The sequence below is a fragment of the Mustela nivalis genome (assembly GCF_964662115.1).
Source record: "Mustela nivalis genome assembly, chromosome: 1".
In the NCBI taxonomy this organism is placed as follows: Eukaryota; Metazoa; Chordata; class Mammalia; order Carnivora; family Mustelidae; genus Mustela; species Mustela nivalis.
This window is the reverse complement of record NC_139020.1, coordinates 213,274,706-213,337,080: the sequence shown is the minus strand read 5'-3', so window position 1 is coordinate 213,337,080 and position 62,375 is coordinate 213,274,706. Positions and strand designations below refer to the sequence as shown.

At 58.3% G+C, this 62,375-nt stretch overlaps 5 protein-coding genes across 10 annotated transcripts in view; 1 reads left to right on the top strand and 4 right to left on the bottom strand.

Annotated features, from left to right (window-relative positions):
* The first annotated feature begins 5,734 nt into the window (after positions 1–5,734).
* On the top strand, positions 5,735–26,577 carry HDGFL2 (HDGF like 2). Of its 2 annotated transcripts, none has more exons than XM_082735359.1 (16): positions 5,735–5,997; positions 8,698–8,774; positions 8,878–9,016; positions 15,708–15,899; positions 20,144–20,260; positions 20,361–20,432; positions 21,054–21,222; positions 21,327–21,402; positions 21,490–21,799; positions 22,921–23,018; positions 23,903–23,976; positions 24,151–24,221; positions 24,578–24,679; positions 24,930–25,143; positions 25,734–25,866; positions 26,278–26,577. In XM_082735359.1, exons 1-16 carry the CDS (start codon positions 5,926–5,928, stop codon positions 26,378–26,380), a joined length of 2,019 nt encoding a protein of 672 aa, XP_082591485.1. In that variant the 5' UTR covers positions 5,735–5,925; the 3' UTR covers positions 26,381–26,577. The 2 variants fall into 2 exon arrangements, with proteins under 2 accessions (XP_082591485.1, XP_082591486.1); XM_082735360.1 differs by having other exon boundaries at positions 5,787–5,997; positions 26,281–26,577.
* Positions 26,564–38,443, bottom strand: PLIN4 (perilipin 4). 2 transcript variants are annotated; one of them, XM_082735226.1, is made up of 8 exons: positions 38,371–38,443; positions 38,209–38,279; positions 37,565–37,700; positions 36,650–36,708; positions 31,063–35,449; positions 30,764–30,951; positions 28,879–28,965; positions 26,564–28,804 (listed from the first exon to the last, which is right to left on the bottom strand). In XM_082735226.1, exons 2-8 carry the CDS (start codon positions 38,257–38,259, stop codon positions 28,472–28,474), a joined length of 5,241 nt encoding a protein of 1,746 aa, XP_082591352.1. In that variant the 5' UTR covers positions 38,260–38,279; positions 38,371–38,443; the 3' UTR covers positions 26,564–28,471. The 2 variants fall into 2 exon arrangements, with proteins under 2 accessions (XP_082591352.1, XP_082591353.1); XM_082735227.1 differs by having other exon boundaries at positions 36,650–36,705.
* A 3,461-nt stretch (positions 38,444–41,904) lies between these two features.
* On the bottom strand, positions 41,905–48,399 carry PLIN5 (perilipin 5). 2 transcript variants are annotated; one of them, XM_082719464.1, is made up of 8 exons: positions 48,296–48,399; positions 47,166–47,241; positions 46,528–46,723; positions 45,618–45,700; positions 45,090–45,270; positions 44,131–44,330; positions 42,787–42,903; positions 41,905–42,587 (listed from the first exon to the last, which is right to left on the bottom strand). In XM_082719464.1, exons 2-8 carry the CDS (start codon positions 47,223–47,225, stop codon positions 42,057–42,059), a joined length of 1,368 nt encoding a protein of 455 aa, XP_082575590.1. In that variant the 5' UTR covers positions 47,226–47,241; positions 48,296–48,399; the 3' UTR covers positions 41,905–42,056. The 2 variants fall into 2 exon arrangements, with proteins under 2 accessions (XP_082575590.1, XP_082575589.1); XM_082719463.1 differs by lacking the exon at positions 48,296–48,399 and adding an exon at positions 47,895–48,012.
* An 851-nt stretch (positions 48,400–49,250) lies between these two features.
* LRG1 (leucine rich alpha-2-glycoprotein 1) lies at positions 49,251–52,468 on the bottom strand. The gene is made up of 2 exons (XM_082719468.1): positions 52,339–52,468; positions 49,251–51,195 (listed from the first exon to the last, which is right to left on the bottom strand). Exons 1-2 carry the CDS (start codon positions 52,389–52,391, stop codon positions 50,184–50,186), a joined length of 1,065 nt encoding a protein of 354 aa, XP_082575594.1. The 5' UTR covers positions 52,392–52,468; the 3' UTR covers positions 49,251–50,183.
* A 4,408-nt stretch (positions 52,469–56,876) lies between these two features.
* Positions 56,877–62,375, bottom strand: part of SEMA6B (semaphorin 6B) — a 25,954-nt gene continuing 20,455 nt past the window's right edge. For all 3 annotated transcript variants that reach the window (XM_082735256.1, XM_082735254.1, XM_082735255.1), the window contains exons 10-17: positions 61,466–61,683; positions 60,498–60,629; positions 60,122–60,271; positions 59,549–59,731; positions 59,311–59,457; positions 58,519–58,596; positions 58,364–58,422; positions 56,877–57,981 (exon numbers count right to left, since the gene is read on the bottom strand). In XM_082735256.1, the coding sequence (XP_082591382.1) occupies positions 57,023–57,981; positions 58,364–58,422; positions 58,519–58,596; positions 59,311–59,457; positions 59,549–59,731; positions 60,122–60,271; positions 60,498–60,629; positions 61,466–61,683 (1,926 nt within the window). In that variant the 3' untranslated portion in view covers positions 56,877–57,022. The remainder of the gene's footprint in view (positions 57,982–58,363; positions 58,423–58,518; positions 58,597–59,310; positions 59,458–59,548; positions 59,732–60,121; positions 60,272–60,497; positions 60,630–61,465; positions 61,684–62,375) is intronic.

Sequence of the window (62,375 nt, the reverse complement as noted above, 5' to 3'; positions counted from 1 at the left end):
GCCCTTGAGGTCCATCCACGTTGTCACGAATGGCAAGATTTCCTTTTTATTTTATTTTATTTTATTTTTTTGGCTGAGTGATATTTCATCATATATCCATACCACCTCCTCTTTGTCCATCTGTCCTTCCATGCATACTGGCTTGTTTCCATAGTTGGTCATTGTGAGCTGTGCTGCAAGGAACATGGGGGTTTGCACACTTCTTTTCGAATTAGTGTTTTTGTTTTCTTCAGGTACAAGTGTAATTGTTGGATTATGATACCTTTTTTTTTATTTTTAAGAGATTTTATTTATTTGACAGCAAGAGAGGGACAAGCAGACTCTGGGCCTCAACCAACTGAGCCACATATGTGCCCCTGGTACTTCCATTTTTTTTTTTTTTTTGAAGCTTTTATTTATTTGACAGAGATCATAAGTAGGCAGAGAGGCAGAAAGAGGAGGAAGCAGGCTCCCTACCGAGCAGAGAGCCCAATGTGCGACTGAATCCCAGAACTCCAGGATCATGACCTGAGCCGAAGGCGGAGGCTTTAGCCCACTGAGCCACCCAGGCGCCCTGGTACTTCCATTTTTAATATTTTTAGGGACCTTTATACTGTTTTTCCGTAGTGGCTCTACCAACCTACATTCCCACAAGCAATGCATGAGCATTCCTATCTTGCCACATCTTTACTAACACTTGTTTCTTGTCTTAATAATAGCTGTCTTAACAGGTATCAGGTGATCGTTTGTGGTTTCATTGTGCATTTGCCTAATGATTGGTTGATTACCTCTTCATGTTCCTGTGGGCCATCTATATGTTTTCTTTGGGAAAATGTCTTCAGATGGAGGAAGGAGCCCTGAGCTGAGGAAAGCAGACAGCTTCTAGGAGCTGGGAAACGCAAGGAAACGGATTCTCCCCTAGAGCTTCCAGAAGGAGTGCAATTTCACAAACACATGGATTTTAGCTCATTGAAACTCACCTTGGATTTCTGACCTCCAAAATGGTAAAAAAATCAATTTAGTTTGTGGTAATTTGTTCCCTAAACAGGTAAGGGCGCCTGGGTGGCTCGATCAGTCAAGTGTCTGCCTTCAGCTCAGGTCATGATCTCGGAGTCCGGGAATGAGCCCCACATTGGGCTCTCTGCTCAGTGGGGAGTCTGCTTCTCCCCTCCCCCTCTGCTGTTCCCCTGCTAGTGCTCTCTCTCTTCTTACTCTCTCTCTCTCTCAAATAAATAAAATCTTAAAAAGGTTATAAAAATAATAATAATGTGGTCTGTAACATATTGGTTGCTCAATAAATGTTACTGATTGTTTGAAGACTTATTTTTATTTATTAAAGATTTTATTTTTAAGTGATCTCTACACCCAAGGTGGGGCTTAAACTCATGATCCTGAGATCAAGAGTCACATGCTCTATGGACTCAGTCAGGCGGGCCCCTGTAAATGTTACTCATTCTTGTACTTGGCTAAATGGGTGGTAAATATTTCCTCATGATAGTCTCCGAGCAAACCAAGCCTGCAGCACACAGTAGGGGCTCAGGCGGCCTGCTGTTTGGAGGGGGCTGTTTCTCGCTGTTCTGGGGGGTCAGTGGTAGCTCCCTCTCTAACTGGCCTCTTCTGGCCTGCTGCCAGGCCCCGTTTCTTAGGGAACAGGAAGTAACCTCACCTCCCCAGGTGATGACTAAGGGATCAACCATTGTCTTCACAGGCCTCTGATCTGGCAGGAGAACATGGATCCTCTCCTGCCTCCTCCTGCCACTTTGGGGGGCCCTCCCCACCTTCTGGGAGCAAGCTGGCCCCAGCTTTCATCAAAGCTTCATCATTTCCCAGCTGCTCAGTGTGGCTCAATGAGGTTGGAGTCTGGTTTTCTGGCCTGGTTCAGAGTCTGGGGAAAAAGCGTGTGCAGAATCAGGAGGGCTTTGGAAAGGGGGGGCCCACAGAAGAGGCATTTGAGCCCCTGCACTCCAAGTCTCACTTCAGGCAAGTCAGGCCCCCGTTGGGCCTCAGGCCTCAGTCTCTCTCTCTATATCTAATTCAGGCCCCTCCATACCATCTTCATTCCTTTTTCAACTTCCACACTTGGTCCCTGTGTGATTTAGCATATATAAGATACAGGACACCCCATGAGATCTGATTTTTTTTTCTAAGATTTTATTTATTTGAGAGAGAGAGCGAGAGAGCACGAGAGGAGGGAGGGTCAGAGAGAGAAGCAGACTCTGGGCTGAGCAGGCAGCCCCATGTGGGACTCAATCCTGGGACTCTGGTATCATGACCAGAGCCAAAGGCAGCCACTCAACCGACTGAGCCATCCAGGCACCCTAGATCTGAATTTCAGATAAAAAAACAAATACTTGGGACACCTGGGTGGCTCAGTTGGTTAAGCGTCTGCCTTCGGCTCAGGTCATGATCCCGGGGTCCTGGGTTCCAGCCCTGCATCAGAGAGCAGAGAGCCTGCTTCTCCCTCTCCCTCTGCTGCGCCCGCTCTCTCTCTCTGTCACATAAACAAATAATCTTAAAACAAACAAACAAAAAAACCAAAATACCTGAATGGTATCTATATAACATTGAGTTACAATTTTAACCATTTTAAGGAACTATGAATTAGGTATTTCTTTTCTTTTCTTTTTTTTTTTTTTTAAAGATTTTGTTTATTTATTTGACAGAGATCACAAGAAGGCAGAGAGGCAGGCAGAGAGAGAGGAAGAAGCAGGTTCCCCGCTGAGCAGAGAGCCCGATGCGGTGCTCGATCCCAGGACCCTGAGATCATGACCTGAGCTGAAGGCAAGAGGCCTCAACCCATTGAGCCACCCAGGCGTCCCGAATTAGGTATTTCTATTGGATGTTATTTATGATCAATTATATTTTTAGTGGTAAATATACATAGAATTAACCCTTTCAACCTTTTTTTTTTTTTAAGATTTTATTTATTTATTTGACAGACAGAGTTCACAAGTATGCAGAGAGGCAGGTAGAGAGAGAGAGAGGAGGAAGCAGGCTCCCCGCTGAGCCTCAGAGAGCCTGATGCAGGGCTCAATCCCAGGACCTTGGGATCATGACCCGAGCTGAAGGCAGAGGCTTTAACCCACTGAGTCACCCAGGTGCCCCTCAACCATTTTTTTAAAAAATATTTTTATTTATTTATTTGACAGAGATCACAAGTAGGCAGAGAGGCAGGCAGAGAGAGAGGGGGAAGCAGGCTCCCTGCAGAATCCCAGGACCCTGGGATCATAACCTGAGCCTAAGGCAGAGGCCCCAACCCATTGAGCCACCCAGATGCCCCCCGAGAAATCTTTTTTTTTTTTTTTTTTTTAAGATTCATTTATTTGACAGAGAGAAATCACAAGTAGACAGAGAGGCAGCCAGAGAGAGAGAGAGAGGGAAGCAAGCTCCCTGCCGAGCAGAGAGCTCGATGCGGGACCCGATCCCAGGACCCTGAGATCATGACCTGAGCCGAAGGCAGCGGCTTAATCCACTGAGCCACCCAGGCGCCCCCGAGAAATCATTTTTAGACAAAGGTGTGTTGATAAATAATTCACATCCCCTAAATTTCATGTTTTAGGGATACAATTAAAAGAATTTCATTTTATATTTGCAAAGTAGTAAGACCATCACCACAATCTAAAACATTTCCATGTTTTATACTGCGCTTTGTATGAAATTATAAATTTAACTCTGGATTCCTAACCCTAGATCAAAGTAACTACTTTTGTCTTGAAAGATTTGCCCTTTTTGGACATTCCATCAAATAGCATATGATAATGGAGAGTATGTGACCTCTTGTTTGGCTTATTTCACTGCCTCTCATGTTTTGGGGGCACTTCCCGGTGGTAGTGTGTGTCAGTGCTGCTTTTCTTTCCATTGCTGAATAGTGTTCGTTGCAAGGATATAGCACATTTGTTTTTCCAACTCAAATATCAACGGACACTTGGGTCTTTCTGCTTTTTGGCTGTTGTGAATCATGCTGTGATGACTATTACTGTACAGGTTTTTGTGGGGAGTGTGTTTTCATTTCTCTTGGGTAGATTCCTAGGGTCATGTGGTTAAGTCTATGTTTCACTTTTTAAAAAAGTCTTTTGCAGATGTATTTCATATGCATAAGGATGTATCGAGACTAAGGTATTATTATTTTTTTAAAGATTTTATTTATTTATTTGACAGAGAGAAATCACAAGTAGGTGGAGAGGCAGGCAGAGAGAGAGAGGGAAGCAGGCTCCCTGCTGAGCAGAGAGCCCGATGCAGGGCTCGATCCCAGGACCCTGAGATCATGACCTGAGCCGAAGGCAGCGGCTTAACCCACTGAGCCACCCAGGCGCCCTAAAGTATTATTTTTGTACCCTGTGATCAGATCTCTCCCATGTTTTCCCAAGAAGCTAAAATAAAAGGCAGACTGTTCACACCCGTTCCCAAGGCACTAGGACAGATCCCCGATGGACGCACTCACGTGCTCCATCCTCTCTGGCTCAGACGTTTGCATTTGCTATCCCCTCGGCCCTGCGTGCCTTCTCTGTATCCATTTCACTCCACTGGCCCATCTTTATTGCCCTGCGAGTCTCTACCTAAATTACCAGCCCCAAACCCGCCCTGGCCCCTCCCCGACTACTCAGCATTTTCCTAAGCACTCTGGCTCTTTTACCTCCAGTTCCTACCAAGAGTCACTAGAACGAAATTAACAGGGGCGCCTGGGTCAAATCCTCTGCCTTCGACTCAGGTCCTCATGGTCTCAGAGTCCTGGGATCGAGCCCCACGTCGGGTGGCTTAGCGGGGAGCCTGCTTCCCTCTCTCTCTGCCTGCCTCTCTGCCTGCTTGTGATCTCTGTCTGTCAAATAAGTAAAATCTTTAAAAAGAAAAAAAAAAAAAAAAGAGCGAAGTTAACAGAGGAGGTAGCAGCATCTGGTGCTCCCAGTATTTCCGAAGGCCAGGCGCGGTCCGCAAGGCTTTAGGGATGATGAGAGCACTTAAAGTTTACGGCCCTCTAGGATGGGTGCCGTTACCAACCCCATTTTATAGGTGGGTAGACTAAGGCACAGAGGTTATGGCATTCTGCCTTGCGGGACGAAAACACATTTCTCTGGAATGAACAGGCATATCGGGTATCTTGCGGACCTGGCATCCGGTGCTCAAAACCTTTCGCGGAGTGAAAAAAAGAGTCTCCCGCGCACTCTATGGCTGTTTACCCCAAGAACTCCCCACGCCCCGCCCCTTCCCCAGCCCCGCCCCTCGGGCCGGCAACGGCGCGTCCCTATTTTGAGTTGAACCTCTATCACTTTATCCAATGGTGAAGGGCTGCGTAAGCCCCGCCCCCCATGGTAGCCAATGCCTGCTCCCTACCTTGAGGCCTTCTGGAGTGGTAGCCAACCGGCTCCCGGGAGCGGGAGGCTTGCTGTGCTCCGCCCCCTACACGGAGTAGGCCTTCTTTCGGTGGTGGCCAATGACCTGCCTCCTACTTAAAGCCCTCCTTCTGTGGCCGTTCGTTGCCCGCCCCCCTGTCCTACGCTCCACCCCTAAGCCGCCTGGCCATCCGCCTCACCACTCCCTGAAAGTCTCCGTTTCCCTCCTCCCACCTTTCCCCTTTCACCTCCCATAACCTCCGCCCCGCTCCCATTAGGCCTCTGGGTCACGCCCCTTGGATCTACCCGTTACCCAATCCCGTTAACTTGCTCTGCTCCAACCCCTCTTCTCATTGGTCCCCGTGCGCCTCTATCCCCCGCACGTGGTCCTGAGCGACGGCGCCTCCCGCCCGTGAAGGCCGGAGGGCGGGACTTCCGGGGGCGCGCAGTCCAATAAGCACGCGCCGGCCCTCTGCCCAGGAGGCCGCCCCCGCCCCCTCGGCGCCCCGCTCCCGCCCCCGGCTTCGCCTCCCGCTGCCGCCGCCGCCGCCGCCGAAGCCGCTGCCGCCGCCGCCGCTGCCGCCGCCGCTTCCTGCGGCCTGGGCTTCCCGCCGCCAGCATGCCGCATGCCTTCAAGCCCGGGGACTTGGTGTTCGCCAAGATGAAGGGCTACCCTCACTGGCCGGCCCGGGTGAGGCCGCGCGGGAGATGGGCCAGGCAGGGGGGGTGGGGCAGCAGGGGCCCCGGGCCTGAGGGATCCTTACTACAGAGGTCTGGGGGTCCCCGGGCCTGAGGGACACGCGCAGCGGGTCCTGGGGGTATCCTGGGCCTGAGGAAGCCCGCGCCGGGGGCCTGGGGGTCCCGGCGCTGAGGGACGCCGCGCCTGGGTCTGGGGGTCCCAGCGCGTGAGGAAGTCCGCGCGGGGGTCTGGGGTCCCGGCGCCTGAGGGAGGCCGCGCCGGGGGTCTGTGGGTCCCGGCGCCTGAGGGAAGCCGCGCCGGGGTCTGCGGTCCGGGGGCCTGAGGGAAGCCGCGCCGGGGGTCTGCGGTCCGGGGGCCTGAGGGAAGCCGCGCCGGGGGTCTGAGGGTCCCCGCGCCTGAGGGAGCCGTACCGAGGTCTGGGGGTCCCCGGACCTGAAGGAGCTCGCGCGAGGTCTGGGAGTCCCCGCGCCTGAGGGAATCCGCGCCGGGGTCTGGGGGTCCCCGGGCCTGAGGGAATCCGCGCCGGGGTCTGGGGGTCCCCGGGCCTGAGGGAATCCGCGCCGGGGTCTGGGGGTCCCCGGGCCTGAGGGAATCCGCGCCGGGGTCTGGGGGGTCCCCGGACTTGAGGGAGTCCGCGCTGGGGGTTTGGGGGCCCGCGCCTGAGGGGCCCCGCGCAGGGGTGCGGGGGGCTGCGGGGAGACCCAGAGCCAAGGGAAGTGTGGTTTGAGGGATCTGCGGCCTGAGGAGGCAGGGTTCAAGTTTGAAGGAGGTGGTGGTGTGAGGAGAGCGGAGGAACATGGGGCTTAAGGAGAGGAATCCCACTGAGGGGAAGGGAGTGCCGCGGCCTGAAGATGTCAGGTGGGGCCCCAGGCCGTGTGCGAGAGAGAGGGCTTGAGAGCGGTGCAGGAGGGGAGAGGGGTTGAGGGTTGAGGCTGAGGGGGTGAGGGAGGGTAGATGCTGCCCCGGTGGGCGCTGGGTTCACACCGTCGCTGAAGCAGAGGGGACTTCTCTGATAATGGGGGGGTGTCAGGACCAGAGCTTGGAGTGAGACTTGCTTAAGGGACCCTGGGAGCTGGTGCCCTTATGAGGACCCTCTCCTCTGTCCTCTGGTGGAGGAGGCCGGCTGGGTGTGAGTTTGAGGGAGATCGCGGAGTGGTCCTCCCTCATTCTTGAATCAGATCCTTTTCGGGCTCAAGCCCAAAAGAGAGAGCATCTGAGGAAAGAGGTTGAGCCAGGGGGACTTTGGGGATCCGGGGTAGAAGCTGAGATCCAGGGAACCCAGATGGTCTGAGGGGTGCCGGTCTGGCGGGGTCCTGAGGGTGGAGGTCCCAGAGAGTGCGTGTCCAGGCACTATCCCGGGCAGGCCCATGTGGAGGAGGGAGCTGGCGGGTGTCATCCCCCGGTCTTGGGAATAAAGCTGCCCCAGGACCTAGGCTGGTGGAATATGCATGACAGGACTGAAGGAATTTGGGCGATGGGGGGTGGGAGGCCCAGGCAGCAGCAGGGGCATGGGAAGGATGAGGCTGAACTGAGGCAGTATTGCGATGTCAGCCCCATTCCCTGCTCGTTGGAGCACCCCCCTCCCAGGGTGGGAGGATGGATAAGGGCATCACGCAGAGCTGGGGGTCTGGGTGCAGACAGGCTGCCACAGGAGGCCGGGAAGGGGCACTGACCAGGCCGGCAGTCCTGACAACCGTTGGAGCTGGTGCTGCCGCTAGGATACCTGAGCCTCAGGCGTAGAGGCGGGTCCTCGGTGAGGCCCGAGCAAACACCCGGCCGGGAAGGCGTGGCAGGCCCGTTCTCAGGAGGTGAAGTTTGGGGAAGCTTCTGTGCAGCAGTGGGATGCTTGAGATGGATGCTTCCTGACCCCAACCAAGGACTTTGAAAAGCAGCCCAGAGAGCTGAGGAAGGAAGCTGGGTGAGGGGGACGGGAAAGTTCCAGTAGCCCCCAGGCATGGTAGAGGATGGGAAGAGATGAACGGGGACCAGAGAACTCACTTTAACCTAGTTTTCTCTGGATTATTTTTTGGGGGGACTCTAGAGCCATGAAACTTTGCGGGCACTTCCCTTCTTTCGCGTGTACCAGCTTCCCCCTGTCCTCCTTACCCCCTCCTGGCAGCTCGCGAAGCCCGGAACATTTCCAAGCACCTGATTGGAAGTGAAGGGGCTGCTAGCCTCCTGTGGGGAGGTGACTGACAGCTGCCGGGGCCCATGGGCCTGTAGGGAGAGGGTGGGACTTCCTGGATGTTCAGGGCCTGTCTCCTGCAGCCCACCCCCCACCCTCTGCATCCTTGGAGCTGGCAGCTACAGCTTCTGGGAGATCAACCACCCGATCACCTTTTTGCGGGAGGGGTCCCGTGGGAGGGTCCTGGGATCGTGGAGAGGCTGAGCTTGCCCCCCCACCTCCTGGCTGCTCAGGGCACCATATTTAGCTTTGCTCAGGTGAAGCACCTACCCTGGAGGCAGAGAAAACACTCTGGGGAGGTGGGGGGACAGGTATGCACTGTGGGGGGGTGGGTGTTCCTAGAAGAATGCAGATGCCTAGCTGGAAGGTGATGTGTCTCCCTCAGTCAAAGGCTCCCTTCCTCCCAGCATGCTTACGCCAAGTAACTTAGCTGATTTCTTGGTGATTTCCTGGGTCAAGGGGTGAAGGTGTCCCCCAGCCACGCCCTGACCTGCCTCTCACTGCAGATCGATGATATCGCCGACGGTGCTGTGAAGCCCCCGCCCAACAAGTACCCCATTTTCTTCTTTGGTACACACGAAACGTAAGTTTCCGCAGGTGGGGCTTGATTTTCCCACCTGGTGCCTCCTGGTGCCTCCTGGGTGGCCTGACTCACCTGGGACTGGCCCCATGGTTCCTTTCTCCAGAGCCTTCCTAGGACCCAAGGACCTGTTTCCTTACGACAAATGTAAAGATAAGTACGGGAAACCCAACAAGAGGAAAGGCTTCAATGAGGGACTGTGGGAGATCCAGAACAATCCCCACGCCAGCTACAGCGCTCCTCTGGTGAGTACCTGGGGATGGAGAGTGACCGATGTGGCGTCTGGGGCATCCAAGTCATGCCTGGCGCTTGGCTACATTGGGCGCCACAGGTGGTCTCAGTTTGTCTCATAGGAAAGGAGCAAGGGCTCAGCCTCCCTTGGCACTGCTGACCGTTCTCTTTCGGGGTGTCCTGGGGCGTCCTGGGCACAGTGGGGTGAGTAGCATCCCTGGCCTCACCCACTCCATGCCAGTGGCACCCCACCCCCCGAAGTCGTGACCGCCATCCACGTCTCCAGACTTAGACGAGTACCCCTGGGGTCATGGAGGGCTGGAGGGCCACCCCTGGTGAAACCCAGTGCTCTACAGTTAGCTTGGATTTATAACAGTATTTCTGTGGCTCTTAAAAAACCTTTTGTTTTCTCAGAAAAAACGTTTTTTTCTGTCAGTGACGCGCCTCCCTTCTCCCTTACTGCCAGAATTTAGCCTTGAGAAGAGGCTGTGGTTGGTCGATGGTGGAATTATTGCTTAGATGGGAAATAAGTACCAAAAAGCACAGAGATGACATCTCAGTGACAAATGTTCAGGGAAAGATGGCATTCAGAAGAGTCGAAGTGAAATTCATGGAAAGCCTCGGAAGGCTGCAGAAAGGTGGCAGAAAGCTACCTTGCTCTGGACATTTTGGGAAGAGATGCAGTTGAGGGGCGGCTGGGCTGGGGTTCTCTGCTCTGGTCTCAGCCAGCGTGGTTTGGATTTCTGCAGGAGGCACAGGGACCCTCTGGGGGTAGAGTAGTCTGGCTTCAGGAGGGGTGGGCATGAGGTTGGCTGGGAGGCCAAGTGGACTGACTGCAGGGGCAGAGCATCCTTGCTGGGGGAGAAGAGGGCCTGTGGCCTGGCCTGTGGGCAGGGATGCAGGAGGCGCCGAGAGAGTCTGTGTGTGAGCTCAGCCACCACCGACCCAGTAGGCACTGCTCTGTGGCGGGACCGGCAGTCCGAGATGAAGCAGTCCCACTCCTGGCCTCCTGGGAGCTCACGGTCTGGGATTCAGGGTTTATCACCAGATGTTTCTTGAGTGCTGAGGGTTTGGCAGCCCCTTCTCGGGGGGCAAGACTCACGTTTAGTGGATGTTGGTGGTGTTCTGCTTTTACCTCGTCTCTCGGTTTTGTGAGTGAGTGGGTCGGAAGGTCTTCACGACAGTTAGTTCTGTGTGATCCTTTTCTGGCCCTGGCTCAAGTGCTGTTGGTTACATCCTAAGCTTATTACTGCTGGTGAATCATCACACCATTTAATATTTATTGCACACCCACGGCTTGCTAAGTGCTGTGTAGATGCCTGCCCTCGAGGAAATAAACTCAGAAATGGTACAACCTTGACATTAAACTGGCCTGACACAGACTCCTCAGGTTGAGAAGTAGCTGTTAAGTGTGAGAGCTTGTCTTGCTGGAGCCTATGGCTCCAAACTGAAGGTCTGTTTAAGATGCAGATTCATGGGCCCCACCCGTGGAGGTTTGGCTTTCAGGGGTTCAGGCCTGGGACCCCTGAGGTGTTCCTTCCAACTCATCGGCCTGGGCATCAGCCTAGACGTTTCTGATGGAGCCAGGCCGCAGGCATGCTTTCGGAAGCAGCTCTTTCCGGGTACCTGAGCGGTCTCTTTGCTCAGCCTTCAAGTTTCTTGTGGGAACGCAGACTCGGCACAAAATTGAAAAGATACAGAGGTGCGTAGGGATAGTGGACAGTTGGCCCTGTCTCCTGGTCACTCTGCTGCCACGTCCTGTCAGGATAACCATAGCTACTCTTTCCTTGTACATTCTCTGAGGTTCTGTATTCATAATGAAATCTATGCAACTTTTCCTTCTAAGGCATAGAATTCTAAATTTTACTTATTGTCCTCCAAAATACATCTTTTTTTAAAAAATGTATTTTTAATAACCTCTACACCCATTGTGGGGCTCAAACTCATGATCCTGAGATCAAGAGTTGCATGTTCCACTGACTGAGCCTGCCAGGCGTCCCCAAAATATATCTTGAGTGTTGGTTTGCATGCAGAGAACAGACTCATTCTTTCCGATAAGCTTAACTCAGCTGGTTCTTCCTCTAAGAGGGGACAGCAAGCCCTGTTTACGCATCTCCTTGCCGAGGCGGGAGGTAGAAAGTGGTATCTGAGTGTGGTTCCAGCTTCATTGTCCTTTGGTCCACACAGTAATCCTGAGAGGAGCCTGGGCAGGTAGCATCTTTCCCATTTTCCAGGTAAGTAAACTGAGGCCCAGAGGGACCCACTTAGAATCTGAGATCTCTTAGACATAGACCAGGGTTTTTCAACATTTGTGGCTACATCATTTTAGGGTGGGGTGGGAGGGGGTGCTCCTGGGCACTGTGAAATGTTTAACAGCAACCCTGGCTCCCATTGACTAGATGCCAGAAGTGCCCCAGTTTTGACAGCCTCAGTTGTCCCTAGGCATTGCCAAATGCCTCCAAGAGAACAAGAGTCATTTCTGGTTTAGAACCATTGACTTAGAAGGATCCTAGAAATGTATGCTTGTTCCTCCATAGAGGAAAAGGGACAGGGATCTGTGCACGGTTCTCAGGCTGGTGAAAGGGAGCTGGGGCTAAAGCCCAGGCCTCCCGTGTCTCAGGCCGGAGGAGGGCCCCGAGAATAATCTCTACCTTGGGTCTAGGGTTAAGAGCCCTGTGGTATGAATGTCGGGACCTGGGTTCGAGTCCTGGCTCTAGCACTTGCTTACTGTGAGCCTTGGGGCACCGCATCACCTCTCTGAGCCTCAGTCTCCTCATTAGAGACGAGGGTCCTGGTAGTGTCAGCATTTCACAGGGTTGCTGGGGGAGCCCTGTGAGCAAATGGCACAATGCTGAGCAGCTGATGAGATGCTAGTTGGGAATGAGGCCAGGCTGAACCTGACCTTCCCTTTCCACCTGAGTCACCCTCTTGATCCATTAAGGCAGTGAGAGAAACGAATGCTCAACCCCCTCACCTGACCATCGGGCTTGGGTGGTTGGAGGTTGGCTGGCTCTTGGCCTTTGTCTCCTGGTTCCTTTCTGTACATCATGCTTGTCTTGTGTGGACCGGATTTCCCCAAAACTAGTGAGATCCCATGGGCTGACCCTAGGAGATCCAGAATTCCTGGCTTTATCTATAGGCATAGGGTAGAGCCAGTCACTTACCTTCCCAGAGAGTCCGTTTTCCCAATTGTGGGACAGACCCGTTCACCCCTGCTGCCTGGCCACCCCAGCCACCTGGGTAGATGTGAGGGGCACGAGTTGGACCCTAGTGAGTGGGGAGCTTGGCAGAAGCAAGAAGGGATTATATTTATATATTTATATATTTATTTATTTATTATTTTTAAAGATCTTACTTATTATTTGATAGAACAGCAAGAGAGGGAACACAAGTAGGGGAAGGGGCAGAGGGAGAAGCAGGCTTCCTGCCGAGCAGGGAGCCCGATGCAGGGCTCCATCCCAGATCCTGAGATCATGACCTGAGCCAAAGGCAGAGGCTTAACCCAATGAGCCACCCAGGTGCCCCTAGGGGTTTTAATTAGCAGTAGCTGCGCCCAGTGGCCCGGACTTAGAGGCTAGAATGGACCTGGCTGGCCTCCCGCCTCTGTCACATCGTTGCTGTGATCCTGAGCTCTCAGTCCCCCTTTTCCTCGGTGGCAAAATGAGGGTGACAGTTCGTACCTGGTACACCCAGAGAGAGATGGGGAGCTTGGGGTCGGGGCTTGCCCCAAACCAGTGTCTGCTCTTACCGCCATGAAGCCGATCCTTCCGCAGAAGAGCCGTGGGCCTAGTCACTTGGCCTCCAAGCTGCTGTGCTACCCCCGCCATGGAGAACGGGTCATGTCTCCCTGCTCCCTGCCGGGGCTGCTGTGAAGAGAACCCACACCCTGGCACGAGGCATGATGGAAGTCCACCGAGAAAGTGGGATTATCCTCTCCCGGCGCCTGGGGTTCGGGCTCGACCTACTTACTGTTGCAGCCTTCAGTTTCGTCAGCCATTACAGATCGGGCCCGTCACTGTTCCACAGGGGAGACAACGGGTTCTCGGAGCTGAGTGCAAGGTCCTGCCAACACCTGGCCTTTATTTTTCTCACCTATTACTTATTAACCCAGCCAGGTGAAGGCCGGGGGGGCTCATGACCCGGAAAGGACTGGGGGCTTCCTAAAAGAGGTCATGGGCAGCCTGGGTCCCCTCCCACGCACTCCCTCTGACAGCCCCCACTCTGGCTCCCACATTTCTGCTCTGAATGCATTTCCACACTGATGTGGTGCCGGGACCTCCTCTCTCCAGTGCTGGCAGGTTCCTTCCCTCCTGCGGCCCCGGTTAAGCCCACGCTTCCACTTCTTGCTTCTCAGTCCTGGTCTCCACTCATGCGTCCCATCAGCGTGGCCCTGGAGGTCCTTCCGTGCGCTCTCCTTTCCTTCTTGTCCTCCCCGCTTTTTTCTTGGCCAGTGCGCACGCGCCACTCCGACCTGTTGATTCCCTACCAGTGATTACGCTAAGGGAATGTGACTTCTCTTTTTTTTTTTTTTTAATTTAGGAAATTGACTATTTTAGCCATATTCCACGGTGCCTTTTATTCATTTATAGTGTCACGTGATCATCTCTTTTTATCTAACTCAGAACATTCCATCACCGCACAAGGGAACCCCCTCCCCATTACCTGTCACTCCCAATTCTCCCCACAGCCCCTGAGAAGTCTTTTTTTTTTTTTTTTTTTTAAAGTAGGCTTCACACCCAACATGGGGCTTGAACTCACAAACCTGAGATCAAGAGTGGCACGCTCCACTGACTGAACTGGCTAGCTGCCCCACCCCCGAGAACTGATCATCTATCTATTTCTGTGGATTTGCACATTCCAGATATTTCACATAAAGGGAATCCTGTTTGGTCCTTCACCCTGCTTCTTTTCACTGAGCATGTTTTGGAAGTTCATCCACGCTGTAGTGTTCCTTTTTATGGCCGAGAAGCATTCCTTTCTGTAGCCGGCCCACGTTGTGTTTCTCAGTATGTGGCTGTTCGCCTTGTTTGCAGATAATGTAGCTTTAAAAAGGTAATGTAGCTTTGGGGCGCCTAGGTGGCTCAGTGGGTTAAGCCTCTTCCTTCGGCTCAGGTCATGCTCTCAGGGTCCTGGGATCGAGACCTGCATCAGGCTCTCTGCTGCGCCGGGAGCCTGCTTCCCCCCGCCCCTAACCCCTGCCTGCCTCTCTGCCTACTTGTGATCTCTGTCTATCAAATAAATAAATAAAATCTTAAAAAAAAAAGTTAATGTAGCTTTAAGGGAAAAAAAGAGGGAGAGAAATCAGTTATTCAGAAAGAGGTACCATGGAATAACATGATCAGGTTTTACATGGGCTTAGCTGCACTGGGTGCCCCAGGACTGTCACAGCAGCCTCCCTCATGGCGCTTTGTAGCTGTGTGTTTCCTTGTCTGCCCTCTGTTAGGGCGTGGGCTCCCTGAGGACAGGGATGCTGTCTGGCTCGCATCTAGCTCCGGCCCTCAACACAGGGCCTCCTGGGCTGCGTGTTCCATGGCGTGCACTGAACGGAGTGATGGCTAAAAATGCCTGGGGCTCATATGTTTTCCTCCCATAAATGTCAGACATTCAGAACAAGTTCAGAAACTGGCCCAAGGGAGCCGTGGGGCCTGGCCATGGTTGTGCCATCTGCCAGGTCCCCTAGATCCTCCAGGACCCTGTATAAGCCCCAGCTGGCCCGCCAGCCTTTCTTCTGCCCCATCCTCTCTCAAGGCGCAGTGGCCACACTGACTTCACCAATGTCTGGGGGGAGCCTGCTCTCATGCCGTTGGCGGCTTTTCAGAATTTGTCTGGCCCCTGCCCCTTTGCATGTTTGGGACGACTCCTCAACTAAAATGTCACACCCTCCAAGGTTCCCCCCGACAAAACAACACTTCAGAATACTCCTGCCACTTCATGCCCACCTCTTCCTGATCCCCCGGCACCCATGTACCGGTGCTGTCCTCTATCCCTGTCCCCAGAGTGTGACGTTATTCCGCTGCATGTCCCCTGTCGGCCTCTGCTCCAGGGCTGTAAGCCCCCAGGGGGCAGGGATCGCACTGGGCTCACCTGTGTGGACTCGAGGCCTGCCTGCGTGGTGCCTGGCACAGGCCCTGACTCACCCCCGACTGAGTGCGTCCCGAGCCGGGCACAGGGCGAGCTGGGAAGGGGTGCCGTGTAAGCGTTCGTGTTTCCGTGGCTCTCGTTGCCTGAGCGAGCACACTGGGTGGCACAGAAATCGCAGTGCCTGGCAGCTCAGGCCTGGCAGTCCTGTGTTCATGCTGACGGGAGGGTGAATAAGAAAAGCCAGCTCTGGTGGCCTTCTGGCCAGTCTGGGCACTGTCTTCAGTATGTCACATCCCACTTCTGCCTCATCCTAGCCACAGCCCTGTGAGGCCAAAATGGCGCCATCCCCATTGCTCAGCTTGGGAAACGGAGGCACTGAGAGGCCAAGTTACTGGCCCAAGGTTTGATCTGTAATCCTAGCCCCCACTGCACGTGTCATCTCGCCTTCCAGCCTGCATTTTCGGAGCTTTCTGGGCTGCAGGTCCCCAATGTGGAAAGTGAGGAGGCCAGACCCAGACATTCGAGACCCCGCCATGGCTTCTGTCCTCTGGGTCACCGTCCTGGTTGGGAAATGCACCCCAGGCTGATGGTGACTCGCTGTCTCTGCCCCCTCCTGCCCCCCAGCCGGTGAGTTCCTCTGACAGCGAGGCCCCTGAAGCCGACCCGGCAGGCGGGAGCGAGGACGACGAGGTCCGGGGGGTCATGGCCGTCACAGCCGTGACCGCCACAGCGGCCAGCGACAGAATGGAGAGTGACTCAGACTCAGACAAAAGCAGTGACAACAGTGGCCTGAAGCGGAAGGCCGCAGCCCTGAAGGTAGGAGTGGGGCAGGAGCTCCCAGCCTCGGGGGCAGCCCGCAGTCCAGCCTCCCTCTGGCCTTTCCTCCTCCCCCACGAGGCCTCTAGCAGCTTGCAGTCCCTGCCCTGCCTTGCTTGTTTTTAATGCACGGTTTTATCTGGTATATTATTTATTTTTATTTGTTATTCTTGTACATGCGTCATCTTGTTAACTTTTGTAGTATTGCTCTGTAGATAGTACTGTTTCCACCTTGTAGATGATCATCTCAGGGAGGGCAGTGCACTTAGCGTGGCTCTCTAGTGTGAAGTTGAAATGCTGTCTTGTATTAACACGACCTTTTACTCAACACCAGCCGGACTGAACAGATACTCCCAGGACTGGAACGCAGGCACTTGCTCTTGGCTTTTCCCTCCCAGGAGCGTTCTAGCTGAAATTATGCCCTTAGCCTGAGTATGCAGTTAATTTTTCTGCATGTTTAACATGCTTTTTTTTTTAACATGCTTTTTAAAAATTGAGATACCATTCACATACCACAAAACTCCCTCTTTCAAAATACTCAGTTCACTGGTGTTAGTACATTTGCAGAGCTGTGCAGTTACCACCACTGGTTAGTACCAGAACATTCCCTGACTTCAGAAGAAACTTTGTCCTGGCCATCAGTCATTCCCCCCAGCACCCCCCGAACCCCCTTCCCGTCCGTGGATGAGTCTGGTCTGGACATGTCACACACGTGGACTCACAGCCCGTGTGGCCTTCTGTGTCTGATTCCCTCCCTGAGTGTCATGGGCTCAGGATCCGTCCCCAGGACAGCATGTGTTGGTGTCTTGCTCCTGTTCGTGGTGGAGAGACGCTCCCAGGGGTGTGTGCTGGACGTGTGTGTAGCCACTCATCGGTGGACGGACATCTGGGTTGTGTCACTCCAGCTGCCGTGAACGTACTGCCGAGCACGGTTGTGTGCAGATTTCTGTGGGGACGGGGGTATTCGGTTCTCCTGGAGATAGGCTCTTTCTTGCCTGTCTGTCTTTTGACTGCTTTTAAACATTCGGGAGCAGAATGAAAGGACTATGATTTATCATCAACTTCTTCGACATAGTAAGGCTTTCCTTTTATTATTTGTAAAAATAACATTTGCTTTCGGTTCCATTCGTAAGGATCAACCACGCTTGTAAGTTGTAAGGTGTAAAAAGCGTGGAGAAGCTAGTGGAAAACGCCCACATTACGTGGGAGGGCTGCCACGCCGAGGACCGGACACACCCTGTCGTGTTTCTCCGTGATCCCGCGTGTGCCTCACACATGGGGTGGCTGCGTGAGGCCCATTTCACACACTCTGTGTGTGAAATGCTGAGTGTTTCTTTGGCGTTACAGACAGTATCAAGTCGTGGTCTTCCGTGGTTGAGAGGTAGTATATGACGTGCGTGATCTCTAACCAATATGTTATGAAGAGTGCTGGGCATTTGGCTTTTTCCCATTTTCACGATATGGTGGCATCATTTTTTAAAGTTCCCCATCACCACTGTTTACAGTTACCGGGGGACGTGGAACAGAAGCGTGTAGGAAACCACACCCCCTCCCCCCACTCCCGGCCCCCGACGATGCCACCACCCCTTAGAGGTAAATCCCTATTTGTCAGTCAGTACTTACTCAGATGGGTTTTTTTTTGGGACGGTTGGGGGGGACAGTTTTGCATTAAACAGGTCTAAGTTCTTACTACAACACCTTTTAACCACGCCAGGGAGAACTTGAGAGATGAAGAGACCTTTTCCCTGGTAGCCCCGTGACATCAGCACGTCGCAGCTGTCGTGCACCCAGTCCGTGAGAGGCTGTGGTTTTCCTGCCAGGCCAGCTTTCTGGGTTTTTCTCTTCAGTTAACGTTAACTTGTTTGCGCGTTTCTGTGGCCCCACATGCTGCTCCTCTCGTCGCTCCCTGGAACGGCTCCGAGAGACCCTGACCCCAGCCCCGAGCCCTGGCGGCTCATCACTCCCTGCCGCCCCACCCCCCGGGCTTCCAAGACTCGCTGCTCCGGGCCCCTCCCCACCACCTCCCCCTGCACCTCGCGTGTGGACATTGGGAGGGGGGGGTCCCAGGTCATCTTCATCCCCGTGATTCCTGCCTTTTTGTCTGGGGAACCAGGCCATGTCCCAGCTTGAAACGCCCTGGAACTGCCTCAAGAGTTTTGACGGAACAGGAGCTGTCGTAACTGGATTCCCCAAGTGCCTGGGTTGCGAGTGCTCTCCTAGCGGGCTGGGAAGAGGCCACAGACTGCCTCTGCCCCAAGAGGGAGTGGGGAGTGTGCGGTGCACCAGGCTTGGGCTCGGCTGCCCGCGAAGTGGGGCCGGGCTCCGGACACAGCCGGCGCAGCCCTGCCGGTCTGGAGCCCTTCCCTGCCCGCTCAGCAGCCACGCCGTCTTCCGCGCACGAGGCTTCTCGCTTGCTGTCTCGTCTGTCCCTGCATCTGTCGCTCTTCCCACTGGCCTCATGGCGGCTTTCTGTGACCGCCGCCCCCGTAGAACAGTAACCTTAGATTCACACGGAATGTTTCAGTTTGCCTCTCCTGACTGGAGCGCACGGTGTGCGACCTTGTAGGGACCTTGTCTCTCACTGGTGTGTCACTAGTGGACAGGTGTGCCAGCCACCCTAACAGTAGCACGGATCATTCCTGGACGCTGGAAGTCTGAGATCAAGGTGTCGGCAGGGCTCGTTCCTTCTGAGGACTCTCCTCAGCGGGCCGGTGCCCTCCCACCCTCGCATGCTTGTCCCTGTGTGTCTGTGTCCTGACCTCCTCCTCTTAGGACACGGGCCATACTGGATTAGGGCCCCCCCAGTGACATCGTTTTAACTTAATGACATTCTTAAAGATCCCTGTCCCCAAACCCTGTTTCCTTCTGAGGCCCTGAGGGTCAGGGCTTCACCGCAGGAATTTTAGAGGGACAGGGTATGGAGCAGGGGACATGCTTAGGTGACTGTTGTTATGAGAACCGATGCATTTCTTAGGTGTGACAAAGCAGAGGGGAGGTGTGATGTAACTCCACAGTCGCTGGCTAGAAAGACCCCGGTTGTCCCTCGTTGAGATCGGTCTTTAAAGCTCGGTTCTTTCTTTAAATTTTCTTTAAAAATTCTTCCGTTGGCTTCTCTTAGTGGATGTCAGGGAACGCGGGAACCCCGACACTGAATTCAGGCTGTATGTGTGCACGCGTGCTTATGTATATTTTTATTTTTTTACTGAGGTGAAATTCACAGTAAAAAGTAGCCATTCTACAACGCACCGCTTAGCGGCATGGGGTTCATTCCCAGCAGGAATGTGCAGGCTTTGTGCAGCCTTAACCACTCTCTAGTTCCAGAATGCACATGTATGTTTTTCTGGGGAAAGCACACTTGGTTTGATTTTTCTAAATTGTGCTAAGGTACATGTAAAATTTGCTGTTTTAACGGCACAGCTCAGTGTCATGAGGCCCACTCACACTGTCCTCCAGCCACCCCCACCTTCCGTCTCCAGAACTTTCCTTCTCCCCACACAGAGACTTTGTCCCCATGAAGCACAGACTCCTCACCCCCTGCCCCAGCCCCTACCCTCTCCTCTCTGTGTGGATGGGACTCCTCTGGGGACCTCCTGGAAGTGGGATCGTGCGGGATGGGTGCTTCTGGGTCTGGATTCTCTTACTGAGTGCAGTGTCCTCATGGTTCAAGATCCATGGTTTTTTCTTTTTTTTTTAAAGATTTTATTTATTTATTTGACAGAGAGAGATCACAAGTAGATGGAGAGGCAGGCAGAGAGAGAGAGAGGGAAGCAGGCTCCCTGCTGAGCAGAGAGCCCGATGTGGGACTCGATCCCAGGACCCTGAGACCATGACCTGAGCCAAAGGCAGCGGCTTTAACCCACTGAGCCACCCAGGCGCCCTCAAGATCCATGTTTTTAATTTATTTATTTATTTAAAGATTTTATTTATTTATTTGAGAGAGAGCACATAAGAAAGGGGAAGGTCGGAGAGAGAAGCAGACTCCCCATGGAGCTGCGAGCCCGATGTGGGACTCGATCCCAGAACTCTGGGATCCTGACCTGAGCTGAGGGCAGTTGTTTAACCAGCTGAGCCACCCAGGTGCCCAAGATCCATGGTTTTTAACCAGATCCTCAAAAGGGTCCCTGCTGCCTTCCAAAAGTTCCAGAACATCAGCTCTTCAGAGTATGAATGGCCAAGTGGGAGGCAGCTCTGCCAAGCACATAGGCTTTCTGACTGTGGATCTGTTTGGGCTGCTCCCTTGCTAGATGTCAGTGTCAAAACGAACTCGAAAGGCCTCCAGCGACCTGGATCAAGCCAGTGTGTCCCCATCAGAGGAGGAGAACTCAGAAAGCTCATCTGAGTCAGAAAAGACCAGTGACCAGGTGAGTGTGTGGCTGGCTCTGTGGGAGGGTGGACACCCGCATGGGAGCCAAGCAGCAGTCAGCCAGGGGGCCCACACTCAGCCCCCTTCTCTCTGCTCAGGACTTCACCCCCGAGAAGAAAGCTGTGGTCCGGGCGCCTCGGCGGGGCCCCCTTGCAGGACGGAAGAAAAAGGTAGAGGTTGCTCGTTTCGTCGTTTTGTTGTTTGTGATTTTGTTCCCACCTGACTGCCTGTGGGAAACCCTGAGAGATGCTCTCCACGGTCACCAGGCAGTGTGAGAGTCAGTCCTTTTTGGAGGAGGGTAGGTCATAGGCTACAGGGAGCCCCTGGGCCCGCCATCTTCCACCTTTACCTCTGCTTCCACGGATGGCTTCAGCTCATAGTTTCTGAGCTTGGTGTGTGCAGAGCACTTCCCTGGAGCTGAGACCGCGGAGACACCATCGCTCTTGAGAGGAGTGTGGAGGCCAGTTTGGGAAACGGGTTGCTAGAACGCTGGCCTTGGAAGGGAGTGAAGTGCTATAGGCCGTAGTTTGTAGTCGAAAGAGCTCTAACCACTGGAAAAAAGAGTAGCCCTCCTCTGCCTCCCCCGCTTCACCAAGGGGGAGATGAGGCCTGGGGATGTCACATGCCGTCACTGAGCCGGACCGTCAGGTGGCTGCAGGCACATCGGGGGCCGCCTGTGATTCCTGACCAACATGAAGGGTTTCTGCATGGAGGCTGTTTGTGGGTTGGGGGCTGCAAGGGGCACTCTCCTTGGCCTGCGTTCTTCTCACCTCTGTGCCTGCCTCTCTCAGAAGGCACCTTCAGCCTCCGATTCCGACTCCAAACCAGAATCCGACGGGGCCAAGGGTGAGCCAGTGGCTGTGGCCAGGTCAGTGCCGTCCTCCTCCTCCTCCTCCTCCTCTTCCTCCTCTTCCGACTCGGACGTGTCTGTAAAGAAACCTCCTCGGGGCAGGAAGCCAGGTATGGTCCCAGCAGTGTGCCCCTCACCTTTGGCTGCCGGCGGTGGGGGCCTGCCCTGTGGGAGAGTGCCCGTGTAGACCGGGCCACCCCTTCCTCTCCTACAGTGGAAAAGCCTCCACCAAAGCCCCGCGGGCGGAAGCCGAAGCCCGAGCGGCCCCCGACCAGCTCGAGCAGTGACAGGTGGGTGAGCAGTGACCAGCGGGTCATGGGCCAGGGTTGCGTGGCTGGGCCTGGCCCCGCGGCCCTCTGACCAGCCTGCACCCCCAGTGACAGTGACGAGGTGGACCGCATCAGCGAGTGGAAGCGCCGGGATGAGGAGCGGCGGCGGGAGCTGGAGGCCAGGCGGCGCCGGGAGCAGGAGGAGGAGCTGCGGCGCCTCCGCGAGCAGGAGAAGGAGGAGAAGGAGCGGAGACGCGAGCGCGAGCGCGGGGAGGCCCCGCCTGGGGGCAGCGGGGGCAGCAGCGGGGATGAGCTTGGGGACGAGGATGAGCCCGTCAGGAAGCGTGGCCGCAAGGGCCGGGGACGGGGACCACAGTCCTCCTCCGACTCGGGGCCCGAGGCTGAGCTGCAGAGAGAGGTGCGTGCCATCGGGGTGTGGTGTGTCCTGGGCTCTGGGGGAGGATATGGTGACCGAGGGGCTTCTTCCTCGCGCCTGCCCCTTTTAGCAAGTCCGTTCCTGACTCCACATATTCAATGAGCACCAACTGCATGCTGAGTGCTGTGCTGTGGCCCAGGGTGTGGGAAACAACCTGAGATGTTCCAAAGTGTTCATTGCTAAGGACAAGAATGCAGGGTCGGAGGGCAGGAGCTGTCGGGTGAGGTTTTCTGTTTTAGGTAGGGTAAATCCTAAAGGCTTTAGTTGAGAAGGTGCCATTAAATAAGGATTGGAATGAAATGAGAGGTGGTGTAGGAAGATACTCGGGGGGAATAGCTTTCTAGGCAGAAGGCACAGTCTCTGCAAATGTCCTGTGGCAGCACCAGGCCTGATGTGTTCGGGGACTAGCCAGGAGGCTTGTGTGGCTGGAGCAGAGTGGGTGAGGAAGAAAGAGGGAGGAGGGGAGGGTGAGGAGGGGGCAGGGCAGATTGTGTGGGGGCCTTGGGAATCGGGGTGAGGACTTGGGCTTTTACCTCAGTGAGTGGTAGCCCTAGAGGGCAATGGGCAGAGGAGCGGGAGTTGACTCAGGTGCTCACAGGTGCTCTGGCTGCTGCGGGGAGGGAAGGAGGGAATCTGAGTGAGCGACAAGCAGGTAGGAGGTCTCTGACCATCAGGTGCCCTGCAGTCCCACAAGCCTGTCTGCTTCCTGCTCTCTGGTCCTTGCAGCCTGCCTGAATCTGAGCCTGACTTTCCAGGCCTGTCGACTCCTAGATGGTGCCCTGTGTGGTGGGAGGACGGGGAAGCAGGGCAGTAGTCTGTTCTCTCCCTGTCTCTCTTTGATCACAAAACGGGGACCAAGACCCCTGCCACAGCAGAAGTGTGTGCAGTGGGGCTGCCCCACCCATCGAGGGAGTGGTCCTTTTAGGGTCTGAGAAGCCGTTGCCTGGGGAACGGACTGGACACCAGAGTCCTTCTTCCTGTCCCCTCCTGCCTGTTGCACCAGTTCCCAGCAGTGCAGAGGTGGTGGCGGGAAGTGTCAGACTGTCTCTAAGGCGGAGAGCCCCTACTGCCTGCCACTCCAGCCCTCCCTCTGGCCACTGTAGGCAAAGAAGGCATCAAGACAGTCACAAAGCACAGAGCCCACGAGGAGACCCAGCCAGAAGGAGAAGAGAGGGCGCCCCGAGGAGAGGCCCCGAGCCAGGTCAGCACTCGTTCCGCCTCTCCTCCCACAGCTCCCTGGGGCCCCACCTGCCCCGTGCTAGTCCCTGCAGTTCTCAGCCTCCTGGGGACCCATTACCCCTCACCCCCACGGGAGCAGGGTTTCCGATTCCGATTTCCGAATTCAGCCTTGGAGATAGATCTGATCCGAGTGTCCCCTTCTTGGGGCTCCATCGGCTCACATAGGAGCCATTGTTCCAGGACCGTGATCCTGCCCCAAGCGGCACCACACCGTATCTGTGGTCGTCTCACGGGGGGTGCTCTGGCATCGAGGGGGCGCCAGGGTACCCGCCAGAGAGGGAGCCACCTGATGTCAGCAGTGCTGAGGGGAGGGATCCTCCCCGAGACCTGTGGTTCTGCGACTCCTGCGAGGCCCGCCAAGGCGCGGGACGCAGCCCTTCTTCCCGCTGCGGGCCGAGTGAGATTCCCGCATCAGTGAGGGAACCTGCCCGTGGGAATTTGGCAGCTTCTGCCAAGCAGAGTGTCGCGTCCACGCTGTGGAACCGGGCCTGCGGTCCTCAACAGGTGTCGGATGGGGCACCTTCCCACAATTTGTTCACTCGGGTTTCTGTTAAGTCCCCGTTTATTCTCGGTGGTATGTTCATAGTGATGATAATTCTGAGACTTGATACTGTTTGCCGGCAAGAAGCAGAGGAATCCCTGGCCGCCATCCCTGGTCACTTCAGGTGACTGCCTAGACCCGATCACAACAGGCCTTACCTCCTCTCCCTCCAGCTTCCAGGGCCCCCTGAGGGTCTCCTTCCCAGTGGCTTCGGGTTCCCCACCGCACAGTCAGGAGACAGCAGTGGCCGGGGTCGGGTGGCTGGTTGGCAGTCCAGGGCAGGACTAAGGGGTGTGACTCCACAGGCCTGCAAAGGTGGAGCGAACCCGGAAGCGGTCAGAAGGGTTCCCGCCCGACCGGAAGGTGGAGAAGAAGAAAGGTGAGAGGCAGGCCGCTGGCGGGAGGCTAAGCCAACAAGGGGCGCGGTGCTGGGGCAGGTCCCCGGCCAGCTCTGACAAAGGGGTCAAGGGACTCAGTCAGGTGTAGGGGGTCAGGCCAGGCGGCCCTTTCGGCGCTGCTCAGGCCCAGGTGCTGCATTCTCTCCTGGTCCCAGAACCTTCCGTGGAGGAGAAGCTGCAGAAGCTGCACAGTGAGATCAAGTTCGCCCTGAAAGTTGACAATCCGGTGAGGCCCTTGTTGCGGCACTGAAGCCACATCGCAGCCACTTCCTCTGAGCCAAGCAGCCCCCCTCCTCACCCCGTCCCTCCTGTCTGGAGCTCCCTCAGAAGTCTCAGGAAACTGAGGCAAATCCAGGGTCATTGTTCTCCTGGGAGTCGGCCTCAGAGGGCCTAGGTTGGCCACCTCGGGTGCACTGCTTGGCATGACCACCAGGTGGTGCCAAGCAGCCCTGCAAGTGCTGTGTCCCGACCAAGTCCTGGGGTTCCCTTGATACTCCGCCCTCTGCCCAGGTTGCCCCATGGGGCCCCCAGGGTCCCTTCAGCTAGATGCTGTCCCTCCTTACTCCCCTCCCCACCCTGCAGGACGTGAAAAGGTGTCTGAATGCGTTAGAGGAGCTAGGGACCCTGCAGGTGACCTCACAGATCCTCCAGAAGAACACAGATGTGGTGGCCACATTGAAGAAGGTACGTGGGATCCCAGCAGTAGAAGGGGCAGGTGGCAGGCGAGGCAGGGTTCTGTCTGCCTGGCGAGCCTGGGTTCCCAGCCGCGGAGCCCTCGGTCCAGGAGGACGCCAGTGTGCTGGCTGGCCAGAGTGCCGGTGTTCGCTGCACCGTGCTCTTGGGAAGGTGCTGCCAGGGCGGCTGCACTGGGGGCGGGTCTGTGGCGGGGGGTGAGACCAACTGCATCTCCTGAGCCAGGCCTCTTGCGGGCCAGATCCGCCGTTACAAGGCTAACAAGGAGGTGATGGAGAAGGCCGCAGAGGTCTACACCCGGCTCAAGTCTCGGGTCCTGGGACCAAAGATTGAGGCCATCCAGAAGGCGACCAGAGCCGGGCTGGAGAAGGAGAGGGCCGAGGTGGAGAAGGCCGAGGAGGTGCTGGCCGGAGAGGAGGCTTCCACGGAGAGGGCGGAGGTCGAGGCGAGCGCTGGTGAGCAGGGTGGGACCTCCCTGGGCCTCAGGCGCCACTTGGCACCAACCCCCACGGCCAAAGTGGCTTGTTTCTGCATGCCTGGCTGTGTCCTTAAGGTGGCCGGGGCCTGGTGCGTGCACGTATCTGAGCCGCTCATAGACGCTCAGAGCCCGACGGCATGGGAGGCCGTGTACGTGTGTGCGGGCCACGTGCGGGAGCGCTGCTGGGACAGGCGTGGGGTTGGAGAACGCGGGTGTTTCCCACAGGGTCAGTGGCCCTGGTCCCTGTCTAACGGGAGGGTGGTCCTTCCTCCTGGGGTCATGGGATCCCATGGAGCTGCTCCGCTGAAGCCTCCGCAGCCGCGGGGTCAGCCTGCAGGGGACACCGCCGTATTTCTGTCACGCAGGCTTCTCTCCCTTACGAATGGCCACTCGTTAACTGGCTCCTCCCTCTTGAGGCTTTTGTGTGCCTGGCTGACTGGGAGGCAGGGGTGGGGGGATGGGGGTGCAGAGGACCAGAGCCCTTGAGGCAGGAGGCGGCTCCTTGAGGGCTCCTGGCCCCAAATCAGCGGGCGGGCTACAGGATCCCAGGAGCCTCTCTCCCGCCAGGTCTCTCAGCCCCGGTGAACGGCGAGGCCCTGTCCCAGAAGGGGGAGAGTGCGGAAGACAAGGAGCAGGAGGGAGGACAGAACTCTGAGGAGGGGCCGGGCTGTGGCTCCTCCGAAGAGCCGTTACACAGCGAGTGAGTATCGCCAGGGCGACAGCCGTCCTCCTGACAGGCCTCTGCTCTGTGGGCTGCTTGTTCTGGTCATGGCCGCAGGGACTTGTCCACACGCCGGCCTGCGACCCCCACCTTTGCTGCCGACCCTTGGGTGCCCCACCCAGGGAGCTCCGCAGCTCTGAGCTGCTCTGGGCCCGGCCCCGGGGAGACTGGCTTCCTCCTGGTGCTGTAGGAACGGGTGCAGCGGGCTGCTTGACGCTGACGTCGCCGCGCTAAGGACCCTGGGGCTGCCTGGGCCTGGCAGGGTCTGGCAGGGGTCCGGCTGGGGCAGCGTTGGGGGGGCTCCAGATGCGGGCTGCACTGCTGGGCACTGGGTCTCCACTGGCAGCGGCAGGCCCGAGTGCTCACCCCGCCCACCTGTGCTCCCACCAGCAGCACACGGGAGGGCCCCGAGCTGGACGTGCCTGGGAAGGAGCGGCAGGAGCGCGCGAGGGGGCGGATGGACTCGGAGTCCCTGGATGAGGAGGACAGCTGAGCCCTGGCGGCCAGGCCTACCCGTCGCACGTAGATGCCCCAGGCCTGCCCCAGCCCCCGCCCACCACCCGCGGAGCAGAGACCTGTTGGGGAAGCACCGTGCTGTCCCTTTGTATCTGTCCCCTGGGTTGTTTTTCTGCCTAACTTCTGTGATTTCCAACCAACATGAAATGACTATAAAGGGTTTTTATAATGAAAGTCATTTTTATTGGCTTGGTTTTCTAGGGTTGTTGGTGCAGCTGTCCAGGGACAGAAGGTTTAAGCCATGAAGTCACCGTTCACAGCGAATGTGAACTCGGTTCTGCCCCTGCCCCTGCCCAGTGTGCGCCTACAGGGCTGGCGGTGAAGGAGAGGGGAGGTGGGGGCTGTTTCAGAAGTAACGGAGGCTCAGTCGGAGGCTGCGGTCTGATCCTCTTGCGTGGGGCGGCCCAGGGCCCAGATACTCTCACGCGGCCTTGCTCCGCGTTCCTGTTCCTAGCTGGGCTGCACGTGAGACCTGGGTCCCCGGCTGCAGCCGTTCGGGGTGCTCAAGCCATTCAGGGTTCGGGGGGTGCTGTGGGCTAGCCGTTGTCCTTGATGTTCAGAGGGCGTTAACTGTTGGGGGACAGGTCTTGTTCCTTGACCTTAGACAAGGGTCCCTCCCCCTCGGGGCTTCTCGTTCCTTACTTGTAAAGTGACCCCAGGCTCCTAGGCCTGGCACAGGAATTTGGACAGTGTGTGCAGTCCTGGGCCAGGCACCTGCATCAGTAGTGGCATCCTCTGTGTGTCCCCGCCCCGCCCTGGTCAGATGCCTCCGTCTCAGCCAAGGCTGTGGTGGGTGTGGGACTTCAGAGCCTGGCGACCCTCTGTGTGGGCGGGCTGGGTTGAAGCTCCCATGACCGCTCGGTTTGCACGAATGGCTGTGCGCCCAGCGCCTCTGCCTGGGGCAGAGACTGAGGAGGGACAGGCCCGAGGGGCTTCCTGACCCGTCACACAGGTCTCACCATGGCTGGGAGCCAACGGTGACCCTTTGGTGAAGGCTGGCGTCGCGTCCTTGGAACACCCCATTGTTTCTGAGAAGGGGCTGGTAGGGGGGTGCCTCAAGCCTTCCTTGAGGGAGGGTGGGAGCCCGATGAGAGGTCGTGGATGGGGTACAGGCTCCGGGAAGCGGGGGCTTGCTTGGCTGGGCTCCCTGCAGCTGGAGGACGGGGGGAGGCCCAGTGAAGGGGAGCCTCAGCCTCCCCACATGCCACCTACCTTGCGTGGCTGCCCTGGGCATTTAGGGACAGTGTGGCCAGGATGGAGGGGATCCTGCATGCATCCCAGCCCCTGTTCTCCAGCCCGGGGTGGGCGTGGGACCGTGTTGAGCACATTTTGTCATATAGCCCTCAGGGCCCCATCCCCCATGGGGGAGCCCTCTCACTTCTTCCTCAGCCCAGAGCCTTGAGGACCACAGAGTATCAGCTCTGGGGGTGAGCTGAGGCCCAGTCCGGTCCCCCATCCGGGCCAGCACGCAGCTGTTGCGGCTGGTGCGGCATCACCCTCACAGAGCCCCTTGGCCGCACTGGATGTCAGCAGAGATGGTAGGAGCCTGCGCCAGGTGACGGTAGCATTCTGGTACCTTCCGGTACGTGGAACACGGTTTGCTGAGGGCCAGGTGTGTGCTTCTGGAGTGAGGACGGGGCTCCGGGAGCCCAGGGTGGAGCAGCAGCAGCTACACCAGTAGCTAAGGGACCAGGTTGGGGTGCCCCGAAGATAAAGGGGCGCCTAGTGGAGGCTGCTGAATGGAGAACCTTCTAGACCTAGGGGTGTTTTCACGTCTCTTCCTAATTGGAGGGCTTGCTTGAGACCGTCAGGGGAAGGCCCTCTGTCAGCCGTCTGCGCAGCCCCGGGGCACCTAGGCTAGGAGAAGGCCCAGTGGTGCTTGGGAAGAAAGGGTGGACGGCATAGGCGGGGCCAGAGCTGGGTGCGTGGCATGGCCAGACTCAGAAGTCCTCGGTACCCCCGTGGGTGCCAAGCAGCACCCGCTGGCAGAGTCCAGACCTGAGGGGAGTTGGAGCTGGTTTGGGGCTGGGGAGGAGGCTCTACAGAGGGCTCTGTGGGTAGGAGGGACCTACAGCTGCTGCCCAGTGGGGTGCAGGGCAAAGGGCCCCACGAGCCAGCAGAGTGGCGGGCCATGCTGCACACTCTCCAGCATCTGCTCCAGCTCCCGCCATGCTTGGCGCACCGCCCCGCGGCTCTGGGCCAGGCGCTCTGCCGGCAGCTCTCCCACGGAACTGGCCGAGGAGACGAGGCCATAGAGCTCACAGAGGCCGTGGCGCGCCTGCCCAACCTGCTGTTGGAGCTCAGAGGGGAGGCCCTGGAGGCTGGAGGCCAAGGTGCTGTAGGCCACGTGCAGCTGCTGGATGAGGCCGCAGGCCCTGGACAGAGCCCTGGAGTCCAGCACCTGCGGGGGAGGTAGGGGTGAGGTAAGCAGGGGTTGAAGGAGAAGAGCGGGGGCCGTGCCCCTTTCTTACATACCTCTTGGGGAACACCTTCCTCTACTTGGCTGCTCAGACCCTGGTCCCCCCGTGACTGGCCTTCTGGAGCCTGCTTGGCCTTCTCAATCTAGAAAGAGTCCAGCAGAGGAATTATGGCTTCTCAGCAGGATCCTTTGATACACTCTCCCCTGGGGACATTCCTGGGGCTGGCCCTGGAGACTCGGGTCTAGACCTTTCCATTGCATAGTGGGAAAGCCACAAGTTTAGAGCCAGCAATGGGCAATAGTCCCTATTCTCTTTGGGCTTGTCAGAGACCAAATAACAAACTCACTTCCCACCTCAAAACCCTCCCCTGGCTCCCCAGTGCCCTTTGGATAAAATCCAGCTCTTCACCATGGCCTACAACGTTCCTTGGGACTTCCCAGACCACGTCTCCTGCTGACACTTTGTCACACTCTGCTCTGGACATGCTGGCCTCATTTTGTCCTCTAACCACTCCTAGCATGCTGTTGCCTCAGGGCCTTTGCACATGCTGCCTGCTCAACCTGGAGCATGCTTCCTCTGGCCTTTCCTGTGGTGCCCATCCAGTCTCGGCTTTAGGTTGTCCTCCAGGTAAGGCCTTCCCCAGCCACCCAGTGCAGTGGCCCTAGTCCCTCCTTATCAGATTTCATTACTCCCCAGGGGCACGTTAACTGTCAAGTTATCACAGATGTTTGCTTCTTTGCTGTTTATCTCTCCCCCGTTTGGAGATAAAGCTCTTTTGGCAGCTTTTCTTCCTTGACTGTTTGGTCCCCGGCACATAGGAGCCTCCCCAGCCCCACCACCAGTTAGTTGACCCATCTTCATTGGGTCAATGGCCCAGGTGTGGACTCCTAATTTATGGTTGCCCTCCTAGCACACCTTGCCATGGGGCCCACTAGTCACTTCCAGGTTCCCACATCCAAAACCAAACTCTCACTGTTCACTCCCAACCCACTCGGCACCCCCTGGGGTCCCCTGCTAAAAATCTCCCATACAGAGTGCCTGGCTGGCTCAGTTGGTGGAGCGTGTGGCTCTTGATCCTGGGGTTGTGGGTTCGAGCCCCATGTTGGGTGTAGATGCTACTTAAGTAAGATACTTTTAAAAACTTTTTAAAAAATCTCTGAGGTTCTTTAGGGTCCCTTTTTCTTGAGCCCCACATCTAGCCCGCCCACAGACCTTGGCACCGCTGCTCTAGAGGCACATCTGGGACACGGGTGCCTCTCGCTGTCACTGACACTAGCCCTGAGGCCCCATCGTGTCATTTGCCAGGATTTTTGTGAAAACGTCACTGATCTCCCGGGTCCAGCCTGTTCTCCCTTCAGTAGCCACAGTGACCCTCTAACAAAAACCTCTGTTGGGTCAGGCCGGTCCTCTGTCCCTGAGCGCTGGGTGGGGGCTGAGCACCACCCCTGGCCCAGCCCCCTTGAAGCCAGGAGCACCTTTGCTCGCAGTCATGATAGCTACAGATGCCCCCAGATGGCCCAGTGTCCCAGGGCCCTGATCATCCCTGTCTACACCTCACTGGATTGGACCAGTGGTCTTCAAACCTTGGCTCAGCAGAGCCCGGGGCCCTGATTGAACACACAGCAGCGAGGGCACATCCCAGGGATCCCGACTGAGGCAGGATGCCCGGGCTCCTCACTGCACATGTAAGTGAGGCCAATGTATCCGAACACCTTAAACCTGTGAGCTTGGGAGCCGGCAGGGGCTCAGAGCTGGGGGTCCCTCACCATCTGCATGCAGCCCAGCACCACCCCCGCCCCCCAGCATGAGTGGCAGCTGTCCGCGGTGCGGTCAGATCCCTGGCCACAGGGCCCTGCAAATCCTTGCAGTCTCCGCACATGGCTGAGGGAGCCTGGGGAGCTATTCTGAGGAAGGGGCCGTGGGGAGGGCAAGGCTCTCACCAACTCGAAGGACTCCTCCAGCTGGGCCAGCGCAGCCCGGGCCTGGAACTGGCCATGCTGCAGGTGGCTCAGGGCGTGCTCGAACGCCCGCTGCCGGAAGCCAGGAGCCAGGTCGCCCAGACGCACAAAGTAGCTGCCGCGGTCAGCCGTGAGCACCTTTGGCCCAGGTTCAGAGGCAGCAAGCTGAGCTGGAAAGGAAGATGGGATTCCTCAATCCGAGAGGTCCCTGGAGAATCCAGGGCTTTGGTTTTACAGAAATCCAGCCCCGTGGGAGGTGGGCCCAGCTGTGCTGTTCTCACCTTGCTCCTTGGCATCCATGGGGCAGAAGATCTCCCCCAGCTCCCCCAGCTCGTCCCGCAGAGTCGCGAAGCTCAAGGCTCCTTCGTGTCCTGCATTCTCCCTGCCCAGGGGGGCCCCGTGGGTGCCTGTTGCCACAGCAGTGGCTTCCCTGGCAAGGTCCAGGCTGGCACAGAGAGTGTCCGGGGCGCTGGACAACCCAGCGGTCAGAGCCTCCTGGGGTCTCAGGATGGCCTGTTCCCCGCTGTTGCCTGGGGCTCTGTAACTGGTGAGTCCACTCCAGACACTGTCCTGGGTACCGGGTAACCAATTCTGGACGGTTTGCACTGCCTCTTTGGCCACACTCCCTGCACCGGTGAGCCCAGTGGACACTGCATCTTTGGTGCCAGTCAGGATGGCCTCTGATGTGTCCATGCCAATGTGGACAGCTCCTTTGGCCACATTCATGGCACCAGTCACGCCACTACACACGGTGTCCTTGCTGCCTGTGACGATGTTTTGGGTCGTATTGAGCCCAGTTTGCAGGGCTCCCTTGGCCATGTTGGCTGCCCCTGTCACCCCAGTGGACACTGCATCTTTGGTGCCCATGAGGACAGTCTTTGAGGTGTCCAGACCTCCTTGGACAGCTCCTTTGGCCACGTTCATGGCACCGGTCATCCCACTGCACACGGTGTCCTTGGTGCCCGTGAGGACGGTCTTGGTGGTATCCATGCCAGTCTGGACAGCTCCTTTGGCCACGTTCATGGCACCAGTCACCCCACTGCACACAGTGTCCTTGGTGCCTGTGACAATGTTTTGGGTTGTATTGAGCCCAGTTTGCAGGGCTCCCTTGGCCATGTTGGCTGCCCCTGTCACCCCAGTGGACACTGTATCCTTGGTGCCTGTGAGGACGGTCTTGGTGGTGTCCATGCCAGTCTGGACAGCTCCTTTGGCCATGTTCATGGCACCAGTCACCCCACTACACACAGTGTCCTTGGTGCCTGTGACAATGTTTTGGGTTGTGTTGAGCCCAGTCTGGATGGTGCCCTTGGCCATATTGACTGCCCCAGTGAGCCCAGTGGACACTGTATCCTTGGTGCCAGTCAGGACGGTCTTGGTGGTGTCCATGCCAGTCTGGACAGCTCCTTTGGCCACATTCACGGCACCAGTCACCCCACTGCACACAGTGTCCTTGGTGCCTGTCAGGACAGTCTTGGTGGTGTTCAGACCAGTCTGGACGGTGCCCTTGGCCACACCCACTGCACCTGTGAGCCCTGTGGACACAGTGTCTTTGGTGCCAGTCAGGATGGCCTTTGATGTGTCCATGCCAGTCTGGACAGCTCCTTTGGCCATGTTCATGGCACCAGTCACCCCACTACACACGGTGTCCTTGGTGCCTGTGACGATGTTTTGGGTAGTATTGAGCCCAGTTTGCAGGGCTCCCTTGGCCATGTTGGCTGCCCCTGTCACCCCAGTGGACACTGCATCTTTGGTGCCCGTGAGGACGGTCTTTGAGGTGTCCAGACCTCCTTGGACAGCTCCTTTGGCCACGTTCATGGCACCGGTCATCCCACTGCACATGGTGTCGTTGGTGCCCGTGAGGACGGTCTTGGTGGTGTCCAGGCCAGTCTGGACAGTGCCCTTGGCCACACCCAGTGCACCTGTGAGCCCAGTAGATAGGGTGTCTTTGGTGCCAGTCAGGACAGTCTTTGAGGTGTCCAGGCCAGTCTGGATGGTGCCCTTGGCCATGTTGACTGCTCCAGTGAGCCCAGTGGACACTGTATCCTTGGTGCCAGTCAGGACGGTCTTGGTGGTGTCCATGCCAGTCTGGACAGCTCCTTTGGCCACATTCATGACACCGGTCACCCCACTGCACACAGTGTCCTTGGTGCCTGTGAGGACAGTCTTGGTGGTGTCCAAGCCAGTCTGGACAGCTCCCTTGGCCATGTTTGCTGCTCCTGTCACTCCAGTGGACACTGCATCTTTGGTGCCCGTGAGGATGGTCTTTGAGGTGTCCAGGCCAGTCTGCACAGTGCCCTTGGCCATATTGACTGCCCCAGTGAGCCCAGTGGACACTGTATCCTTGGTGCCAGTCAGGACAGTCTTGGTGGTGTCCATGCCAGTCTGGACAGCTCCTTTGGCCACATTCACGGCACCAGTCACCCCACTGCACACAGTGTCCTTGGTGCCTGTCAGGACAGTCTTAGTGGTGTTCAGACCAGTCTGGACGGTGCCCTTGGCCACACCCACTGCACCTGTGAGCCCTGTGGACACAGTGTCTTTGGTGCCAGTCAGGATGGCCTTTGATGTGTCCATGCCAGTCTGGACAGCTCCTTTGGCCATGTTCATGGCACCAGTCACCCCACTACACACGGTGTCCTTGGTGCCTGTAACGATGTTTTGGGTAGTATTGAGCCCAGTTTGCAGGGCTCCCTTGGCCATGTTGGCTGCCCCTGTCACCCCAGTGGACACTGCATCTTTGGTGCCCATGAGGACGGTCTTTGAGGTGTCCAGACCTCCTTGGACAGCTCCTTTGGCCACGTTCATGGCACCGGTCATCCCACTGCACACGGTGTCCTTGGTGCCCGTGAGGACGGTCTTGGTGGTGTCCAGGCCAGTCTGGACAGTGCCCTTGGCCACACCCAGTGCACCTGTGAGCCCAGTAGATAGGGTGTCTTTGGTGCCAGTCAGGACAGTCTTTGAGGTGTCCAGGCCAGTCTGGATGGTGCCCTTGGCCATGTTGACTGCCCCAGTGAGCCCAGTGGACACTGTATCCTTGGTGCCAGTCAGGATGGCCTTTGATGTATCCATGCCAGTCTGGACAGCTCCTTTGGCCACATTCATGGCACCGGTCACGCCACTACACACGGTGTCCTTGGTGCCTGTGAGGACAGTCTTGGTGGTGTCCAAGCCAGTCTGGACAGCTCCCTTGGCCATGTTTGCTGCCCCTGTCACTCCAGTGGACACTGCATCTTTGGTGCCCATGAGGACGGTCTTTGAGGTGTCCAGACCTCCTTGGACAGCTCCTTTGGCCACGTTCATGGCACCGGTCATCCCACTGCACACGGTGTCCTTGGTGCCCATGAGGACAGTCTTTGAGGTGTCCAGGCCAGTCTGGATGGTGCCCTTGGCCATATTGACTGCCCCAGTGAGCCCAGTGGACACTGTATCCTTGGTGCCAGTCAGGACGGTCTTGGTGGTGTCCATGCCAGTCTGGACAGCTCCTTTGGCCACATTCATGACACCGGTCACCCCACTGCACACAGTGTCCTTGGTGCCTGTCAGGACAGTCTTGGTGGTGTTCAGACCAGTCTGGACGGTGCCCTTGGCCACACCCACTGCACCTGTGAGCCCTGTGGACACAGTGTCTTTGGTGCCAGTCAGGATGGCCTTTGATGTGTCCATGCCAGTCTGGACAGCTCCTTTGGCCATGTTCATGGCACCAGTCACCCCACTACACACGGTGTCCTTGGTGCCTGTGACGATGTTTTGGGTAGTATTGAGCCCAGTTTGCAGGGCTCCCTTGGCCATGTTGGCTGCCCCTGTCACCCCAGTGGACACTGCATCTTTGGTGCCCGTGAGGACGGTCTTTGAGGTGTCCAGACCTCCTTGGACAGCTCCTTTGGCCACGTTCATGGCACCGGTCATCCCACTGCACACGGTGTCCTTGGTGCCCGTGAGGACGGTCTTGGTGGTGTCCAGGCCAGTCTGGACGGTGCCCTTGGCCATATTGACTGCCCCAGTGAGCCCAGTGGACACTGTATCCTTGGTGCCTGTGAGGACGGTCTTGGTGGTGTCCAACCCAGTCTGAATGGTGCCCTTGGCCATGTTGGCTGCCCCTGTGACCCCTGTGGACACTGCATCTTTGGTGCCCGTGAGGACAGTCTTTGAGGTGTCCAGACTTCCTTGGACAGCTCCTTTGGCCACATTCATGGCACTGGTCACCCCACTGCACACGGTGTCCTTGGTACCTGTCACAACAGTCTTGGTGGTGTCCAGGCCAGTCTGGACGGTGCCCTTGGCCATGTTGACTGCCCCAGTGAGCCCAGTGGACACTGTATCCTTGGTGCCCGTCAGGACGGTCTTGGTGGTGTCCATGCCAGTCTGGACAGCTCCTTTGGCCACATTCACGGCACTGGTCACACCACTGCAGACGGTGTCCTTGGTGCCCGTGAGGACGGTCTTGGTGGTATCCAGGCCAGTCTGGACAGTGCCCTTGGCTACATCCACTGCACCTGTGACCCCAGTGGCCACAGTCTCCTTGGTGCCCATGAGTGCAGACCGGGTCATATCTAGGCCTCCCTGCACCACACCTTTAGCTGTGTCCACCATGTTGGCCATCCCGGAGGAGATGGCACCCTTGGTCTTGGTCATCTTAGAGCACACCAGGTCCTTTGCCCCAGAGATCATCTGATAAGAAAGGACACATGTGGTCAGAAGGAGAGCTGGAGACACTACACCCCAGATTTCAGCCAAGCTGATCCTCTGTGTGCCTCAGGAGGGGGACTGTCCCCCAGAAAGCCTGCAGCTCACCTCCCGTCCTGACATACTCTCATGCTGGTATCCAGCCTCTACCAGCCCTGTCCCAGTGCCAGACCATCCCCATCGTTGACGGCAGGTCCCTACAGCTCTGGAGCCCTTGCCAGAGTCCCCTGAACTTGGGCTCGGTGCCACTCACCGAATGACACCGTGTGTTCACCCTGCCTACTCTTTACTTTTGGCAGATTTCAAGCCTGGTTTCCCCATGAATCTGGAGACCAAGTCGCTCATTAAACGGAACGTTTTCAAGTGAGAGAGGAGAACCAACATTTAGAAGAGTAATACTTGCTAAAGGACAGGGACAAGTGTTGGGGTTGAGTCATGGGACCCCATCAGTGATTTTCATCACTTCTGACCTCCTAAAGGGCGGTTTCACCAGTTAATTAAACTAACAAAGGGTGGTGATGGTCTCAGAGCGCCAGCACGCAGTTTAAGCACGACTGTGCTGGTTGTACCCTAGGGCTCCTGCACTGGGGTGTTTCCACCCTCCACGGGACACCGGGCAGTGTCTGCGGACATCTGGGCTTACCGGGACTCGGGGGAGAGGGTGCTGCTGGTGTCGAGTGCACCCCCTCCCCGTCATCGGGACAGCCTCCACCTGCCCAAGGTTCAGGTACTACCATACCACGCCTTGCTGTGTGACCTTTGGCAGGTTGCTTGCCTTCTCTGTGCTTCACCTGCCGTGTGGGTTACTCTGGCTCCCTTCCTCCTGGGGCCAGTCAACTCTGAAGCAGCGTGTGGAAAGCACTCAGCCCAAAGCACGACACGTGATGAGTTCCCGTGTTTTCAGTCCCATGATGCGAGACGGAGCTGGGACGGGGCCGGGGGGGCTCTCTGTCGATCTCGTGGAGCCTTGCCATGCCCGGCAAGAGGGCAGGACCGTGCCCATGTCACCGATGTGCCAACAGAAGCTCAGAAGGGAACCAGTGCCTGGAATCCCACAGCAGGACACACACAAGGGTCTGCCCACGGCTTGGCCTACGACAGCCCCTCAGAAGGCAGGAACTGAAACAGCCTGGGAGGGGCCCCAGAAGGAGGCGGAGGCCATCAGGCCCTGCCAGCACCTCTCACCTTATCCGGAGGCGGCGGCAGCTTCTCCCCGCGCTCCGTCGGGTCCAGGTTGGTGGCTGCTGGGAGGACAGGAGCTGGTCAGGCGACCAGGAAGGGCGAGGGACGTGGGCTGGCATCAGCCACCCCAGTGCCCATTGCATAATTGGTGGGCACAGCCTGAAAGGTCAGGAATGTCCCAGCTGCCCTGCCAGGGACAACAAGAGATGACATCCGTGGCCACTGGTCTGGTGCCGTCACTGGTCCTGCCAGAGGTTCCCCTGACCTCCGGGGTCTCGGGCTCCTCTCTGGAGTTTTCCCTCTGCCTAGACACTCCCCAGAGGGGGACCTCAGGAAGAGGATTCAGGGCCCCACCCCCCAACCCTGCCGCAGCTGGCAGCTGCCCATTGGGCCCAGGCATGTGGAGCAGAAGTCAGCTGCTCGGGGCTCTGGCCCAGAGTGAGGCCCGGTCCAGGCAGCCACCCCAACCCCAGGCTCCCCTGCATCAGCCCCTCTGCGTGCTCTGAGGCTGCCCAAAGGGTGGAGGGCCCCCCCCCCCCAGGCTGTGGGATCCCCTGGAAGCCAGTGCCCTTTCTGGGAACGGGGAGGGGAAATCTTCAGTGAGCTCAGACCTGGGGAACACCCAGTGTCTGGTCCATGGTGCATCAGAAATGGGGTGGGAGGCAGGTGGGGGGTCAAGAAAGTATGGGACATCGCAGGGAGACAGGCTGTGTTCACATGCTACTGTGGGCCACTCACCTGCCGTCTTGATGCCTCAGTTTCCCCGTCTGGTGCTAAATGAGCATGCCGGCCTGGCATGTCTATTGAGATGATGCTGACACATGCGAACCACCCCCCAAATAGCCAAAATCCCCGTTAGGGGGTTTCTTCCTGGGGCGCACCCCCAGAGCCCCTGCCTCCATCGAGCCGTCCACTCACCCTCAGTCTGGGGCTGGGCAGAGGCACCTGTGGGGTCCGCGACGGGCCGGGCCTCTTTCGCTGAACTGTGGGCACCGGCCATCAGGTTCCGTGCAGAACTGAAGCCAGGCAGAGACCCGAAGAAGCTCCCCAGGGTCTATATGGGGCAAAAGGACAGGGCCAGGCCTTAGGGGCAGGGCAGGGAAAGCATCAGACAGCCTGGGGTTCCTGGGTCACCTCACTCTTGCTCCTGGGTGGCCCCAGGAAGGAGTCTTAGCCTCTCTGAGGCTCAGTTTCCTTGTCTGGTGAATGGGCAGGGTCAGCCTGCCTCCCATACAGAGGAGAGGTCATCCTCTGGGTCTCTAAAGACCTTTTCCTTTCATGGCCCCCATTTCACAGATGGGGAAACAGGCCCCGAGAGGGGCTCTGGCTGGCTCGAGATCACACAGTGAAGAAGGAGCTGAGGGTTGCTCGCGTCCCCTACTCCTGCCCTCGCCCTCCAGCTTGGGACAGCAGAGAAGCGTGGGTTCCACGGCTCTCGGAGCCTTGCCGCCCCACCTGGGAAGCCCCTCTGGACCCCAGTACGGGGAGGTCACCTTCTCAAGGCTCTGGGGGGGGGGTCCCGGGCCCAGGCAGGGATCTTCCCCTCCCATGCCTCCCCTTACCTTGCCCTTGGGTTTGGGAGGATCCCGGCCTCCTTTGTCGGGGGCAGACATGGTGATGATACCCTAAGCAGCTGGAAGGGGGCAGAGAGGGTGTGTGAAGAGGGGCCCCCAGACAGCCCCCGACCACACCCCCAGCCCAGGCCCCACCCTGGCATTGCTCACCTGGAATGAGTGAGGGCCCCTCGGAGCCACAGGAGGCGCGGCTGGCAGCCGGCTCTGCTCTCGGCTACCAGGCCTTATAGGGTCTGGGGCAGGCACGGCCCGGCCCGCAGAGGCAGGCAGCCAGCTGGGGGAGGGCCCTGGGCAGTCACGTGCAGCCTGCCCTGCCCAGTGTGGGCCGTGGGCCCAGCACCTTTCCCCTGCTATCAGCACCAGGCGGCTTCTGCCCACGGCCCCCACCCCCACTGGGTTGATGGATTTTGGGGCCATTCCATGCCCCCAGGGCACTACCTGCACGCCCATTGCTGCTCTGCTGGGACTCCTCAGCCAGTGAACACCCTGGGGCCTCTTTACCCTTCCAGACTCCTCACCATGGCCCACAAGGTCCTGTTGTCTCCCAGTCCTCACCTCCTCCAGCTCTCTGACCCCTGTGCATTCTGCTCCAGTGCACCGGATTCCTTGCTGTCCCTCCAACGCACCAGGCATGGGGCTTCCCCAGGACCTTTGCACATGCTTTCCTTCTACCCGAGGGCCCTTTTGCACAACACACAGCTCCCTCTCTCTCCTCCCTCAGGCCTGTTTTGTTCCCAGCAAGGTCTCCTGCAAATCAATTTATACCTGGCGCACACACAGCATTTAATAAACATTTAGCTAAATGGGCCAACTCATAGGACAGTTCTGAGTGTGAAGTGTGGTCAAGCACGTGACCTGTTTACCCCAGTGCCTGGTACCCAGCAGGTACTCAACAAACACTAGCTTAGCATTGTCCAGGCAGAAAGAGAGGAACAGGGTCTCTCCTGGGCAGGGAGGGGATGTGTCAATCTCCAGGAGGGATTTCCCTTGATAAATTAGGGCCAAAATGCGGGTCCAGGGTCCAGGGTGCCAAAAGAGCCGGGGGATCTTGGGAGTGAGATCCAGGCCTGGTGGGCTTGGGACAACCCAGGGTGACTTCTTGGAGGAGGCATCCTCTGCCTGAGGCCACAGAGCCAGAAAGCGGGAGAGACAGGATTCGAATGTGGCCCCAGAGTCTATGCGCAGAGTGGGCTGTCTGTGCGTTGGTACAGAGGCCGGCAGACAAATGATGCCTCCATGAGCTGAGTTTCCCCCTGACTGCTCCTGGGACAGGGGTCCCCGTTGTGTGCTGGTGGGGTAGGGAACAGACCCCATTGGTGGCTCTGGGCACTGAGCTGGGAGGCGGGAGGGTTCAGACACAGCCCGATGACCCCTAAGTCATCTCCTTGGAGCCATCGCTGTGTTTGCCAAACAGTTGGGGAACAAAATGGGGATGTCCCCCAAACTCTAACCTCCCCGCCAATCCTTCCCAAAGGTGGCAGGGGAGGAGGGAAACCTTGGGTGTGCTCCTCCCCTTCTCACAGGCTGCCACAGCACCGCGAGGGCAGAGAAACCCAGCCAAGATAATAAAAGTGATCACAAACATCCGAGTCACGTCCCGCCCTCCTCTGCCCAAAGTCCCCAGCGATCCCACCTCCCTGGAGGAAACCCTAGTCTTCCTCACGGCCCGGGCCCCTATCACCTCCCTGTCCCCCCCTTCTCCCTCTCTCCCCTCGACTCATTCTGCTCTAGACACACTGTTCCTTCAACACCCCGGGGCCAGTGCTGCCCCAGGGTCTTTGCACAAGCAGTGCCTCCTGCCCAGGATGCTTGTCAGTCTTTGCTCTGAGAGGTCTTCTTGGACCCCCTTCTCCTATTTAAAAATACACACCCTTCCTTCTACCCTCACAAGCAACCCCATCCTCCAACCCTTTTATATTTTTCATCATCTATACAACTAAGACATAATTTGCACATAGTTTGTTGTCTCTCCAGCTGCACTGTAAGGTCCCAGAGAGCAGGATTTTTACCTAGTTTGCCGCCTGCCTGGCACACAGCAGGTTCTCAACAGATGAATGAGCGAACAGCAGCTTCCGAACGTGAAGCGTGTCCTAGGACGGAGTATGGTCACCTCGCTACTTTCATACCCACCCCACAGAGGAGAATCCAGGCTCACAGGAGGCAAGCAACTTGCCCACCCAGGCGTAGGCCAGGCTGAGATGCAAGCCCAGGGCCGTATCTACTGACCCACCCCATTCCAAGGTTTCTCCTCAGTCCATTAGCTTTCCCTTCCCACTGGTCCTGCCACACTGACTCCCCCACTGTCCCCCAGTGCCATGCGTTTGCCCGAGTCACTCCCTCTGCAAAACGCCCTTCCCGTGTGCCACCCTGCCCATCCTCACCATGCCTCGCCCTCCAGGAGCCCCCAGCCTTGTGGGGGAAGAGAAGACAAGGTTGCCTGTGGCTCTCAGTCCGAGCGGAAGGGGGTTTAGAGTCTCAAGAAGGTGAGCTGTAGATTGTTGGAGCTATCCCACTGGGGTGGAGTGAGGGAAAGCTTCCTGGAGGAGGTGGCATTGGGGCTGGGGCTTGAAGATGGATGGGATGTGTCCAAGAGACGGGTGGTGGGGTGGGAGAGAACTCCAGGCACTGCCTGTGCACAGGCCTGGAGGTGGGGGGATTGCAGAGTTCGCTGGGAATGCCAGGGTAAGGAGTTTGGATAATTGGTTTGAGGGTGAGTGGGAGCCATGGACGTTCCTGACCAGGGGCGGGGAAGTTAATCTGGCTAGTGGGAGGTAGTAGTTCAGCCTCCCAGAGCTGCCCCTGGGCCAGGTCCTAGGAAAGCCAGAGGCCACCCTGACCTCACCACATTACACTGTGGTTTCCTAACACCCCACCCAGCCACAGGGGAGTCTGAGGGGCAGCCAAGAATTCGGTCAAAGGATGGGAAGGCCCCCAAGAGACTGGCCCGTGGCCCTTCCCCTACCTCTGTCTGCCCCATTCTGACCAGTGCAGCTGGAAAAATCACAGCAAGTTCAACACCCCTCGGTCTAGGGAGGTTGGCATAGGACGGGCTGCCCTGTCTGACTTCTTTCTCCCTCTGATCCCGTTCTCTGCAGTTGCTAAGAAATTCATTTATACTAAAGTGTGAATAGCTTCCATTCCAGGAAGCTGCGTCTGGGTGCCTAACCATGTGGGCCGGGTGATAGAGGTGGGACTCGACAAGTTGTCAAGCTGGTCAGAGAGGCATTCTCGCGCTTTCAAATCTCGAACCTTTGCTTGTACCATGCAGTCACACACCTGAGGTCCCCGGCACTCTGAAACTAAGACCTACCCGGCCTGAACAGGGGCCACAGGCCTTTGAACAACACAAAGCACCTTTATTCCGGAGCACAAAATCCCAAAGGGCAAAGCAAGTGGGTCTGCAGGTCCAGCGGATACAGCTGGCTATCTTCCGGGACCCCCCAGTCCAGGGTGTACAAGGTGGTGGGGGAGGAGGGTGCTCCCTTTTCAAAACCCCAAGTAGAAGCCATTGGGCAAAACGTGTGCTTCTATGGGGAGTTTTGATCGGTTTCTTGGGGTTCAGGGACAGGGCCACTGACAGATGAACCCAGCCGGGGGCTAGTGGGACCTGAATTGGGTTCCAGTCCCATATGCCCAAGGGAAGGATTGGAGAGGGCCTGAGATCAGTGAAGCTGGTCTAAGATGGCGACTTCAGCCCCTCCACTCCCACCCTGCACCCAGGCCGAGGCCACCGCATGGGCTGTTATTGCGCATACACGGCCACTAGGGGGCAGCAGGGATCTCGGATAGAAGCGGGCTTCCTGCTTGCTGCCCCGCGGCCCCGCGGCCGCCTCTGGTCAGAAGTCCAGCTCTGGCATCAGGGTGTGCTTGGGGGGGCTGGGGGGCACGGGTTCCTCCTTGGGAATGTCCTCTGGGAGGGCTGGCCCGTCCCCGTGCTCGGCCTCCCAGGCTCTCTGCTGGGCCGGCCAGTCCAGGTGAGCCCAGCGGGGGTCAGGGCCCCCCACGACCTCGTCCACCAGAACCTCCAGGTCGGGCGGCGGCGCAGATCGCTCCAGGAGGACGGGCGCAAAAGGCCCCACCAGCCAGGGCAGCGGCACGGCCTGCACCACCAGCTCCAGCAGCTCATCCACACAGGCGTGGGCCCGGGCCACACTGCCCTGGCCCTCGGCCAGGGCGGCGGCCGGCACGTCCCCGAAGCAGCGGGCGTCGGCGAAGGCGGACTGCAGGGCGTCCACGCTGCGCCGCACCTCGGCCACCTTCTCCTGGGCGCCCGGGGGCAGGCCCCGCACGCTGCTCTCCAGCGCGTCCACTGTGCCCTGCAGCTCCCGCATCAGACTTCGGGACAGCACCAGCGTCTCCAGCTCTGCCTGTTGGGGGAAGGGAGGGGCCTCAGGGTACCAGATGGCTGCCCACCCAGACCAGCCCCTGCCTCAGTTTCTCCATGCACCAAACAGCGGAGCTCGACACTTGGTTGGAGAGAGCTGGAGTCTGGCCCCTGGCGCCCCGGGCAGATCCAGAACACACCCCCACACACTCCCCCTGCTGATCCTCTCCCTCCCACCCTACCTGGCTGCGGCGTCGGCCATTCTCTGGGGAGCGCTGGCTCCAGTCCTCCCAAAGCTCATGCACCTTCCCAGGGCGGGCCGGGGCAGTGGGTGTCACACCGCACTGCATGAGGTTGATCTGAGGGGACGGGGATAGTGGTCAGAGCTGGACCATTTGGGGGCTCAGGGGAGCCAGCATCCTAGCTTGGATCTGGTCTCGATAAACATCTAGAGAACATCTTCTTCCCTGCAACCTTCTCCCACCTGCTGATCCAGCCTGGCCCACCTGCCCGCTCTCTCCTCTGCTCTTGGTCAGACCCTGAGACCTGTGGGTCCCCTAAAACTCAGGCTCACTTTGCCTGTGCTGCTCCCTCTGCTGGCGATGCACTTCCCTCCACTCCATGCCCCTGCCTGGTTTGCTCCAGTTTAAGTTTCAGTGTAGACGACTCCCCCTCCAGGAAGTCTTCCCTCCTGCCCTCCTGGCTGGGCAGATTCCACAACCCCTGGCATGTCTCCATCCGGGCCCTGATCCCCCTACTGGACCCCCACTGTGTCTTCGGCACCTGGGACAGGGCAGGCTCTAGGAGATAAATAGAAATAAAGTGTGGTCCATCTGCACTCTGGAATATGATTCAGCCTTGAAAAGGAAGGGCATTTTCACCCCTGCTACAACCTGGATGGACCCTGAGGACGTTGTGCTCAGAGATAAACCGTCTCAGGGGCTCATAGGCGCCCTCTGGTGGGTGCTGTGGGGAGGTCAGAGTGGAGTCCTTGGTGGGGCTGGGGGTGGGCTGGCCCTGGGCGAGAGAAGAGGAGGGGGAGCTATGGGCAGAGCTGGGGTACTGGCTGGTGTGCGGGATGTGGGATCGGAGGAGAAGAGGGGAGTCGGGGCTTGCTCCGGTGTTGACCTGAGTCCTGGAAGCACGGAGGTTGAGAGGCAGCAGGAGAAGGAGTTAGGGGCGTCTGAACTTATCCAGCTCAGTTAAACGGGAGCTGCCATGGTCCTTTGGAGCAGGGGGGGATGGACAGTGAGGGAAGAGGCGAGAACCTACAGGTTGAGGAGGGCTGGGATTGGTGGCAGGAAAGCAAGGGAAGGGGAACTTTTTCTCACTCCTGAACTACCCTAACTGCCTGTAAATTCCAGCTCTTGCTCCCCCCCCCCACTGGACGAAACCCCTTCCCGTCTCCCCAGGCTCAGCCTTGACCCCTCCCTGAGCTGCCCCAGCCCTGAACACACACAGCGGGAGGCAGCTGAGCTCGGCTGTGCCTCCCCCTTCAGACCAGCTCAGGACCAGGTCCTCAGCCGGCACTGGGTCCATGCCTACGGGCCTGCATCGTGGCGGGGGTGTGGACAGAGGGCTCTCACCAGCTCCAGCGTCTCCTGCAGCTTGGCCAGTGTGTCCTGGGCATGGTGTTTCTTCTGCCTCAGTTTCCCCAGGGAGTGCTCATAAGCCAGGTGGCGGAGCCGCGTGGACAGGGAGCCCAGACGTACGAAGTAGCCCTGGTGTTTCCTCTGCTCCTCCACAGACCCCACTTCCGGGCCCTCAGCCTCGGCCGCCAGGGCCGCTGGGGGATGGGACGGGGGAGGGCGTCAGCATGGCCACCCCACCACATCTGCTCACTCTCCTTCTGGGTGGACAAGCCCACGGACTCCCTAATTTCTCATTTCCTTTACCAGTATCAACTCAACCTTCCCCGGACCCTAGGACCTAGGCACTGCTATTAGCCCCATTTACAGATGAGGAACACTGAGGCAAAGGGAAATACGTCCCACGGCACGCAAGAGGCAGATCCGGGATTCCAACCCAGGCGCTCTTAACCCCTCGACTGAACGGTCTGTGAGGGATATCCTGCAGGTGCTTGGCATACAGTAGGTGCCTCATAAATGACTCACAGCCTTCCTGCAGACGAGGGAGTGCCTTGACACACTTTTCCCGGGCCCTAAAGCAGGGGCTGGGAGGTCAGATCGTCTCTGGGGTCAGAGACAGGCGGTAGAAAGTTGGAGAATGGTGCTTTTTGTTTTGTTTTGTAAGATTTTATTTTTTGAGTCCTATTTACCCCCAATTTGGGACTCAAGCTCACAACCCTCAAGTCTCTGAGCCCCGTAGACTCTTAGGGTCTGTGTGGTCTGATTTCTAGCAGAATGTGGATCGGGGGGCCATGGATGGGGATGCGGACGTCAGGCCCGGGCTCAGCTCAGTGTTTCCTGCTGAACTGCTGTGTGGCCCTGCCCAAGTCCCAGACTTCTGGGATCCGTCCCCACCAGGATGCGGACTGAGCAGAAGGATTCAGCGGCAGGGCAGGGCAGGAGGGTGGTGGCCTCACCGAGCTCGTCCTCAGTCATGGGCAGGAAGTGGTCCACCAGCTCCTCTGACTTGCCCAGCACGACGTCCACGGCGTGGCTCATGGAGCGCTTTAGGTCCACGCTCCAGCGGCGGCCCTGCCGGGCCAGGCCCACCATGCCCGTCACACCACTGGCCACCGTATCCTTGGCCGAGGTCACCACCTGGTGGGAGGGGGCTCCTTCTAGATTTTGACTTCCTTTTCTCAGCCCAGCTCCCTGGGGCTCGGTATCAAGGGGTCCCTGGCCCCTCCTGGCCCTGGGCCTCGATTTTCCCTTCTATAAGACGGAGGCAAAGAAAAGTTCTCCCGCACGGGGCTGTTGAGGGGATGACGGGCCCCAGCCTGCTAGACTCGGGTGCAGATTATTTTCGTCTGGCTGGTGTTTTTTTTTTTGAGTTGGGCCCAAACCTGACTCAGCCGCCCTGTCTGGCCGGCCCAGGTGTCCAGGCTGGTCCCGGGGAGGCTGCGCTGCTCCCTCCCACCCCCACCCCTCCCTGGGTCCCCACCGACCGTCTCGGAAGGTTGTTGGAGAAAAGGCAGCTTCTCTTCCAGCTTGTCCAGACCCCGGCAGGCGAGGTGGTTCACTGTGGCCACTGGAGGGGAGAGGCAGTGAGTGAGGGCAAGAGGAGCAGGGGGAGGTAGGGGGAGGCCTGGGCCACCCCGCGAGGGGCTGGGGACCCTGAGGGTGGGGGTGGGGCACCAGGCTGGACCCCACCACTTCTACTGTCTTCCCAGCCTCAGCCCTGCCACTGGGCTGCCACCGGTGCCAAGGTGACTCCCCGTTCATGCCCGGCTCAGATGCCCCAGCGAGCAGGCTCAAGGTCACCCAAACTGGCCGAGGAGGAGGAGGCGGGGAAGGCCCTGAGCTGGGACCCTCCGGTGACCCCCTTCCTTGGTCAGATGTGAAGTCAAGGCCTTCGATCCACCCCCACCCCTGTGCCAGGCTGGACTCAGGAGCTGGTCCCAGGAGTCCAGGGATATGTGGGGCTCGGGACACGCAGGGGCAGCGACAGAGAGGAAGACGGGGAGGGAGGTGGACAGGCAAAGGGACCTGGGGTGTGTCAGGCCACTCAACCAGGGAGGACATCAAGACACACAGGAAGGGGACAGAAAGAGGGTGGCCCGGATAAACAGCCAAGAACGGAGGTCCAGGAGACCCGACCACAGAGGGACAACCTACCGAGCAATGCAGGTGGACTCAGGGGTGGGAGTGGGGGCAGGCGGGGTGCGGGAGGTGGCACCGGCAGGGCTGGGGGAGGGGGCACAGACAGGTGGACGGGCTAAACGGCACTCTCACGGAGGTCCCAGCTCAGCAGGTGCCCTCCGGAGCCTTCATGCGGATGGAGCAGGAGGGGACGGGGCAGCTGGGACATACTGCAGGACCCAGGGTCTGGGGGGTTGGGGGCGGGGTGGGACTCACGCTGGGGCTGCAGGTGGCTGAGCAGCGGCTGGGCGTGGTCCAGGGCGCGGGTGGTCAGGCCGCACATGCAGTGCTCGGCCAGGCGGCAGGCAGAGCCCAGCAGCGGGTGCCTGTCCTTGGCCGCGCTGTAAGCATCGAAGACGGCGGAGCACGTGGTCCTGACCAGCGGCAGGGCCACCACGCGCTGCACCACGTTCTGCGGGAAGAGGTGGCGTCAGAGGGGCCCCGATGGGGCGGGGCGGGGGTGGGGGTGTGTGGGGAGCTCAGTCACACCTCAGTCCACACGTCCCCTCTCTGGGCCAGGATGACCACGTGGGCGGGAGGGTTGGGGGGCTGCGCAGGAAACCTGGGGCTTCAGCCTCCCCATCTGTAAAATGGGTTTCTAGGGCTGCAAGATTCATAGGCGTGAAGTGCCGGGAGCGGGGTCGATGCAGAGTCTTGGGCAGAGACCCCGGGGGTGGGGGAGGGAGAGACACTCCCCGCTCCCGGCACCACTGTGCCCCTCTGGGAAATGAGTAGGCTGTGCCACCACCCCCCCCCATGGTCCAGAGGGGGTCCCTGGTCTGAAACTGTCCCAGAAGGGATATCCCCCCCACTCTGGCCTGTGCCCCTCCTCCGTGGGCAGGGCAGCCCCGCACCTGCTGGTTCTGTTCCCACAAGCTGGTTCGGGGGGCCTGGGCAGCCTCATCTTCTGACATGCCTGCTGCGAACACCCTGCGGGGCGGGACAGGGTGAGAGGGGCCTCTACACACCAGCCCCCCTGGGTCCTGCCCAGGCCTTGGGTTCTGTCCCGCTGGGCTTGGTGACTTGGGCAAGTATTGTTCTCTCCTGCGACCTCAGTCTCCTCAAAATAGGGTAATGATGGGGCACCCGCGTGGTTCAGTCCGTAGAGCACCCGACTCCTGGTTTCAGCTCAGGTTGTGATCTCAGGGTCGTGAGGCCTGTGCTGGGCTCTGCGCTCAGCGGCGGGTCTGCTTGAGATTTTTCTCCCTCTCCATCTACCCCTCCCCTGCTTGCACACCCACACACTCTCTCTCTCAAATAAATAAGTAAATCTTAAAAAACAAACAAACAAACAAAAAAACTAGGGTAATGGTCGTAGCTACCTCACAGTGTCATGAGGGACATGGACAATGTGACAGTGCATGCACAGGGCCCTGCACACAGCAGGTGCACACTAGAGAGCTCTGGCAAGGTGGGGACACTGTAGTGATTCAAAGCATGGGCTCTGGAGAGAGAAAGACCTGGATTCAAATCTTGCCATTACTTGCTGTGTGACTTGGGGCAAGTGCCTTCACCTCTCTGAGCTGTTTCCCCTTCTGCAAAGGAGAGGAGGTGCCTGCCGTCCCTCCCCACCCCCAACTCACCCTTCCCCAACAGAACTGCATACGCAGCCTCTGGCAGGGGTGGAGGGGGCAGCTGCAGAATCCCAGTAAGTCCACAGACTGACAGGGAAACTGAGGCGGCCAGCAGGTCCGTGGTGTTTCCAAAGCCACTCATCTAAGCGGACTCCATGGTCCGCTTAGAGCGGGGAGTTCGACCTGAGGCTCCTGCTCGCAGTTCTTCCTTTATCTCCACCCTGTGCCCTCAGAGCCCTGGTCCCCACCCAATTGGGTCCTGAGCTTCAGCCAACTGGGCCAAGGGTCTCGGCCACCTGCTCCGCCCATCATCCCCCTCCTTCTCACGCCGCTCGATCCTCTCCCGCCCATCTGATCTGGAGCCCCCAAATCTGCGGGGCTCTCCTGGACGCCCTCCGCCTGGCACTCACCTGGGCGCGTGCAGCCACAGCCTCCAAGTGCCCCTGCGGACCCCAGACTCTGGCTCCAGTCTCCGCCCACCGCTGGCCCCTCCCGCCTTATAGCGGCTCGGGGGGCGGACCTTCTGGGACTGACCAATGGGGAGGGGCCGGGCGGAGGCGTGTCTCGGGGGCGGGGCTCCAGCCTACCCTCCCCATCCTGCACGCTTCCCTGGGGCTCTGTCCGGGTCCGGGTCGGAGTCGGGGTCGGAGTCGGGGTTGGGGCCGGAGTCGGGGTCGGGGCGGGGGTGGGGGGAAGTAGGGGGTGCTCCGCAGTTGTCATAGTAACTTGAGGACGCTGGCTGCCCCAGAATTGAGCTACTTTCCTTGGCCAGTTTTGGCCACCTGTCACCCTGCTGTTGCCGCAGATACCCCTGGAGGACGATCCTGCGGCTCCCACCGCCTCCCAGAGGAGTGACCTTAGGCAAGTCCTCAAGGTCCTTCTGGTTATTTAAAAAAATCTGCCATTTAACTTGGCCAGGAATCCTGGCCGGCCCATTCCCTTGGTCCCCATTTTACAGATGAGCAAAGTGAAGGATCCAATTCAAACCCCACTTGGCCAGACTCCAGGCTCCTCCCTGGCGTTCATCATCATGCCTGGAATGACCACCAATGTGACCATGACCATTCTTCCAGGGACCCCGACCTCAGACACCCAGGGGTCCCCCAAATCTGACTCTGGCTCCCAACATGCCCAGCACTGTGTCAGCAGGTGGCCCAAGGTTCTGAGTGGGAGGAACACAGGCTCCTAGACCTTCAGCTCCACCCAGCCCGCCCAAGCCCACCCTGGGTGGGTGGCTATCCCCCACGGCTTGTCATGGGCCAGCATGACAAATTGTTTAGAGACCTGAAGCAATCTGGTTTAATTTAAACCTTCCCCAGGACACAAGCTCTGGCAGGAGTCCACCGGTAAAATGACACTCTGGGCGATGGTCAGTGTTTTATTTCCAGTTAAGTCCTGGATGGGGGGAGGGGAGGAGGAGTCACGGGCCATCAGATCCCCACTGCTGTCCCTCTGGAAGCTTATATCTTGCACCCCAGGCCCTGGGTCAGGCTTCTTCTTTCCTTCTCCTTCCTTTTTTTTTTTTTTTTCCCCAAATATTTTATTTATTTATTTGACAGACAGAGATCACAAGTAGGCAGTGAGGCAGGCAGAGAGAGAGAGAGAAGCAGGCTCCCCATGGAGTGGAGAGCCCGATGCGGGGCTCGATCCCAGGACCCTGAGATCATGACCTGAGCCGAAGGCAGAGGCTTTAACCCACTGAGCCACCCAGGTGCCCCCTTTCTCCTTCCTTTTGGGGAGGACTAGAAAGTCAACCTGGGAGGTGCTCGGAACACAGTGAATTCTGCTAGAATTCCAATTCCATTCCACGGTTACTTCCTAAGCCCTCAGGTCTGACCCCAAACTGAATGATGCTGGCTTTGAGGGAAGACAGACCCAGGCCCTGCATTCGGAGACACCCTCTCCCCGCACCGCCGCCCACAAAGTGGGGAGGCAGAAACAGATAGAGACAAGGGAGCCGAGCAGACTGAGGGAGCCTCGAGATCAAGAGATCTGGAAACGGGGGAAAACATTCTTTCCTCTGTTTCTTTTCTTTTAAGTAGGCTCCATGGCCACCGTGGGGGTTGAACTCATGACCCTGAGATTAAGAGTCGAGTGCTCTACTGACTGAGGCTGCCAGGTGCCCCAGGGAAAGACATTCTTGGAAGAGGGTACAGGAGGCTGGAGAGCCCCACGTGCATGTGGGGCAGCCTGGGCCGAGCAGGTCCTAGCAGCTCCGGGAAGCTGAAGGGGAATTATTTGCTGAGTGGCGTGCGCTGAGCTGAGGTAATGCCTGCCTCATTAGCTCGGTCCCAGGCCTCAGTGGGACTTGGCTGCTTCCAGGAGCTTCTGGCCCTTCGAGGCTTCAGGCCCAGCGCAGCGTGTGGCATTCTGGGAGAACATCTTGTCTCTGTTGGCCACGAGCCACCCATAGAGGTCGTCCAGTTTCTCATCACAGATCCAGGGGTTCCCAGAGATGTCAAAGCCTTCCTTCATGTCTCGGGTGGGCTGCCCCAGGGATGTCCAGAGCCCCTTGGGGACGCCGGTGAGCAAGTTGTTGGAGAGATCGAGCATGTCCAGCTGCTGCAGGCCCTGGAAGGCGCCAGCGGCCACGGTGGCCAGCCTATTGTCATTCAGGAAAAGGTAGCGCAAGTCTGGCTGGGGTGACAAGAGCCCCTCTCCGAGCACCCGCAATCTGTTGCCCTCCAGGTGCAGCCTCTCCAACTGCAGGGGGCCCCGCAGAAGGTCAGGGGGCAAAGTCTTCAACTGGTTATTACTGAGGTCAAGGATGTGCAGGGAGGTGAAGTTGGCCAACAGCCCAGGGGGCAGCATCTGGAGGCGGTTCCCGGATAGATCCAGATGCCCCAAAGCTTGGAGCCCCTGCAGCCACGAGGGCTCCAGGATTTCCAGCTGGTTCTCTTTCAGCACCAGGGTGTGGAGAGCGGCAGAGACCCGGAAGAGGCCGGGGGGCAGCCGGGTCAGGGCATTGCGGGTTAAGTCAAGCACCTTCAGCAGAGGCACTGGCAGCAGGAACTTGGGGGAGAGCCTCTCCAGCTGGTTGGTGGAGAGGTGCAGCTCCTGGAGGTTAGAGGCGCCCTGGAGGGTGTCGGCCCGCAGCTGGGTGAGGTTGAAGAACTCCACCACCAGGTAAACCGTGTCAGCGGGGAGGCGGTGAGGGAGTTTGGCTGGTGGGTGGCAGGAGACGGAGCTGCCGTTGATCGAATGGAACACCAAGCAGGTGTCCCGGTTTGGGGTGACATCCTGAGCTGAGACCACAGAGAGCAGCAGCAGGAACAGTGTTCTAGAAAGACGGGAACTCAGGCCTCCTGGGCTGCAGGCAATGACAGAAGACATACCCCGCTTCATGAAAGAGTCCCCAGACTCTGCCAACTATTTCCTGTCTCCATCTCCACACCCGGGACCATGCCCCCTCATGGCTCCTCTGGATTCAGGCAGTCACCCCCTGCTCCTGTCCTGGCTTCCACCCGCACCTGCCAAGAGCTGCCAGAAGTTGCTGCAGATCTGGAGAGCAATCTAACTCTCTGAAAACTGAGTTTCTCAGTCTGACCCATAAATGCTACCCTTCTCTGTGGCCAGCCCAGCCCCAACAGACTGTTAATGATTTCCAGTCAAATTTGCTAATTTCTTCTGCTCTGGCTTGTTTTCTGGGTCATTTCTTTCTTTCTTTCTTTTTTTAAGATTTTATTTGTTTATTTGACAGACAGAGAGAGATCATAAGCAGGCAGAGAGGCGGGCAGACAGGAGGAGGCAGGCTCCCTGAGGAGCAGAAAACCCAAAGCAGAGCTTGGTCCCAGGACCCCAAGATCATGACCCGAGCCGAAGGCAGAGGCTTAACCCACTGAGTCACTCAGGTGCCTCTTCTGGGTCATTTTTTAGCTCCCTGGCTCCAAATTTTAAAGGTAAGGCCAGTGAACTCCTACTTATCCTGCAAAGCCCCCGCTCCAATGCCCCCTTTTCCATGAAGCTTTCTTTGATTTTCCCAAGGTTTCCCCTCTGGCCTCCTGCTCTTCCTATCCAAACAAGGTTCTGTTTCTTTCTCTGATGGAGCCCCAGCTCTCACTCCAAAGTGCTTGGGTGCAACCCAGCACTCCAGAGGGAACTCTGAACATGAAAAGTGCATCCTGCTTCCTGCAGATCTGGGACAGGAATCTGGCCTTAGGATGGGGTGGTTTACAGTTGGCATCACAGTCCTTGGAAGGCTGGGACTTCTGCTCTTCAGGCCTCTGATGGGGTTGTTGGTCAGGAGGTGTTGGTGGGCCTCCAAATCTCTGTCTGGCCCGGGGAACACCTGGGACTTCTGTAGTGAGTGTGTGTATGAGAGCACGTCTGTCTATCGTTACAGCTGTAGGTCTATTCCAGCCTGCAGATCCATGTCTAGCCCTGTGACTTTGGTACATTAGACAGAATGGTCTGCTATCTAGTTCTGCCCACCATGGGTGGGGTGGGGGCTTACCTCTGGTTGCGCTGTGGGCTCCAAGAGGACATGCCGGCCTCTCTCTTTTCCATCTATGTTCCCTTAGCCTGGTGAGGTAGCCTTATACCTGCCTGGACTGCCCGCAGGGCCACCTCCCCTCCTAGGGAAGTCCTCACCCACATCCTGTTCCCGTTAGTGGTGGGGCCCGAGCCAAGCAGGGGAAAGGAGCTGGTCAGAATTGCAAAATTGCTTCCTGGCAGGGAGAGGGCAGGAGGCTGGGATGCCTGCACCCTTCTCTACCTGCTTCTACCCAGGTTTTCATTCCTCTGATTCCTGCTTTTGGGGGGGGGGTGTGGGCACCTGAGAATCTCTGGGGCTGAATACCCACTTCCCCCAACCCAGAAATCTAGGGTCAGATTTGCAAGGCACCATGCCTGAGGAATAGGGACAGCTCTTTAAGCAAGAGGTACTCTTTGCAGTAAATATGAGCAACCAGGAAGTTCAATGAATAAATGAAAAGCATTTGTCTTCAATTCATGACATATTGTTGCTGGCTTTTTTTTTTTTTAATGAAATCATTTCTAGAAAATAGATTTCAAAAGTAAGTGACACTCGAAGTCTTCATGGGCTTTGAACAATGGCCTGGGTGGGATGAAACCTGGCCCTGGCTCCCAGCTTCACTAGGAATGGCTTTATTTTGTGATCTTGGGCAAGCGGCTTAACTTTTTTTGGCTTCAGTTTCCATATCCATGAAGTTGAGATCAGTCTCCAAGGGCCCCTTCTACTCTTTCTTTCTTCATCTGACTCTAAGGTGCTCTTTGTTTTGGATCTTTCTCATTGCCTAATAAACGCATTTGGAGGCTACAAATTTCCCTCTGAAAACTGCTTTGGCTGCACCCTGAGGGTTTGGCTAGTCAGTGCTTTCTTTCTTTCTTTCTTTCTTTTTTTTTTTTTTTTGTTTGTTTGCATTCTAAACATTCAGGTGTGATGTGTCATCTTTACCTGCACCCAGGACTTCCATCATGGCTGGCCATGTCTCCTTCTCCCTTGCATGATCTCTGAAGCGTTTTCTGTCTTTTGAGCTGTGAGAATGAATAGGAGTTCTGTCTTGTGGACACGTAAGTTCAGAGACGCACATGCAGGCTGACCATGACAGGCATAAAGAAAGATAGACGGATATCCTCATGAACCCACAGATAGAGAGACGACCCAGAGACAGGTGAAAACACAAAGAACCATACAGAGGCACAGTCAGACAGAATAACAGATCCATAGAGTTTGACACACAGAAACGGATACCGACAAAATAGGCAAAGGACCTGAATAGACAGTTTCCCAAAGAAGACATCTAGATGGCCAACAGATACAGGGAAGGTGTTCAACATCACTTATCATCAGTTGTCATCAGGAAAATGCAAATCAAACCCCAGTGAGATAGTGCCTCACACTCATCAGAATAATAGGATCAAAAAGACAAGAGGTAACACATGTTGGCAGGGGCATGGAAAGGAGCGCTGTGCACTGTTGGGGGGAAAGCCAATTGGTTCAACCACTGTGGAAAATGGTATGGAGGTCCCTCAAAACATAAAAAATAGGGATATATGGGAAAAAATAGGGATATGTGATCAAACAATCCCACTTCTGCGTATTTAGCCAGAGAAAACATTAGAAAAGATACGTGTGTTCCTTTGTTCGTTGCAATATTGTTCACAGTAGCCAAGACATGGAATATCCTAGTGTCATTGACAAATGAATGAATAAAAAAGATGTGATAAAAGAACAGAAAGAAAGAAGGAAGGAAAGAAAAAGAAAGAAAGAAAGAAAGAAAGAAAGAAAGGAAGGAAGGAAGAAAAGGAGAAAGAAAGAAAAAGGAAGGAAGGGAACAAGCAAGCAAGCAAGTAGGCGCCTGGGGGGCTCAGTCGGTTAAGCGTCTGCCTTCGGCTCAGGTCCTGATCCTGGAGTCCCAGGACCAAGCCCCACATCGGGCTCCCTGCTCGGCGGGGAGCCTGCTTCTCCCTCTGCCCCTCCCCCTGCTCATGCTCACTCTCTTTCTCTCTCGTTTGCTTCTCTCATTCACTCTCTTTCTCTTTCTCAAATAAATAAGATCTTAAAAAGAAAGAATGTGAGAGACACACCCTGGAATATTATTCAAAAGTAAAAAAGAAGACCATGCTGCCATTTACCTCCGTGCTGTTGTATCTCTAGAGTGTTACCCTACGCGGGACAAGTCAGGCAGACAGAGACCGATCCTAGGTATTCTCACGTGTGTGTGGAATTTAAAAAATCCGAAACTGAGAGCGGGATGGTGGCTGCCAGGGGCTGTGGGGCGCCAGAAATGGGGAGGTATTGGTCTAAGGGCACAAACGTGCCCTTCTAAGAGGAGTACATCCCGGAGGTGTAATGTACAACCCGGTGCCTATAGTTATCCTTACTATGCATAGTAATGTGATATACTTGAAAATGGCTCCAAGAGTAGCTCTTAAAATGTTCTCATCACTTGCACAGGAACTAGGGAGTTAACGTATTCATTGTGGCAATCCTAGTGCAATCCTTGTGCACACGTCAAATCACTGAGTTGCACCCCTGAAACTCACACAGTGCTGATTGGCAGACCTCCCTCAGGAAGCCTGAAGAAAGGTGCACGCACAGGTTCAGGAGAAGCTAATCTGTCATCACGGAACTTTGTTTCTTGGTTTACTATACGAACAATCTCCCCCGCGACAAGGGGGAACCGGATCTGTTTTGTCCACTGCTCAGACCCCAGAGCCCGGCACACAGCAGGTCCTTCATGGGCACCGGTGGGAAGGAGGGAGTGCGAATGGGAAAGGTATAACGCCAAAGAAATCTCTTCAAGTGAAATCAGATCCCCTCTCCCCTGCTCCTCGCCCCCTGCTGAAAGGCTTCGGATGGTTCCCTTACCCCGCTGGGAGTGGGGTAAGATGGGGAGTTAATGTTTAACGGCGACAGAGAGACACAAATGTTCTGGGCATGGCTGGTGGGGGTGGGGGCCCAGCCATGGGAGTGTGCTTCATGCCACCCAACTGCGCACTTAGGGATGGTTCCAATGGTGCATTCGAATTTATGTGGATTTTACCACAATAACAAAACTTTACACTGCGCACCCCTGAGGCTGTTTCTGCCTGGAGCCCTGGCCCTCCTCTCCCTCCTCATCAGCACCTGCTTCTGCCAGGCCCTCCTTTTGCTGCTGGAGGCCACTGTGACCACCACCTTGCCCCTCCCCCAAGCCCATTCCCACCCAGAGGCTTGAGCTAGCTGTCCCCTCTGCCTGCGCACCTCCTCACGGCTGCTTTCTCACTTGTCACCTCTCAGCTCCCGTGTCACCGTCTCTCCAGGCCCTCTTGGACCACCCTCTCCTCCACCCCACACAGTCCTCTGGTCCTATCTTTACAGCATGAATCACTGCTTCAGATCCAGTCCTGATTTGCGTGGCTGGGGCCGGTCTCCCCCACCCGGCTGTGGACTCCGCGAGGACAGGGATCTAAATCCCCAGCAGTGTCTGGCACGTAGCGGGTGCGCGACAAATATTTGCTCAAGGATGATCGGAACACCGGTCCCATGAAACCCGCAGAAACCCGCCTCCTCCCATTTCCTAGTTCCCCCAAATTCTGCTGGTCACTGTGAGTCTCAGGGAGGGACCCCCAACCGCCTCACTCCCGGGAGACAGAGCGGACCCAGAGCCTTGGGGGCCGGTGGTTGTAAACAGTTTTATTGATGGGGAGGGGGTTGGGGGAGGCAAACCCCAGAGAGGGTCCAGGACTCAGCTGGCCACTCAACTGGCATGCATGGTCAGCTGGAGGTCAAGGGAGAGGTCACAAGGGGACGGGTGGCATAGGACCCTCTGACCACCCTGGGGCCGTATTTACAGTGGGGCCCGCCCGCCTTCCCCGCCCCCCCCAGACCACCAAGCCCTTTTAGACAGCTGCTGCCAGTATGACTTCTGGGCAGGCCCTCCCGGCCCCCCTGCCCGGAACCCCTTCTTGTCTCCCCCTCAAATTCCTAACCGGCACCTTGGAGGACCCCAGGCCTTTTGGAAGCCCCGGCGCCGGGTCAGCCAACGCCCAGGCCGCTGGGGCCACCACCTCGCACACAGACAGGTACACTGCACGCGTGGCCCACCGCGACACACACACACACACACACACACACGCCGGCAGCAGCCCTCGTGGGCACACACACGCACCTCCCTCCCCTTCCTGGCCCCTTGCACACGAACACGGCATGCACACACACACACACACACACACCCACACACGCCAGGAGCCTGGGTTGAGGAGGGGCCTGGAAAGGGGCGGGGCGGGGAGGTGGGGTCTGCAGATGCGGCCCCTCCCCCGTTCCACCGCCTCCAAGCCGCGCCCCCCCACCCCACCCCGGCTGACACCCCGAGAACGGAGTTGTGCAATTGGATAGAAATCTGCAAAAGAAACGCCAATTGGAAAACAAACCCAAATCCACGCGCAGAAGGTCAACCTCAAATCCATAGCACATTCCTCCCGCCCTCCCCCACCCCCAAACCGCCTCAGTGTCCCGCGGCCCCGGGCGGGGCGAGGGCGGGGGCGGGGGCCGAGCTCGTTGTGCTTCCGTGTGGCCGAGGGGGCCCCCCCCACGCGGGCGGGGGCGGGGGTCTTGAGCACCCACTGGAGCTGGGCCGGCTCTCTCGCTCCTGGTTCCCGTGGCTGGCACCGCCGAGGCGTCGGGCCCCGGCCTAGGGCACGGGGGGCGCAGTCCTGTCCGTGCCCCCGTAGGCGAGGAGGTGGGCCAAGTCCGTGCCGGGCCGCACGTGGCGGCCGCGGTGGCGGTCGCTGCCAGGCCGGGCCTCGCCGCTGTTGAACGTGTGCGTGCGGCGCAGGGCTGCGGCCGGCGGGCCGTGCGGGCCGGGCCTCCGCAGGCTGCCCGTGGGCGGCGGGCTCCAGGGCCGCGGGAGGCCGTCGGCGGCGGCGGCGGCGGGGACTGGGTCCGAGGGGCCCGTGGGCGCCGACACGACGCGCCGGCGGTCCGGGCTGGCGTGCGGGGTGAGCGGGAAGTCGCCGTGCGACGCGCGGCCGGGCCGGGCGTAGAGGCGCGCGTCGGGGGCCGGCTCGCCCGGCGCGGGGGGCGCGGGCGGCGGCTCGGGGGCGCGGGCGGGCGCCAGCAGCAGCAGGGACGAGGAGGCGGAGGCCGGGAGCAGGGGGTGGCCGTGCTCCCAGGCGCGCGCGCCCAGGGCGTGCGGATGCGGCGCGGGCAGGCGCTTCTGCGGCAGCGGCGTCTGCTCGGGCGTGGGCAGCAGCCCCGAGTCCAGGTCGTGGGGGCCGCCCTGCAGCAGCGTGGCCTTGGCCCAGCCGTTCTGCATCAGAGGGGCCAGCAGGGCCTCGGGAGGCCCCCCGGCGCCGCCGACGCCGCCGACGACCACGCCGCCGACGCCGCCGCCCCGGCCCCCCGGGCCCGCCGCCCGGCGCTCGCCCAGCCGGCTGACGCTCAGCACCGCCTCGCCGCCGCCGTGCGCCAGGATGGCCTCCTTGTCCCTGCGGCGCGCCAGCTCGCGCCGCTCGCGGAGGCCCACGTACCAGCCCACGCTGAAGCCGGACACCACGGCGCCCACCACGAAGGCCGCCACCGACGACGTCACCAGCAGGTTCACCGACACCAGCCCGGCGCGCTCCTCTGCCAGGCTGGCCCGCAGGAGTCCTGGCCGGGAGCGCCCGCGTGAGAGGGGCCTCGGGACCGGCCGGGTGCCCGCCTCCCGCCGCCTGGGCCCCTCCCCGCTCTGGCTGTCCGGGCGGGCCTCTCCAGGGGGGTCTGTCCATCTGTCCGTTGGCTTTTGGGGGTCTCTGTGTCTCTTTCAGAGCCCGTCTGCCTGTCTCTTGGGGTCTCCCTGTCTCCTGGGGTCTGTGCATCCTCTCCCCAGGCTGTCCCTCCCCTGCCACCCCTCCTGGAAGTGGGACCGCTGCCTTTCCAGGACCCTGACCCCGGCCACCACCCCCAGCCCCCCTATTTGGGCCTGGGCCGAAAAGGGCACTAGGAGAACCCTGGGAGTCCCCAGCTCCCTCCCCTCCCCGCCTCCACGTACCTGTGCAGTCCCCTAAGCCTGAGGTGCTAGCCCCCGACACATCCTGCTCAAAGGTGCCTCTGGCGGGGTAAGAAAGGTGGTCAGCAGAAACCTCTCTCCCAGCCTGATCAGTGGGCGGGTGGGTCACCCTCCCCTATGCCCTCTCCCCCCAGTACCTGGTGCCGGGGCTGAGGAAGACACAGGAACCATCAGGGGCCCAGCCGCAGTAGGGGTCCTGACTGCCAATACAGTTCCTAGAGCAGACAAGTGACCCAGCGGGCCCGTCAACCACAGTCCCTCACGGGGCAGCGCTGTCACTTCCAGGAGCCCACAAGACAAATCTGCGCCAGAGGCCGCTTCTTCCCCACCTTGTAGATAAGGCTCGGGACAGCTCACGGTTGCCCAAGTGGCAGCCCCGCGACGGAGCCCAGGCGTGGTTACTGCCACGGGGGCGGGCTCAGGGAAGGATTTCTCCATGGTGAGGGCGCACGCTGAGCCTAGGAGCCCACCACAACTTCACATCGGACCGTGCCCCCTTTTTTAATGACAGGGAGACGGCGGTCTCCCTGGCCCCCAGCGCCTGCTTCTGCTGCTCTTAAAGATGTCAGTCAGATCTCATACCTTCCTCTGCTCACAGCCCTCCAGGGCTCCCACCTCTGAAAGCCCAAGTCTCTGCCCTGCCCCACGGGACCCTGCCCCTGCACGACTGTCCCACTCCCCTCCCTGTCGCCCTCTCTTCCCTCCCTCCCCCTCGCTCACTCTGCTCCAGCCAATCGGGCCTCCTTGCTGGGCCTTTGCTCGGGCTGTGCCCTTGGCCTGGCTCATCGGCCTGGCTCATCGGCTCCGCTCACTGTTCAGTGAGTCAGGAGGGTGCTGGGCCCTGGACTTGACCTTGGCTCTCAGGGCCTCCTGTGCTCATCTCCCCTCGCCTCCCCCTCACCTCCGCAGCCTGCCCCAGGGGCACTCACTTCATGCAACCTGAGTACTGCTGGCAGCGGGCCACGGGGACGCGGACCACGCAGCGGGGGAAGGCCGCCAACAGGCCACCCGATGCTGTGTCCAGCTCCAGGCTCAACAGCCGCCGCCCTGCCTCGCCGTCGCCCGACCGTCCGCACCTGCAGGTGAGCAGACTGGTGAGACTGCCCGCCGGGCCCACCTCCCGACCTCCGCCCGCCGGGCCCACCTCCCGGCCTCTGCCCCCGGCACCTGTCTGGCCGGTAGGTCTCAAACTCCTCCAGGAAGACACTGGGCCCAGTGGTGCCCGAGGTGCTGGCGTTGGGCCAGATGAGGAACTTGAGGACGGTGCCCACCTCGGAGCCCAGGAAGACAACGGTGTGGTTGCCCCAGGGGCCAGCACCCACGTCCACAGCCACTCGCGTCAGCTGGTGCCTGGGGCCAGGGTGGGCAGGGATGAGGCTGGTCCCAGAGTCCCTGAGGTGCCCTGGGCACTTGGAGAGACACCACCCATGCCAGGCAAGGTGGGTGTGGGAACAGGGGTGCCCATCACAGAGGGACAGACCCCCAAGCTGGGCCCCAGCCTGTGCCTGTCTTCCCCTTCACCTCCGGTCCCCGCCCCCTCGTCCCTTGCACGCCGTCCCGTGTCCCTGCCTAGTTCGCTGTCTGGAGGGCCTGGCTGCAGCAGGATCGCTGTTCCCCTTGCCCTCGTGCCCACAGGTGGCCCCATTCTTCCTCTGTACCTGTCACCCCAGCCTGGGCTCTCGTCACCACTCACTGCCCACCGCCCCCCCACCGGAACCCCAGCCACGCCTGGGGACTGACCGCATCAGAGTCCGCACAATCCAGGGCGCGTGGCCCAGGGAGGGCACCGCTTCGTCCATCAGGGGATGGGTCTTGACGAAGTTGAGGATCTCATCGGGGAAGGCGCTAGAGGCGTTGTACTGCATGCCGGGGGCCGCACAGCACCCGGGTCTAGGTGGGGAGGAAGTGGAGATCAGAGCGGACTCGCCCATCCCTACACAGGGGCTCTGACTTGCTGGGGGGACTGGCTGTCCTGCCCAAAGGGCCTCAGTTTTCTGCATCTGGATAATGGGTACAGCCGAACTCAGCCACATAGAACCACCTGGAAGTCCCAGCCCTTCACCCTAGGGTCAGGACCCCACCCAGGCACCTGGATCAGGATCAAGGGGGCTCTCACCGGGGCCGTGGCACCTGATCCTCCGGCACGGGGGTCCAGATGGACTCGGGGGACTTCTGCTCACGGAAGCGGCCTTCAAACACAGCGGCCACCTGAGTCATGTCAAAGGCGCAGACAGCTGAGCCGGGGATGCTGGGGAGTCAGGTGAGAGATGGCGGTGAGGCTGGTGAAGGGCGCTGCCTTGGACAAGCGTGCCCAAGAGCCTTTGTCCCCGTGAAGCTGTCAGATGTTCCATCCCGAGGGCCAGAGACGCCTCCCCCACCAATACAGTCACTCTGTTTCCTCAACAGGGCTCAGACTGGACCACAGCCTGGCCTTTCCACAGCCACGCGTGTCCCTCCATGGCCGCCCATCACCACTTGCCTGGACGTCCAGTCTCCCAGAGGCCACTCTTGCCCCCTCGCAACCCATGCCCCAGGGGGCTTTTCAAAAATGCATGTCTGACCTTGTCTCTCTTCTGCTCCTCACTCTTCCATGGCTCCCTAGAGCTCTCAGGATACAGTCCAGGCTCCTCTCGGTGGCTCGCCACCTCTCTGCCCTCTATCCCCTATGCTTCCCCGTCCCCCCCCCCTCTCCAGCCATGGGGCCTCCATCCTATTGTTTAAACACACCAAACTCACTGCAGCCTCAGGACCTTTGCACATGCTACTCCTACAACTTGGAATGTGCTTCCCTCTCCTGCCATCTCACACCGTTGGTGGCTCGTTCTAATACTCCCTCCTCCAGGAAGCCCTCCCTGACCCCCTCCTCTAAAGGCAGAAGATGAGGACATCCCCCATCTGGACTCTTCTGACCAAGGGGCCACGGAGGGTCCGTAGCTGGCTCTGTCCCACCCCAGCCTGGGGCTGACGCTGCTCGGGAGTCCCAATCTGGCCCAGCCCAGGACCCAGGGAATGTATGACGAATGCGGGAGCTCTCGGCTCCTGTCCCCACAGTGCCCCAGTCTGCTTCCCTCGGGGTCCTCTGACCTGTTGCTGGGGGTAGAGAAAACAGCGAGGACCACGGGCCGGCCCCCCAGGCTGACGACACCGGTGACGGCCTGCAGCACGTTGAAGTAGAAGTGGGAGTCCCCGGGCACAGAGCAGTTGAGTCGCGCCTTCAGGAAGGATGTCCACTGCTTCTCCAGCACCCGAGGGGAGCCTCCCAGGTCATTCTTGCACACCCGGGCCACGCGGGACACCACCACCTGGTGTGACAGCAGACAAAATGGGGGCGTGAGCCCTGTGTCCGCAGGCCGCACTGGCCATCACCCAGTCCGGGATGGAGAAGTCTGTTGACTCGCAGCGTGACCCCAGACCGTCACCATACTCCTCTGAGCACCGCACTCCCCAGCGGAGACATGGGGACGTCAGGGACGGCCATGGCGCATGTTTACGGACCGCTCACTGTGCACTAGGGACAGAATCTTCGTCATCTCCTACATCCCTCCCAAACTCTACAAAGGAGAAGGCTGATATCCCATTGTATAGATGGGGAAACTGAGGACCAGAGAAAGAGAAGTGACTGGTCCAGCGTCCCACTGGGAGCAAATGGAAGCATTCGCACTTAGCTGTCCAGCCGCCTGCACGGCGTGAGAGGTAGGCTAGATGGGTAGGTGGACGGTGGCGGGCTGGACGGATGGATGGACTAGCAAATGGGTGGACGGATGGATGGACGAATTTGAATGCGGTAATGATGGACAGTGAGAAAAATAATGTAGGAGATGATGTGTGTATGGATGGATGGACGGGCGGACGGCCGAGTAGATGGGTGGGCAGAATGGACACCTGAGTGGATGGAACTTGGCGGGGCTCAGGAACACACAGGGGGGTGAGTAGAAGGTGTCTGAGAAGGAGGGTTCCCAGGCCGATGGACGGACAGCAGGAGAAGGACAGGTAA

Bases quoted from the DNA above. Each gene is read 5' to 3' on its own strand.
- HDGFL2 (XM_082735359.1), top strand. From the start codon at position 5,926: ATGCCGCATGCCTTCAAGCCCGGGGACTTGGTGTTCGCCAAGATGAAG. The intron at 20,433-21,053 runs GTAGAGGTTGCT...TGCCTCTCTCAG, and splicing joins TTGCAGGACGGAAGAAAAAG to AAGGCACCTTCAGCCTCCGA. The intron at 24,680-24,929 runs GTACGTGGGATC...CTTGCGGGCCAG, and splicing joins TGGTGGCCACATTGAAGAAG to ATCCGCCGTTACAAGGCTAA.
- LRG1 (XM_082719468.1), bottom strand. From the start codon at position 52,391: ATGGAAAAGAGAGAGGCCGGCATGTCCTCTTGGAGCCCACAGCGCAAC. The intron at 51,196-52,338 runs GTAAGCCCCCAC...CATTGCCTGCAG, and splicing joins AGCCCACAGCGCAACCAGAG to CCCAGGAGGCCTGAGTTCCC.
- PLIN5 (XM_082719464.1), bottom strand. From the start codon at position 47,225: ATGTCAGAAGATGAGGCTGCCCAGGCCCCCCGAACCAGCTTGTGGGAA. The intron at 45,701-46,527 runs GTGAGTCCCACC...TCTCCCCTCCAG, and splicing joins CAGCCACCTGCAGCCCCAGC to TGGCCACAGTGAACCACCTC. The intron at 42,904-44,130 runs GTGAGAGCCCTC...CCGTCCCCTCAG, and splicing joins TGCAGGAGACGCTGGAGCTG to ATCAACCTCATGCAGTGCGG.
- PLIN4 (XM_082735226.1), bottom strand. From the start codon at position 38,259: ATGTCTGCCCCCGACAAAGGAGGCCGGGATCCTCCCAAACCCAAGGGC. The intron at 37,701-38,208 runs GTAAGGGGAGGC...TGCCCCATATAG, and splicing joins CTCCCAAACCCAAGGGCAAG to ACCCTGGGGAGCTTCTTCGG. The intron at 28,805-28,878 runs GTATGTAAGAAA...CCTCCCCCGCAG, and splicing joins AGGAAGGTGTTCCCCAAGAG to GTGCTGGACTCCAGGGCTCT.